General features: G+C 42.1%; 2 protein-coding genes and 1 long non-coding RNA gene across 3 annotated transcripts; 2 read left to right on the top strand and 1 right to left on the bottom strand.

The window, feature by feature from the left end:
• Window positions 1–6,129: 6,129 nt before the first annotated feature.
• LOC139070518 (uncharacterized) lies at window positions 6,130–6,915 on the bottom strand. Its single transcript, XR_011521016.1, has 2 exons — window positions 6,631–6,915; window positions 6,130–6,536 (listed from the first exon to the last, which is right to left on the bottom strand). It is a non-coding gene; the product is annotated as an uncharacterized lncRNA (long non-coding RNA).
• A 19,628-nt stretch (window positions 6,916–26,543) lies between these two features.
• On the top strand, window positions 26,544–38,448 carry LOC107373495 (recombining binding protein suppressor of hairless). Its single transcript, XM_054751573.2, has 11 exons — window positions 26,544–26,745; window positions 27,209–27,250; window positions 27,350–27,445; window positions 27,530–27,695; window positions 30,779–30,953; window positions 31,037–31,174; window positions 31,266–31,378; window positions 31,744–31,884; window positions 36,359–36,514; window positions 36,607–36,710; window positions 37,898–38,448. Exons 1-11 carry the CDS (start codon window positions 26,726–26,728, stop codon window positions 38,217–38,219), a joined length of 1,473 nt encoding a protein of 490 aa, XP_054607548.1. The 5' UTR covers window positions 26,544–26,725; the 3' UTR covers window positions 38,220–38,448.
• Window positions 38,449–43,057: 4,609 nt separating this feature from the next.
• LOC107381667 (stromal interaction molecule 2) lies at window positions 43,058–60,589 on the top strand. Its single transcript, XM_015953461.3, has 12 exons — window positions 43,058–43,406; window positions 47,895–48,025; window positions 51,526–51,640; window positions 51,723–51,834; window positions 53,190–53,305; window positions 53,418–53,595; window positions 53,698–53,875; window positions 56,394–56,555; window positions 56,698–56,798; window positions 56,882–57,135; window positions 58,005–58,191; window positions 58,834–60,589. Exons 1-12 carry the CDS (start codon window positions 43,286–43,288, stop codon window positions 60,359–60,361), a joined length of 3,183 nt encoding a protein of 1,060 aa, XP_015808947.3. The 5' UTR covers window positions 43,058–43,285; the 3' UTR covers window positions 60,362–60,589.
• Window positions 60,590–72,089: the final 11,500 nt, after the last annotated feature.

Consider the following 72,089-nt stretch of genomic DNA (forward strand, 5'->3'; position numbering starts at 1 on the left):
GCTTTAACACTTTTTAGAGAGTGACAGAACCTACACTGTAGAAATCAAAGTCAAAGTCTCCTTGCAGGACCTCACATGTCAGAGATTTAGACAGAGATCCTCTTATGATGAAAAGTGATGGAATTGCATCCATTTGGTCCAACCTTGAAGATGTTAAACAACTAGCACTCACACCATCTGTTGTGCATGGCTTTCAGCTGCTAATGTGAATATTTAGCTCTATGGTAGTCACTGTTTGAGGAACTTTTGCGCAGTACGAATGTCACAAATCACCATAAATTAAATTAAGTATTTTTAATTAAACAAAACCACGTTTTTGAAGCTTATCGGGAACAGGAAAAACGGGCTCACTGGTTTGTATTCCCCTTTATGTCTCATTTGAATATTCGGTGTGTGTTTCGGTGCATAGAGGTTTGTTTATACACTGGATGTAATCATTCAGCTGCATTTATCTGACAACACATAATTTGTTTCCGTGTTTTGTGATTTATTATATTCACCAACATGTCTAAAAATAATTTAAAAGTGAGAGATAAAAGCACCCCTTTGCAGAAACCTCTTCCGTGTTCTCTCGCCGTCTGGTGGTGATTCAGTATCATTACAGCAACAATAAAAAAAGAACAGTGGTTGCTACTTGATGGAAAAATTATGAAAATAAAATAAACTTTGTTTGAACTTGGAAAATTGATTTTTAGCTTTTTAAAAAGCACCACTATGACAGAAAATGTCGCCCTCTGGTGGCAATCTAGTGATATTTCACAAATCATCTTTTAAAATTATTTATTTTCTAAGATTTGGGTTAAACTTTTTCACTGAGTAAATAAGTCTGAGCTTTGGCTCTAAACAATTGACAATATTTGATTTATAAAACAATGCTAGCTTACAGTAAGAACTGTTTGATGAATGAAGAACATTTTTTAAAGGGAAAAATGTTACGTTAGGCAACCTGTCCTCGCCTAGATCACCATATTACCTTAGAATTAGTCTGATTATTTTAATTGCAGTAAAATCGTGAGGAAAGGAGTTTTTAAGAGTCAAACAACAGACCAAACTTGATTTTGTCTGTTGTTTATTATTTCAGCTCAGTGTATTCCAGTTGTGAACTTTAAAAACGCGTTTATGTCCTTTTTGGGCAGACGAGGCTTTTCCCTACTAGCCTGCTTAACAAGATAAACATGTTTGTTTTTTTAATTGTCTGGTCATGACTAACCTTACCTTTAACCTGATAACTGAGGTTAACTAAAATTAAGCAATTGGGTTTTTCTAGTTTTTCTTCAGCAGTAAAAGTAACACTTTATGTTGTCTCTCACAGACTGAATGATAAAGTAACACCACTAATATGTCATAAATGTATAAATATTTAATGTGTGGTGATTTGGATAGTTTCTGACAAATCCTGACAAATTTATTTACACGGTTTTAATAAGTTGAGGGAACAGAATCTTTTGACTTTAAAATTCTTTACCCACATGACCGCCTAACGGCTTCCGTAGAAAAGTGTTTTGCCCCTCCAAAAGGATGCAGGAAGGTTCACAAATGAGAAGCTGTTCGTAAATGCACGTTCAGCAATTCGTATGATCTGTGAGTTTATATTACAAGTGTTCTTACAAATTATATTTGTGAACCACAGAGTGTGAACTTCAGAATTAGCGTGTGCATTTGTGGAAAATGTTGCGTGACTTATTTTTTCACATTATATTTATGAGTCAATGAGTGTGCGCGCACACACACACACACACACACACACCTTTATGATGATCTCACAAAAGCTGAAAACGTACGTGGAGCTGCACGTGACGCTGCCTGTTTACGCTTTATTACGTCGCTTTGTTACGTCATCCTGCCAGCCTATAAATAGGGCGCTAGAACCCGTTTGTCAGTCAGTCAGCTAAGCTTAGCTGGAAGGATGAGTAGATTCGGGGATCTCTTGTCAACTCGTACACTCAGAAATTTCTGTAAATTTACTGCAGAATTCCAACAGTAACATACCGTTTTTCCACATTACGGTAGCATAATGTTAAATCTGATGTTTTTTCTGTTGAATAACGACAGCTGGAAAATTACTGCAAAAAACCGATCTGGTCTAATACAGTATTTCCTCTGAAGCACATTTTTGAAGTTGTCAACTTGAACAGCCAGTTACGTTGAAGAAGAAGAAAAAGAAGACAATCACTCTTCATCCTCCAACTTGAAAGCTTCTGAAGGCTCTTTAGTGAGATATTTCATTAATAACTATTAATGTGCATCAGTGCCGCTGCTGGGCTCTCTATCAGGCGTACCGTGGTTGGCGGACATTCTTTTTGGGCCAACAGTACCGACCATCAACATATATACTGGACAATTCATTTCCATAGGCTCCAATAACACATTTTTGTGCCAGAATGGGAGGTGGCCACCACCGCCATTTTGACCGTGTCACAGGTTCCGTCAAGCCCAGATAATTCCACAAAAGGGTAGAGAGGTGGAGCTGAGGGTGGGGCTGTAAGGCAGGGATCGACGGACGAACTAGCTACAAGCTAAGCTGAAGCTAACCCTGGCTAACCCAAAGCTAACGCGGAGGTGGGAGCCAAGCTAACGGATGTAGCCACCTAGCTTCAACCCAACCGGAGCTAACTGTGGAACACCCATCGACCTGAATCTCACACGAAGTTTAGGCGGAGGTTTTCGGCGCCTGTTCGTGAAAAGTACCTGGATTTAAAAAGTATTAAATCGGTAAGTTTATAATTTATAATTTAACCATAACAGAATGAACAACAGCGCGCCATGGTCTCCAGCCAGCAGAGGAGAGGATGGCGGTTTTTCAAACCCTCCCGGCCGGCGAGGACAGCTCATTCCTGGGCTGGAGCCGGCCCTCAGCACCCCGCCACAGGCTCCAACAGATGCTGGCGGTGTTTGATACCCTCCCAGCGGGACAGGGGAAGTCATTCCTGGGCTGGAGCCGGCCCTCAGCACCCTGCCACAGGCTCCAACAGATGCTGGCGGTGTTTGAAACCCTCCCAGCGGGACAGGGGAAGTCATTCTTGGGTCGGAGTCGGCTCGCAGCAGCGCGCCACGTTCTCCAGTCGAGGAAGGCTGTTTTTGAAACCCTCGCAGCGGGACAGGGGAACTCATTCTTGGGCAGGTCGGAGTCAGCCTGCAGCAGCGCGGTGTAGCCGTAGCCTACATATTTTGTATTTAAGTCTCTCCGGAGTATAAGTAGCAGGACCAGCCAGAATATGTAAAAAAAAGTGTGAGTTATAGTCCGGAAAATATGGCAGTTATTAGTATTCGAGCTAAATTAGCAGCCTAAATACATTTCATATATTTCCAAAACGTAATACTTGTTTGTATCTTGTACAGCCAACTAGCCTTTATTCTGGACTCAGTACAATTTACCAAAAGTAAAGAGACATTATACAGATGAAGTAAGCACAAGATAACTTACTGGAAGACACGGAATTATCATGAGAACCAGAACAAGAGAGCCTGATAACAGTCATGTGAAAATAACAGTTAAAAAGTATGTATGTGTAATAGAAATAAAAATATATTAGAATTAGTGTAACTCACTGTGATCCAAACAATAAATCAGCCATAGCTGATTAGTAAATATGACATGAGGTCTGGGAGTTTTTAAGTTTCATTCTTTCATTACATTTTTTTCTTAGATCTGTTTAAATGTCACCATGGCAGCCTGTGTGTCTCCAACATCAGCTACACAACGCAGCGTGTAAGTTCCAAATACCTGTCTTGACCACTTCATGTATGGTTTTGTACTTTAAACAATTATGACAAACCTGTTATTTTTTCTCCATAGCCATTTGGATCATTGGTGACAGCTACGTGAGGCGTGGTGCCCAGAGAGCTGCAGAGACCGTCGGAGACAACCTTGGCCTCCCTGACGTCTGTGTCTCCTGGTTTGGTTGGGGCGGACCATCGACATACATACATGTGCCGACACTTTGCGCCCTGTTTTATAAAATGTAGTGTTAAAAATAAATGTTTTTGCTCAATTACTGGAATTTCTTTGGTTAAGACTACAAAGTGAGGAATACTCATTTACAAGTTATTTGTGCAACAGGCCCATTTTAAATCCCAACAGTTTCTTAGCAGACAATAGAAATGTGTTCTTTACTAACTTTACTTGGTTTAAAAATCTTACTAAAATAAACAGAGTGCCGTATTGCAAAACCCAATCATACTTGTTATGAAAACATTAGCTTTGTAGATATTTTTTTACAGATATATATTTGTGTGCAACAAAAACCAAACTTAAATAATTTGTCATTCTTTATTGAAAAACAACAAAATACAGGTATACAGAAGTGTGGGAAAATGATAATGTGAAAGTATTGCACTAAACAGTGGGGCAAAAAAGTATTTAGTCAGCCACCGATTGTGCAAGTTCTCCCACTTAAAATGATGACAGAGGTCAGTAATTTACATCATAGGTACACTTCAACTGTGAGAGACAGAACGTGAAAAAAAATCCATGAATTCACATGGCAGGATTTTTAAATAATTTATTTGTAAATCAGGGTGGAAAATAAGTATTTGGTCACTTCAAACAAGGAAAATCTCTGGCTCTCACAGACCTGTAACGTCTTCTTTAAGAAGCTTTTCTGTCCTCCACTCGTTACCTGTATTAATGGCACCTGTTTGAACACATTATCTTTATAAAAGACACCTGTCCACAGCCTCAAACAGTCAGACTCCAAACTCCACTATGGCCAAGACCAAAGAGCTTTCGAAGGACACCAGGAAAAGAATTGTAGACCTGCACCAGACTGGGAAGAGTGAATCTACAATAGGCAAGCAGCTTGGTGTGAAAAAATCAACTGTGGGAGCAATTATCAGAAAATGGAAGACATACAAGACCACTGATAATCTCCCTCGATCTGGGGCTCCACGCAAGATCTCATCCTGTGGGGTCAAAATGATCATGAGAACGGTGAGCAAGAATCCCAGAACCACACGGGGGGACCTGATGAATGACCTGTAGAGAGCTGGGACCACAGTAACAAAGGTCACCATCAGTAACACACTACAACGGCAGGGAATCAAATCCTGCAGTGCCAGACGTGTTCTGCTGCTGAAGCCAGTGCATGTCCAGGCCCGTCTGAAGTTTGCCAGAGAGCACATGGATGATACAGCAGAGGATTGGGAGAATGTCATGTGGTCAGATGAAACCAAAGTAGAACTTTTTGGTATAAACTCAACTCGTCGTGTTTGGAGGAAGAAGAATACTCAGTTGCATCCCAAGAACACCATACCTACTGTGAAGCATAGGGGTGGGAACATCATGCTTTGGAGCTGTTTTTCTGCTAAGGGGACAGGACGACTGATCCGTGTTAAGGAAAGAATGAATGGGGCCATGTATCGTGAGATTCTGAGCCAAAACCTCCTTCCATCAGTGAGAGCTTTGAAGATGAAACATGGCTGGTCCTTCCAACACAACAATGATCCCAAACACACCGCCCAGGCAGCAAAGGAGTGGCTCCGTAAGAAGCAGTCAAAAGACCTGGAGTGGCCTAGCCAGTCTCCAGACCTCAACACCATAGAAAATCTGTGGAGGGAGTTGAAAGTCTGTGTTGCTCGGCGACAGCCCCAAAACATCACTGCTCTTGAGAAGATCTGCATGGAGGAATGAGCCAAAGTACCAGCTACTGTGTGTGTGCAAACCTGGTAAAGACCTATAGTAATCGTTTGACCTCTGTTATTGCCAACAAAGGTTATGTTACAAAGTATTGAGTTGAATTTTTGTTATTGACCAAATACTTATTTTCCACCCTGATTTACAAATAAATTATTTAAAAATCCTGCCATGTGAATTCATGGATTTTTTTTCACATTCTGTCTCTCACAGTTGAAGTGTACCTATGATGTAAATTACTGACCTCTGTCATCATTTTAAGTGGGAGAACTTGCACAATCGGTGGCTGACTAAATACTTTTTTGCCCCACTGTAAATGTAATCCTATTTATCTTTAAAAAGAAAAACTCTAAAAATGTCCTGTACAGCAACATGACAGAAGAATGGTGGTCTGTCTGTCAGAATGTGCTGAACAGATTTGCTCTTTGAAGAAGAGTGTCATGTTTGGAGGAAGGTACTTAACCCAAGACATGCAGAATACAACACTGACCGAAAACTGATGGAAAAAATTATTTATTTATAAGGAGGAACTTAAGGTGCACAGATAAGTCTGTGGTTGGACCTGCAACAACAGCTCAGCGTCTGGAGGAGGGAGAACACAGGTGAGCATAGGTTCTGGTTTCAAAATCCATTGTAGGCAGGCAGAGGTGTTCAGCAGACTTCCTGTGGTGGGTGTATGTGTTGGCTGGAGGAGGGAGAGGTAGAGAGCCGGGGGAAGCGCAGGAGAGGGAGCAGAGGTGGAGAGAAGCAGGGCGTCCTGGTGGATGGGGCACTGGGTGAGATGAGAGGTGGGTTATGGAGGGTGGTGATAAGGTCCGTGTGCTGAATATCCAAATCCTGGTCCGTGTGTTGAATATCAGAATCCTGGAGTAGAGGTCAGTATCCAATGAGGTCGACAGGAATCCTGAAGAATGGTAAATCCAATATAAGAGCAAAAACACAACGAAATAACATTAATCCTAGGAACACTAGAGGTAACACGAGTGGCTGGTTACTACCAAAACTGAGGCAATCTTCCGGCGTCGAATTGTGTCCACCATCCACCTTAAATAGGAAAGCACCCCGCTGATTGCTGATCAGGAACAGCTGGGCCTCTCCCTCTCCTGGCAAGAGACTCACAGATGGTTAAGAGAACAGGAGTACTCACCCCGGCTCATGACAAGGAGCCTTAATGTGTACGAGGTTCCCCTTGAGTAATATTGGTTTGGGTTATGTATATCGCGACGTGCGCGGAGTGAAGCGGAGCTAAGGCGAGGATCCAGACCGGGGAGGAAGCAGGCAGACAGGTAGGATTAATTCCACAGGTTTATTAGGACGCACGCTGACACTGGAACAATGACACCACAAGGAACACAGAACAGAAGGGGTTCAAATACATGAGGAACGGGAGCTATGGTGATTGGGAAACAAGAGGCAGGTGGGAGCAATTAACGGAGACACAGACTACAACCTAGGAGAAGACAGGACAGGGTGTGACAGTACCCCCCCCCCCCCCCCCTCCTAAAGGACGGATCGCAGATGCCCACAGGAACCAGGAGCAGGGCGGGGGGAGGGGGACCCAGAGGGAGGGCCAAGAGGACGATGGAGAGGTGGCAGGGAACAGCAGAGTCCGGGGGCCGGCGCCTGCGGCAGATGAGGCGACGGGCCCTTGGAGGCTGGCGGAGGAGGCGACAGGCCCCTGGAGGCCGGCAGAGGAGGCGGCGGTCCCGTGGAGTCCGGCGCCTGCGGCAGATGAGGCAACGGGCCCTTGGAGGCCTGCGGAGGAGGCGACAGGCCCCTGGAGGCCGGCAGAGGAGGCGACGGGCCCTGGGAGGCCGGCGCCTGCGGCAGAAGAGGGGGCGACGGGCCCTCGGAGGCCTCGGAGGAAACACATTTCTTTTAACAACGGTAGTTTCTGCTTCAGCCCTCTCCCCCCTCCCCCTGCGCAGCGGCCACAAACTCACTGATGCGCCTGCAGCCTCTCAGAGTTCCTGCTGCTCTAAACATTAAAATAATTATTTCATTTTCTGTTCCTCACTTCTGATTACCTTCAATGGTGTCTGTTTGTTGCAACCACCAGGTACAAAAACTAACTTGTTTTCCTCTGAACATCTTAGGTGTGTTCTTGCTGTTTCGTGGTTCTAATTCCATGCTTTCGTTCTTTTTAAACACAGAAACAGTTTTGTTTACCTGTTATTGACGCTACAGTTTCGCCGACGGCTGCCAGCTTCTTCAGGCTGACGCTGATGGTGGCGCGTCACTTCCTTCTCCGTTTATCTGCGGGCAGCAGAGGACGTTGTCGCCCTCTACTGCCCGCTCTCCCCTCTCCGACGATGCAGTCCCATACGTGGTCCAGCGTGTAAACTCCGTCGTCCTTGTTCATGGTCCCACATCCACGTCTCCTTATCTCGATTGCTTCCTTGATCCATCTTTTGTATTTTTGTTGTTCAGTGGTTATGATCCGTGTGTTGTCCCAGTCCATTATATGGTTTTCTCTTACGCAATGATCTGTTACGGCTGACTTCTTTATTGTACTTTCTGCTTCTTCTTTTGCTGCTCTTGTGTGTTTTCTACTCGCCTCTTTCTCGCACTCCTTTCTATGTTCTATTGTTCGTGTGATGATTTGGCGTCCGGTTTCTCCTATGTATGTTTTATTGCAGAGTTTGCATGGGATTTCGTAAATGACTCCACATTTTTGTCCAGCTGATATTTTGTCTTTTGGGTGCACTAGTTTGTTTCTAACTGTTGTGTATGGCTTTGATGGTGTGTTTATGTTGTTTTTTCATTGTTGCTCTTATTTTTTCCGTTATGCCTCTGAGGTATGGTAGGGTTATCACTGGTTTTGGTTCTTGTCTTTCTGGGTTTCTGGTTCTTTTTTTTGGGTTGTTCTTTGCTTTCTGTTTTTCTGTAGCTACAAAACAGGTAAACTAAACTGTTTCTGTGTTTAAAAAGAACGAAAGCATGTAACTTGTTTTCATTTGACTATTTTTCTGTCCTGCCTGTTTATTATCTTCCTGCATCTCCTCTCAATCCTAAAGAAAAACTGCTACCTGGGTTCATTTTGCCTATCAAACTGGCATTGGTGCTGATGATGTGGTCATCCACCTCCTGCATTGCTCGCTCGCTCACCTGCAGACTGTTGGGAGTACTGTGAGGATCATGTTTTTTGACTTCTCCAGTGCCTTCAATACCATTCTTCCCTCGGTTCTGAAGGACAAACTGGTGAACGCTGGAGTGGATCATCACTTCGCTACCTGGATTCTGGACTACCTTTCTGACCGACCACAGTATGTGAGGACTCAGGGATGTGTGTCGGATAGTGTCGTCTGCAGCACGGGCCCCCCCCCAGGGAACGGTTCTGGCTCCGTTCCTTTTTACCATCTATACTGCGGACTTCTCCTATAACTCTACTCAGTGCTTCTTGCAGAAGTTCTCGGATGACTCTGCGATTGTAGGTCTCATCAAGGATAGGGATGACAAGGAGTACAGGAGACTGACTCAGGATTTTGTGGACTGGTGCCAGTTGAACTATCTACAGATTAATGCCAGCAAAACTAAGGAGCTGGTGGTAGACTTTCGTAGGCATAAGCATTGCTCGCTTCAACCATTGAGCATACAGGGCATGGATATTAAGACTGTGGACAGTTACAGGTATCTTGGGGTCCATTTGAACAATAAACTGGACTGGACTCATAATTCAGATGCCCTGTACAGAAAAGGGCAGAGTAGGCTTTACCTACTACGGAGACTGAGGTCATTTGGAGTTGTGGGCCCTCTCCTGAAGACCTTTTATGACTCTGTGGTGGCCTCGGCCATCTTTTATGGTGTGGTCTGCTGGGGCAGCAGCATCTCTGCGGGGGATAGGAAGAGGCTGAACAGGCTGATCTGCAGGGTCAGTTCTGTTCTAGGATGCCCCCTGGACCCTGTGGAGGTGGTTAGTGACAGGAGAATGACAGCTAAACTGTCTTCCCTGTTGGATAATATCTCCCATCCCATGCAGGTGACTTTGACAGCTATGAGCAGCTCCTTTAGTGGGAGACTGCGGCACCCAAGGTGTGGGACAGAGAGATTCCGGAGGTCTTTCCTCCCCACTGCTGTCAGACTCTACAACAAATCTGTTGGATGAAGTGTGCTCTGTATTTCTAAGCTGTATATAGTATGGTTATTTTTTACTCCATTCTTAAGGTATATATTATCTATTGTATTGAGTTTATTTTATCTCATTAAGATCGAACTTATTGTATTTTAGTGTTTTCTCCCTCTGCTGCATAACGTTTACTTTACTTTTACTTTGACTGTAAACGAAACAAATTTCCCACTTGTGGGACTAATAAAGGTTATCTTATCTTATTTATATTGACCTTATGAGTTTCCTTTGAACTGCAGTTCTAAAAGATCTACCGACCGCAAAAACAGCGGAGTGTTCGCTGCTTGGCGGCCGCATCAGTGAGGTGCGTCACCAGAGGACAAGGTGATGCGCCCCGCTCCACAGCAGCGAAAGGCATCAGACACAAATAAAAGAATAAAAGACAGAAAACATAAAAGGAAATGAGCCGACATGAACGATCGCGTGTTAAATTAGTTTTTGAAGTGGCGACACCTGATTTGATAATGTTACTGTGGCCGTGCTCAGGACACAGATGTCTGGAGCGCGTCAACAATCAGAGCTTTGCATGCGCAAGCTGGTTAAGGTTAGGATGGGGGTGAGGGGAAGGTTAAATTGCAAGAGGGTAAACGTCACAATTTGGTTAAATGTCTGTTTTACGGCGGGTGTCGGTACCGACGCTCTGGCACAGCGCGTTGCCTCCCGACGCGCAGGAGCTTGTCACCTGCTGACAGCAGGCTGCTGTCTTTTCCGTGGACTGCATCTTGCCGGTCATTATCACGTGACAGCAACTAGTCGATGACAGGCTTAACAAGTCACTATAGAGCGGTGAAGGATTTACGGTATATCGATAATGGCAGCCCTCCCAATGAGCGGGGAGAGCTTAAACCTGGGTCAGATCCAGGGTGCAGCACCCCGCCACAGGCTCCAGCAGGAGATTGGGGTTTGATTCATATCATTAAACACCTTTCAATGCGAACAATACAATTAAAAGAATACGTTTATACAGAAACAGTAACAATGTAATTAAACAGACAGGACTCCAGATCACTGTAAAATACTGCAAAATCCCATTTAAAAGATATTTTAAGAGAGCAAGTAACACCCAAATTAACTTATTATTGCTGATAACCTGTATAGATGAGTGTCTAATGGTGCTGTACACATGTGCGGTTTATCACTGCCTCAGTGCTGCTCTCTCGGTCCGCCAGGAGACGCTTCTTTCAGAAGCGTTTTCCTAACAGGAAGTGTGGATGAAATACGTCTCCACCCATGTCGATGCTTGACCCTCACTTTAAGTTTCAGAGGAAAAGGAAGTCGTTCATTCAGTCAGAAAGGCAAACGTAGGACAGAGACAACACAAGGAGCGTAATTACACAACCATAAACAATCCTGCATCTCTACAAAACAAAGTGTGTTAGGAGGCCTCGTCATTGATGTCTTACTGTTAAAGAACAAACGTCTGATGCCCTGATTTTAGTTTTATTCAAAGAAAAATAAAGGCACATGATTGATCCGGTGTCACGATCTGCCCCTGCCTGCCTGACTGTGTTCCTCTCCTGCCGTGATTGCCCTTATTGTTGTCACCTGTCCCTCGTTTACCTGCCCATGTTCCCCTGATTAGCCCTCTGTATTTAAACCACCTGTTTGCTCCTGTCCTGTGTCAGTTCATTGTTGTTGTCTGCTGGTGTTCCTGTTCGTCCCATCCTGCCATTAAACCATTTTTACTTTACTGAAGCCTGCATTTTTACCTCCTGCTCAGCCCACCACACATGGTCCATCATCTCCACCTCCTACATCGTGACATCCGGTTACTCAGGACAACCAACATGTTCTTTTTTATGTGAGGAGAAATGTATAAAACTAGAAAATCCAGTGATTATTATGCAAGGTTACATAGAACTGATTATAAAGAGTAAAATGGCAGAAAATTCAGATTTTATTCCTACAAATCTGTGACTAAAATGAGGCACCCCTGCTTCTCACAGCTGTTGTGTTGGTGTTACAGCGCCCCCTGTAGGAGAAAGGTGGAGTTTACAGCACCTGTAGGTGGTTTGAGATGGACGGATGCAGCACCACTCTTACTCCACTGACATCACAATGTAACAAAAATGTCAGGAAATAAACTCCTGGTGCGTTTATTTTTTATTAAAATAATTTATACATTTATTGTTACATCAAAACACAGTAATGTTTTTCCTGTTTAAAACACACATGTTGATAAAAATTAGGGCTGCACAATATATTCAATTCAATTCAATTCAAAAATACTTTATTAATCCCAGAGGGAAATTGATTAATTGATTAATATCGTAAATATATCGTTATTGTGATGTCAGCATATCGCAAAGAACAGATAAATATCGCAACAAATGGTCAGCTCAAATGTTTGCTAAACATAACGCATTCTGTCAATCAAACGGAAGTATTATGTTTTTTTAACAAATCAAATAGAGCTCTTCATCCATTTGGCCAAATTGGTGGGTTCTCACAGGTTAGATGCCCGCCCCCGAGGCAGGCAGCACTTCATTTTGATGGTTAGCAAACACCTGAGTTAGCTTTGTTCTGCTCTTTTTGCTGATTCTACTTTTCCTGGGATCCACTGATCGCCTTTTCTTCTTCATTTTATTTTTCCCTTTCCTCACATCTTTTGCTACAATTTTCTCATTTTTACAATTTTTTTATTTCTTTGATTTTGATTATTTTTGTTCCTGAGTTAAGTTTTTATTTATCGCAAGTAATATCATCATCGCAATATTAATCACTGTTATCGAATATTGCAGGTGTTCCTTTTATCGTGCAGCCCTAATAAAAATGTAAATGACTGTGTGTGTGTGTGTGTGTGTGTGTGTGTGTGTGTGTGTGTGTGTGTGTGTGTGTCATTGCTGTGGAGTTGTACCTATCAAATTATGCCACTGTAACTCAACACCAACCTGTGCTGCACATGCATACTGCACACTAGTGGGGGATCTACAGATCAGTAAACGAGATTTTTATACACTCACCTAAAGGATTATTAGGAACACCTGTTCAACTTCTCCTTAATGCAATTATCTAATCAACCAATCACATGACAGTTGCTTCAATGCATTTAGGGGTGTGGTCCTGGTCAAGACAATCTCCTGAACTCCAAACTGAATGTCAGAATGAGAAAGAAAGGTGATTTAAGCTATTTTCAGCGTGGCATGGTTGTTGGTGCCAGACGGGCCGGTCTGAGTATTTCACTATCTGCTCAGTTACTGGGATTTTCACCCACAACCATTTCTAGGGTTTACAAAGAATGGTGTGAAAAGGGAAAAACATCCAGTATGCGGCAGTCCTGTGGGTGAAAATGCCTTGTTGATGCTAGAGGTCAGCGAAGGGGCCGACTGGTTCAAGGTGATAGAAGAGCAACTTTGACTGAAATAACCACTCGTTACAACAGAGGAATGCAGCAAGGCATTTGTGAAGCCAACACGCACAACTTTGAGGCGGATGGGCTACAACAAGCAGAAGACCCCACCGGGTACCACTCATCTGCACTACTAATAGGAAAAATATGCTACAGCTTGCACCAGCTCACCAAAACTGGACAGTTGAAGACTGGAGAAATGTTGCCTGATCTGACGAGTCTCGATTTCTGTTGAGAAAATTCAAACGGTAGAGTCAGAATTTGGCGTAAACAGAATGAGAACATGGATCCATCATGCCTTGTTACCACTGTGCAGGCTGGTGGTGGAGGTGGTGGTGTAATGGTGTGGGGGATGCTTTCTTGGCACACTTTATGCCCCTTAGTGCCAACTGGGCATGGTTTAAATGCCTTGGGCTACCTGAGCATTGTTTCTGACCATGTCCATTCCTTCATGACCACCATGTACCCATCCTCTGATGGCTACTTCCAGCAGGATGATGCACCATGTCATAAAGTTCAAATCATTTCACATTGGCTTCTTGAACATGACAAGATCGGTCAGATCTGGGATACGGCGAGAAGACCAGTGAGCCAGATCTGGACTCCAGGGAGGATGCTGAACATCTTCAGAACCAGAATCAGTTCAGTTTGTTTACTTTAGATGAATATTTCATTTCTAAGCTTGTAGCCCTCAGCTGACGAGTTGTTAGCTGACCATTAGCCCCATCATACCGTCCCAATATAATTCACTAATCTATAGATAAAACAACGTGCTGCCAGTTGAACCGCTGCGTGTTTATATTGAAATAACTCCAGAACAAATTTAATCGATAGATCAGCAGAATAATTCCTCCTGAATGGGATGCTGCAGTAGCACGCTAGCTTGTGTTTGTAGTAATCCAGGATAGTTCTGAGGTCGGTCTCTGGAGGATCTATTGTTGAAATAAGTGGATCCTCTTTTAGATCTTATCCGTGTGAGTGTGTCGTGGCTTTCCAAATCACTTTTCCCCTTGCTAACACAGTTAGCTGTGTTGCTGCAGTCATGCTAACGGGACTCGTCTGGAGTGCAGAAGGACCGGTAGCGGTTCCAGATAGATTTAGGTTATTATTTTAGGTCAAACCATTTGTTACAATGTGTGTACGACTCCGACATAGGGTTCAGACGTTTTGCTGCAACTGTAAACACAAATTTCTGTAATTATTGAATACGAAGTTGATTAAAATACAGCTAATCGCGACGTACTAGCGGCATGAGCTGCCCTGTAAGACATCTTTTTAGTGACGTATGACAAACAGCTCTTCACTGTTTAGAGGAAGTTAGATTTTTATGATGATTTATGACAAAATTCCTTAAAATGAATAACTGAACCTAGTTTATCTTTATGTAGATGGTAAAGTGTAGTGAAACAGCGTTAGTCTCAGTCAGCATAAGCAGCAGGGCCCTGCAGGGAATCGAACCCCGTCTCATTACTGAGAGTTCCGTTACCAGAGCCTTTTGCTTTGGGCGACCGGAGACGGTAAAGCAAAACCTGCATCAACACAGCATTTAATGTTGGAACATAAATTCTGTCTTGAAGCAGGAAAAAAGAAACCGTCAAAATAAAAAAATATTTCTAATTAAATTAATTTTAGTATTTTATAAACGTTTTACAGATTTAGAGCCTCCTTTGACTTTTACGCTTTTCATTAACTTCTCGTTCTTTTACGATGTTTATCCGTTCTTTAGTCGCGGTCAAACGCATCGTAATTTTATTCTGCGGTGAATCTTAAAGTTATGTTGAATGTAAATAATCTGAGTCTTTATTACTTTAGTTTAACAGCACAGTAACTTGTTAAAATATTCAAGTTAATTTGAATCATTTACATGTTTAGACTATATTTTATTAGCCTTTAATATTTTAGTATTTATTGTTTAACTTTTGTAAAGAGCTATTTTCAAACGCGTGCACATTTAAACACTAAAACCTTTGTTTGCTCCGTCTGTGTCAGAGCTCTGCTGTTCAGCTCCTTCCTGGTTCCTGCAGGACCACAAAGCCCAGAGAAGCTCAGTCCAGCAGGACGTGAGGACACAAACAGACACGGAGAGCTCCTCCTAAACCTGGAATCAAACTTTTCTACACATTATTTAGAACAGTTTCTTGTGACAGAACAGTTAGTGAAACAGAAAGGACATGATGAAGATGATGTTATCGTCCTCGTCTTTCATACGGATCAAAGATCACCCCAGCTTATGCTCATGTCACCAAGTAAACGTCCCATTTCTCACTAAGACCTGCTCTATCTGCTCTACCAGATTATCAGAAGCACCACTGTAGTTGTAGTTTTGCCTCCATCTTCCTGCCCTCCTTGGTCTCTTGTTTATCTTCTACCACCTCTCACCATCCATCTCAGGTGGGATCTTGTTTGCTCCGATGGCCTCTTGTGTTCCAGGCTTACATCTTTTAGTGAACGTTAGAATATCATATACTAATATATATGCATGTGTGTGTCTGTGTGTGTGTGTGTGTGTGTGTGTGTGTGTGTGTATGTGTGATGCTAAACCAGACTGCCTGCTCCATCAGATGAAAGGAAATCCTCTCAGGACCCAAATAAAATAGAAGATTTAGCAACCAGACACAGAAGCCCAGGTGAAACGTCCACATCAGCATCTCCAGTTCTACCAGCTCTTCCTGGTGCCAGACGCTACCTAAGACATCACCAGTTCAGCTGACTTGATAAAACACTTGGTGACTAAAACAAACATCTGGTGACCTGGTAAAAAACAGTCCTGGTGCAACAAGCTACCTGAGACAAACGTTTCCAGTCGACCAGTTCAAGAAAGAAAGACAGAAATGATAATCAGTCGTGCTGCACTGGAAAAAAAAAATCTCTAGACTGAGTCGGAGTCGTCCGAGTCGTCCCATCTTGGTCTCTTCGGTGGGATGTACGGGAAGCGCTCTCCAGTCCTCTTCTGGCTGGATCCAAGGACCGAGGTAGAAGGAGTGGGTTCTTCTACATCCTCGACCTCTTCAGCGCTCCCGTGGGCAGGCCTGGGATCTTCTGGAAGCTCTCCCGGCGGGGCCGGAGGAGCTACCGCCAGCCAGAAGTCTGGTGGTGGAAGCTGCTGGTCTTCATCTCTATCCAGAACTGAACTACCATAACCAGAGTCCTCACTAGAAGCCATAACAACATCTAAAGCTGACCAAACTGAGCTAATGTCCGTCTCCTCCGACTCCTCATCGCTACTCAGACCCTCAAAAAGCAAACTCTGCCTCTACTGGAGGAGCCTGACCATGACCCACAAACACCACATCATCATCAGGAATGTGAAGGGCTGGGTACCTACCTTCATCTTCATCGAGAATCCGGATGACCTCAGGGGCCCCTGCAGTCACGGGACGCTCCACGATGAAGATGCCTGTGAGGACAAAACAAGACACATTAAATCCACTTGTGTCATAAAACAGTTATGAAAAAGCTACAATGACTTGTTTACAATACAAGAGATGTGTGTCTGCATCTGCATGTGTGCACAAGACACACTTTACTAATCTGGTTGTTTTTGGGGTTTAACAGGTTAAAACCGAGTTCTGCTTTTACTGAAAAAGTTTCCATTTTTAATTTATGTGATTGTTTATTATTTATGCTTCATGTTTATAGCTGATGTATTTCTAAAAAGATGTCATGTTTTACAGCTTGTAGACACAACACTGCTCAAATAAAGTTGTTTTAAAATGGGCTCTATAAAAATAAACAGAAGACTCATTAAACTGGTGAAAGTGTTTAAAATATATTCAAACTGACAGAAATGCATTTATAAACCTGAGAACCAACTCAGAGAACACATCAAACTTTCTACTTGGATAAAACAGATGAAGTCCTTAAAGATCAAAGGTCTCTAGTTCACTCAGATTTATGGAAACAACTCATGTTCACCGATGCTAACAGGCCGAAGCTAAAGCTAGCTGTACGTTCTAGCATGTTCTACGTCATGACGTTTCATACCTGGTTCATCGTTGCTATGGTCACAAAAACAACATGTTTATGTTTGAATACAAAACATCTGATGTATTCAAACTGGAGATTACAAAAGCACAAAGGCACTAAAATCCTCACTGGTATTGCATAATTAGCTAAGTGACGGTTCAAAACAGCTGCAGTAATAGCTTCTGTCCACCAGAGGGCTGAGAGACCCCTCGGGTGCACCTGCTGCAAAGAGACAGGTTAGGAATCTGTTGCACGCATGTGCGTGTATACGTCATAGAATTAGAACGTTGCTCGTCTATAAAAGCTCGTAGAATTTTCGAAAGTCTTTCTTTTCTTTCGAACTTGAGCTAGAGCAGCACTTGGTCGAGAGAGCCTCTGGAGATTTGTTTCAAAAGCAGACCTTGGACGAGCTTGGAGAGCCTCTGCAGAGCAGAAATCGCTGAAGAAGTTTGTGGCTAGCTGAAGAAGACCCGAGAACCAACTTACCAGAGAGATGTTTGTCTTCCGGGAGGAGCACGGTAAGCTAACATCAGTTAAACTCTCCGTCTGACTTATTTCATGTTTCCTAAAGGACAAGCTACTGAAACATTATTATGATGTTAAATTCGTGTATTTGAGAGACCGAATGTGTGTTTAAAATCACATTTGGTGTTTTACTCGTGAACAAGACCCCGAGATACTTGATCTCTTCCACTTGAGGCAGGACCTCTCCACCGACCTTGAGTTGACAAACGCTCTTTTCCGATCGAGAACCATGGTCAGACTTGGAGGTGCTGATCCTCATCCCAGCCTCCTCACACTCGGCTGCGAACCTCCCCAGCAAGAGCTGTAGGTCGGAGCCTGATGAAGCTGGGAGGACCACATCGTCCGCATAAAGCAGAGATGAGGGTGCGAGATCGACAGGCGGATTGGGGCAGCGTCTGCAGTGATGCGGCCGCTGAACTGGTCAGTTGTGGGGAAGAAGGAGCTGAGCCGGAGAGCAAGGCTCTCGGTTTACCGGCCAGTCCTCCCCTGTGGTCATGAGCTTTGTGTAAGGACCGAAAGGACACGATCGCGGATACAAGCGTCCGAAATGAGTTTTCTCCGCGGGGTGGCTGGGTCAGCCTTAGGGATAGGGTAGAGCCGCTGCTCCTCCATATCGAGGAGTCGGTTGAGGTGTTTTGGGCATCTTGTTAGAAGGCCTCCTGGACGCCTCCCTGGTGAGGTGTTTTGGGCATGTCCTGCTGGCAGGAGTCCCCCTGGACGACCCAGGACACGTTGGAGAAAGTACATATTCGAACTGGCCCAGGAACGCCTTGGGGTCCTGCCGGAGGAGCTGGTGGAGGTGGCCGGAGAGAGGACGGTGTGGAGCTCCCTAGTTGGGATGCTGCCCTCGCGACCTGGACACGGATAGGCGGAAGAAGACGAGACGAGATTTGGTGTTTTATAGAGGTGAAACATGTTTTCTGTGGACAAGTGAGGCTCAAATCCCCCTGGAACAGTTTGAACATCAAATGTTTTTACTAGTTTTGTTCTGGCATGTCGGTTTCTTTAGTATTATTGATATAAAAGAGGATGGACAGCCGCGAGGTGAGAGTGAGCGCGAGGAGCGCCTGTTGGTTTTTGTCAGCTGGGCAAGCAAAATAAAAGCTGAATATGTGGTTCTTTTAGCGGGATAGAGACAAAATGTTTCTCACATTAGCACCGACCTGTGGCTCAACCTCATCACACAGCCTCAGCATCTCGAGGGTCCCAGCAGGTCGGTGGGATGACGATATCAGACTAGAGAGAACCGTTAAAAGAAAACCACCTATTTGGTTTCAGTAAACCCATTTAGTTCAATTTTACATCGAAAATTTTAAAACTAATAAAATGACATGTACGATTCTAAAGAAGAATGATTCAAACATAAACATGTTGTTTTTGTGACCATAGCAACGATGAACCAGGTATGAAACGTCATGACGTAGAACATGCTAGAACGTACAGCTAGCTTTAGCTTCGGCCTGTTAGCATCGGTGAACATGAGTTGTTTCCATAAATCTGAGTGAACTAGAGACCTTTGATCTTTAAGGACTTCATCTGTTTTATCCAAGTAGAAAGTTTGATGTGTTCTCTGAGTTGGTTCTCAGGTTTATAAATGCATTTCTGTCCGTTTGAATATATTTTAAACACTTTCACCAGTTTAATGAGTCTTCTGTTTATTTTTATAGAGCCCATTTTAAAACAACTTTATTTGAGCACTGTTGTGTCTACAAGCTGTAAAACATTACATCTTTTTAGAAATACATCAGCTATAAACATGAAACATAAATAATAAACAATCACATAAATTAAAAATGGAAACTTTTTCAGTAAAAGCAGAACTCTGTTTTAACCTGTTAAACCCCAAAAACAACCAGATTAGTAAAGTGTGTCTTGTGCACACATGCAGATGCAGACACACATCTCTTGTATTGTAAACAAGTCATTGTAGCTTTTTCATAACTGTTTTATGACACAAGTGGATTCAATGTGTCTTGTTTTGTCCTCACAGGCATCTTCATCGTGGAGCGTCCCGTGACTGCAGGGGCCCCTGAGGTCATCCGGATTCTCGATGAAGATGAAGGTAGGTACCCAGCCCTTCACATTCCTGATGATGATGTGGTGTTTGTGGGTCATGGTCAGGCTCCTCCAGTAGAGGCAGAGTTTGCTTTTGAGGGTCTGAGTAGCGATGAGGAGTCAGAGGAGACGGACATTAGCTCAGATTGGTCAGCTTTAGATGTTGTAATGGCTTCTAGTGAGGACTCTGGTTATGGTAGCTCAGTTCTGGATAGCGATGAAGACCAGCAGCTTCCACCACCAGACTTCTGGCTGGCGGTAGCTCCTCCGGCCCCGCCGGGAGAGCTTCCAGAAGATCCCAGGCCTGCCCACGGGAGCGCTGAAGAGGTCCAGGATGTAGAAGAACCCACTCCTTCTACCTCGGTCCTTGGATCCAGCCAGAAGAGGACTGGAGAGCGCTTCCCGTACATCCCACCGAAGAGACCAAGATGGGACGACTCGGACGACTCCGACTCAGACTAGAGATAGCTTTTTTTTTTCCAGTGCAGTGAAGATAATTTCTTTCTTTCTTTCTTTATTGAACTGGTCGACTGGAAACATTTGTCTCAGGTAGCTTGTTGCACCAGGACTGTTTTTTACCAGGTCACCAGATGTTTGTTTTAGTCACCAAGTGTTTTATCAAGTCAGCTGAACTGGTGATGTCTTAGGTAGCGTCTGGCACCAGGACGTCTTCATCCGTTGGCTGAGTTTAGTGTTTTATTATTTAAGACGTGTGTTTTTAGAGCTGGTAGAACTGGAGATGCTGATGTGGACGTTTCACCTGGGCTTCTGTGTCTGGTTGCTAAATCTTCTATTTTATTTGGGTCCTGAGAGGATTTCCTTTCATCTGATGGAGCAGGCAGTCTGGCTTAGCATCATAACACACACACACACACACACACACACACACACACACACACACACACACACACACACACACACACACACACACACACACATGCATATATATTAGTACATGATATTCTAACGTTCACTAAAAGATGTAAGCCTGGAACACAAGAGGCCATCGGAGCAAACAAGATCCCACCTGAGATGGATGGTGAGAGGTGGTAGAAGATAAACAAGAGACCAAGGAGGGCAGGAAGATGGAGGCAAAACTACAAGGAGGGCAGGAAGATCGAGGCAAAACTACAACTACAGTGATGCTTCTGATAATCTGGTAGAGCAGATAGAGCAGGTCTTAGTGAGAAATGGGACGTTTACTTGGTGACATGAGCATAAGCTGGGGTGATCTTTGATCCGTATGAAAGACGAGGACGATAACATCATCTTCATCATGTCCTTTCTGTTTCACTAACTGTTCTGTCACAAGAAACTGTTCTAAATAATGTGTAGAAACGTTTGATTCCAGGTTTAGCAGGAGCTCTCCGCGTCTGTTTGTGTCCTCACGTCCTGCTGGACTGAGCTTCTCTGGGCTTTGTGGTCCTGCAGGAACCAGGAAGGAGCTGAACAGCAGAGCTCTGACACAGACGGAGCAAACAAAGGTTTTAGTGTTTAAATGTGCACACGTTTGAAAATAGCTCTTTACAAAAGTTAAACAATAAATACTAAAATATTAAAGGCTAATAAAATATAGTCTAAACATGTAAATGATTCAAATTAACTTGAATATTTTAACAAGTTACTGTGCTGTTAAACTAAAGCAATAAAGACTGAGATTATTTACATTCAACATAACTTTAAGATTCACCGCAGAACAAAATTACGATGCGTTTGACCGCGACTAAAGAACGGATAAACATCGTAAAAGAACGAGAAGTTAACGAAAAGCGTAAAAGTCAAAGGAGGCTCTAAATCTGTAAAACGTTTATAAAATACTAAAATGAATTTGATTAGAAATATTTTTTTATTTTGACGGTTTCTTTTTCCCTGCTTCAAGACAGAATTTATGTTCCAACATTAAATGCTGTGTTGATGCAGGTTTTTCTTTACCGTCTCCGGTCGCCCAAAGCAAAAGGCTCTGGTAACGGAACTCTCAGTAATGAGACGGGGTTCGATTCCCTGCAGGGCCCTGCTGCTTATGCTGACTGAGACTAACGCTGTTACACTACACTTTACTATCTACATGAAGATAAACTAGGTTCAGTTATTCATTTTAAGGAATTTTGTCATAAATCATCGTTAAAATCTAAATTCCTCTAAACAGTGAAGAGCTGTTTGTCATACGTCACTAAAAAGATGTCTTACAGGGCAGCTCATGCCGCTAGTACGTCGTGTTTAGCTGCATTTTAATCAACTTCCTATTCAATAATTACAGAAATTTGTGTTTATAGTTGCAGCAAAAAGTCTGAACCCTATGTCGGAGTCCTGCACACATTTTAAAGCCATGATATGAAATTTTTTCATATTTTTAATTTAAATTTTCTTGAGCCAGTATGTGCTAAAATGACCGTTAACAGCAGTGGTATGAAGTTCCCAGCCTGGAGGGCCGGTATCGAGCACGTTTTAGTTTCAACTGTTTCAACACACCTGATTTCAACCAGCAGGTGATTAACTCCTTAGCATTCCAGCGTCCCGCCGCCGAGGGACAAATTCCCATTGTGCTGGAAATTGATTTGTTAAGCTTCTGCAGAGCCTGAACTGCTGCACAGGTGCTTAAACAACTGAATCAAGCATATTGGAGCAGAGAAACCACTAAAATGTGCTGGATACCGGCCCTCCAGGACCGGAATCGAATACTCCTGTTTTAGAGGGTTAATGGACAGCTACCTAGCCCATATCGCACCCCTATGGCCAGAATATTCTACTTTCAACTTCAGACTGGCAGTTCACTCTGTTGGGACTTAAAAAATATTGAGCTGACATACCTGGAGCTGCAGTCTGCTTCCAGCACATTTCCTGAATGTTTTAAATCGGGGATTCCCTGAGTGTGGTGCGCGCGAGCTGCCGCTAGGGGGCACGCGAGCTGCCGCTAGGGGGTGCGCGAGATGAGAAGTGTAATGGCTGCGGAGCTCAGAGAAGTCTGTCATATGTCACCATTAGCGTAGCCAGAAACTCATTTGTGGGTGGGCCTAAGAAAAAGTAAGTGGGTACAATAAATGCAATTGAAAACAAGTATATTTTGTGAGTGTGTGTGTGTGTGTCCTCCGCATGTGCCCTAGCTTCATAATAATGATGCGCTCCGAGCTTCAGCACTCTGGCCTGCGCACGCTGTCAATAGCAAGATATGTTCCGTATTTGATCATTTTTAACGGTGTCGGAGAAATCTGAAGGTGAGTCATTCTGGCAGATTGTAATTAACACCTGTCTCATGCAGGTGTTCTGACATTGTAAACCTCACACACAGAACATTGTGGATGTAACTAAATAAATCAAGAAATGATTCCCATTCAGGCTATTAACAGCACGCTGAAGATCTGAAGTTCAGAGTGCGTCTGTCAGAGGTCAGACGTGTTCCAGCTGAACCACGGCTCACGGGAGCACATCTGGGCTGGGCAGAAGTTTAAATAGCACCAATAACGAGACGCGGTGACTGGAGCGGCTCATGGAGCTGTGCCGCGCGTGCGCACACACACACACACACACTGATTCAACAAGCGCACGCTGCGCTGTGCCGTCAGACTGATGGCAGAAATGAGCGCTGACTCCTCCGTGATAAAAACTTTTAAGAGGTTTTATAACATTTTTCATTCAAGGTCAAATTAAGATATTAGCTTCTATTTTGGGATGACGTATAAAAGTCGGGTCCGCTCCAGCCAGTGACTCCTCATGAACCTGACCACAACTCCTGTTACTGCAGCATTTGTTATTCCAGTCTGCGTGGCAGCGGATCGCAGATTCAGCCACACCATAAAACAGCAATAAGTCGGTCTGAGGTAAAAGTGAACCTCATGTCTATATCTTTTCCATCTTTTCCCCTATAGACATTTGATTACGCACAAGTAGGTGATCAGCTCAGGTTTACGCAGAGCAGAAGGAAGGAGAGAGCTCTGGTTAAACGTTCCTGCTTTTTAAGAAAACCGTTAAATTGCATTGTTTATGTGCTACCTGGGCACTCTAAATATTTATTTAAAATTAAATCAAAGGCATTTGTAATGGTATCGAATGTTTATTGATGACTATTTAAAAAATACCTAATACATAAACATAAAAATGAAAGTGATGGGGAAAAAGGTCGATCATATTTTTTAACCCTGTCTGTCGAGTGACTGTTTAGCGTGACGTCTGATATAAATATTTATATATATCTGGCTATATATGTATAATATATATATATATATATATATATATATATATATATATATCCGTGCAGATTTGGACTTATCCGAGCCTCCAGCTGAAGACCCTTTCACTTGTGGCTTCATGAAGACTGTGTGACTCAAGAGAAGAGCATGCGCCCTGTGGCGGTGAAAATCAGCCCATGGGATGTTTGATCCAGAGCCTCTTGCGTTTCAGACGCTCATATTTGTCTTCAGATGGGATTTAACTTTTTGATCCAAAAGGAAAAGTTAAAACCTGAAGTCATTTATTTTGATTGTTTCTATCAGGCAGTTGTACTGGACCTTTAAAACTGTTGAGTTTCGTGTTGCTCATGTTTTACTGAAAACAACACGGTGATGGTGAGTGTGTTACTTTCTGATTCATGTAGTGACATGCTGTCTGTCTGAACATCTTTGATGTGTGACCCACAGGAGGGACTGGGACTGGAGATGATGACAGGACTGGTACAGACATCCAACACCACAACAAATAGACCAATAACAATAGACCCACCTTCCTCCACCTCTCTCCCTATACAAGCTTTTCTCTTTCTGGAGATCTTCATCACTTTCTCCCTTTGACCATATTTGGTAGGAAGTTAAACCAAGAGCTCAGTGGTGGATGTGAGACCGGGTGAAGGTATTACCTTGTTTGGGTTGAATCATCATCATACCTGGGACCTTGTGTTGTTTGACGCTGACGGGAAGTTGTGATTAAAGCCACATAAAGGTGAAGGTGTGAGGTTTAAGGACACGGTCTGAGGTGTTGTCCTGTGTTTGTGTCCTCTGCATGGCCTGGTAGGAGTTTTGTATCATGTTTCCACACAGCAGCAGCAACAGCAATGCCATGCCCCAGCTTCTCTTTAGCAAGACGGTGAGGAAATTCTTCATTCCTGCCAATTTAACACACGTCTACTGGCTCTTTAAAATCACATTAGCCTCCCAGCTTCGTGGTTGTGTGTCTGAAGTGTGTTATATTTTTTGCAGAGGGCAACTTTAGCATATAAACCTCACATTCAATTTCTATTAACTCCAGACAAATCTCAAGTCCCATTTAAATCACTTTTAGACAACTGATCCAGCTTTAACACTTTTTAGAGAGTGACAGAACCTACACTGTAGAAATCAAAGTCAAAGTCTCCTTGCAGGACCTCACATGTCAGAGATTTAGACAGAGATCCTCTTATGATGAAAAGTGATGGAATTGCATCCATTTGGTCCAACCTTGAAGATGTTAAACAACTAGCACTCACACCATCTGTTGTGCATGGCTTTCAGCTGCTAATGTAAATATTTAGCTCTATGGTAGTCACTGTTTGAGGAACTTTTGCGCAGTACGAATGTCACAAATCACCATAAATTAAATTAAGTATTTTTAATTAAACAAAACCACGTTTTTGAAGCTTATCGGGAACAGGAAAAACGGGCTCACTGGTTTGTATTCCCCTTTATGTCTCATTTGAATATTCGGTGTGTGTTTCGGTGCATAGAGGTTTGTTTATACACTGGATGTAATCATTCAGCTGCATTTATCTGACAACACATAATTTGTTTCCGTGTTTTGTGATTTATTATATTCACCAACATGTCTAAAAATAATTTAAAAGTGAGAGATAAAAGCACCCCTTTGCAGAAACCTCTTCCGTGTTCTCTCGCCGTCTGGTGGTGAGTCAGTATCATTACAGCAACAATAAAAAAGAACAGTGGTTGCTACTTGATGGAAAAATTATGAAAATAAAATAAACTTTGTTTGAACTTGGAAAATTGATTTTTAGCTTTTTAAAAAGCACCACTATGACGTAAAATGTCGCCCTCTGGTGGCAATCTAGTGATATTTCATAAAACATCTTTTAAAATTATTTATTTTCTAAGATTTGGGTTAAACTTTTTCACTGAGTAAATAAGTCTGAGCTTTGGCTCTAAAAAATTAACAATATTTGATTTATAAAACAATGCTAGCTTACAGTAAGAACCGTTTGATGAATGAAGAACATTTTTTAAAGGGAAAAATGTTACGTTAGGCAACCTGTCCTTGCCTAGATCTAGAATTAGTCTGATTATTTTAATTGCAGTAAAATCGTGAGGAAAGGAGTTTTTAAGAGTCAAACAACAGACCAAACTTGATTTTGTCTGTTGTTTATTATTTCAGCTCAATTTATTCCAGTTGTGAACTTTAAAAACGCTTTTATGTCCTTTTTGGGCAGACGAGGCTTTTTTTCTTAACAAGATAAACATGTTTGTTTTTTTAATTGTCTGGTCATGACTAACCTTACCTTTAACCTGATAACTGAGGTTAACTAAAATTAAGCAACTGGGTTTTTCTAGTTTTTCTTCAGCAGTAAAAGTAACACTTTATGTTGTCTCTCACAGACTGAATGATAAAGTAACACCACTAATATGTCATACATGTATAAATATTTAATGTGTGGTGATTTTGATAGTTTCTGACAAATCCTGACACATTTATTTACACGGTTTTAATAAGTTGAGGGAACAGAATCTTTTGACTTTAAAATTCTTTATTCGCATGACCGCCTAACGGCTTCCGTAGAAAAGTGTTTTGCCCCGCAAAGGGAAACAATCAGAGGATATCTCGCGAGATCATCACATCTGTTTCATTCATGTTTTACCGTGAGAGCTTTTTCGCTCTCGCGATGTTGTAACTTTCCCACGCTTGTTGTTTTGGCATGTGCCCTCTGCCGGTGCCCCTTCTCCACCTCACATTTACCACATTTTCTGCCCCGTCAAAGCTGCCCTTGTCCTGCTAATGCCCCTAACTCTGAAGGGCTTAAGTTGGGTGCTTCGCTCCAGACAAGGCTAGAGGGAGTAGTCTCGCGATTGTTCCATTTTTTTCTGGTGGAGTATTTTGGAAGATGGCGCCCGTTGTGACGGGGTGAGTGCTGAAATTCAAAGCATATGGTTGTTTAAAATGTCAGGTTTTGACGTAGTCAAGCATTGCTTGGTTCAGGAGGGTTTTTGTGTTAAGTTACTTTAGTTTTCGCTTTACCGTCTTATTTATCCGACTAATTTGTCGTATTGTAGCTCAACGTGGGGTCAGTTCAGCAGAGTCTGTTTCTCTGCCAATAATAAACACCTCTCAAGTTTGTTACCAGTTATTACAGAAGCTTTAGGGTCAGATTAACATTTATGTCCGAATTAAATCTCATGGATCACCGAAGCTCGTTTTATTGAAATAATGTTAACTTTGGCTAACATTCATCAGCATTAGAAATCCACCTTAGCTTAACTTCATTAACTTGCTTTTATTTTCTTAACGAACAAATGAAGCGACTAAATAATTATTTTATTTGTCATGTTTAATAATTTATTTCGACCTTGGTGTCTTTGCTTTTCAGGAAGTTTGATGAGCAGCAGCATCAGCCTCGGCGCTTAACAAGGTGAATACAAATCTGCAGTGGTCCATTAAAACAAACGATTCAGAGCTATCAGCTCCTAAACGGTTGGAAATAAAAGTAATCCACATTACTTCATTCCAGGGAGGCTATGAGGAATTACCTGAAGGAGAAAAATGATCAAACTGTACTCATACAGCACGCGAAAGTTGCTCAAAAGTCATATGGCAACGAGAAAAGGTTTGTGTGGGATTGTGTTTTCTGATTGGAACAGGTGGTCTGAGGCTACTTTATCATTTTATACTAATTTTATGTTCCATTTAGGTTTTTCTGTCCTCCACCATGTGTGTATCTGTTGGGCACCGGCTGGCAGAAGAAAGTGGAGCAACTAGAAAGGGAAGGTTGTACTGAGCAGGAATCTCAGCCCTATGCTTTCATTGGGATAGGGAACAGCGAGCAGGAGATGCAACAACTCCATCTGGAGGGAAAGGTGCATTCTCGTTTGTAATATTCACTTTTTAACAAAGCAAAATCCCACATTAATGCTGAGTCCAGTGTTTACTGTTAGACCTGCAGGATTAAGATCCAGTTCCTTGCCTGACAACACGAAGTTGGCTCTCTAAAAGTATTTAATCGTGCTCTGTATTACAAAAAGTTTAAACAAAAACAAAAGAACAACATCTAACTCATTACAGGCCTTATAGACCCTTTTACTACCTACGTCATCAAAAGTTGCGCGCGCAGCCTGGCAATGAGAGTGAAGGCTTCCTCATTCACACTCGATACTAAAACAGCATTTTAAACCCTTTGTTTTGAAGTTCTGAGCACATAAAAATGTCGGGTTGTTGCGTGTATGGATGCCAGAATCGCTTCTCTTCAAGCAGTGGACTGAAACTTTACAGAATTCCGAAGGGAGCACATCCATTTCAACAAAATCGGAGGCGTCTGTGGCTGCAGGCCATCAAAAGGGTTGATGAAAACTGGACTGAAAACACGATCCAAAATGCTCGAGTTTGTAGCGGCCATTTTATATCAGGTAAGGTAATTATGTACTAAGATTACACCAGAAAGCTGGTTAATGTGTGTTCTATTAAATAAAGTAAGTTGCGTTTGCTGGTTTGCTTTTAAGCAGTCTATTTACAGGCGAGGTTTTCTGTTTTTCCCATCCTAACACAAAGCTCAACTTTGAATAAAATTGCTGCTGCGTGGCTGCAGCATGACCCAAGTCTGGAACATCAAAATGACAGAATTAAACAAATTATATGCTTTATTTCATTCTTCAAATTAACATTTCATTCTAATTCATCTGTATTTTCTCACTGCATATTAGTATAAACTGTATTTCTCTAAAATTAACACGACTGTACTCTGAGCACGCTAAAAAAGAAACCTATGCTATACTCACCCTGCCATGCAGGTACAGTTGGCTGTGAAGACGTAGTTCTCTGGTTTGTTTACTATGACCCAAGCCTCGTACATAGCACTAGGGCTGCAGCTATCGAATATTTTTGTAATCGAGTACTCTATCGAATATTTTTTTCGATTAATCGAGTACTCTAATAAATTACCCTTTTGTGTTTGTAAACCATTATATCAAATAGCATGTTATAATTATGAAAGACCTCTTAAAATGAGCAAGCAGTTGCCAGTTATTCTTCAAGTTTTATTCAAAATTAGTTTGCAAAACTTCAGCACTTCAACTTTACTTCACAGTAAACAAATGCCTGTGCAAAAAATAAGTACACAACCTGAGCCGATTTTCCCCTCGTGCGAGAATCTGCTAGCCTGCAAGCCAGAGGATAACTGTTGAAGTAGCGCTGCGGGCGGCTGCGGCCCAAACAGAACCAGAACCGCATGCGCAAACAGCTCGCCGGCTGTTTCCCTATTAACACACGTCCGTTTTAATTTCAACACTTTTTTTCTCACACAATAACAAGGATTGTCGAGAAAGCATGTTTGCCGTGGTTTTGTCAAATTGTACTGATCACAAAACATTTATTTACTTTCTTTCGTTTTCCTCTCATAAATACCAGTAATCCTGCAGCAATCCCGAGGGACAACAAATATCAATAACAACACAATAAAAAGTCCGACGTTTTGTGTAAAAATGCTATTTTTTTAGCACATTTTAAGTCCGACGTGTTGCTACCAGACGTACGGTGTGAGCTGAAACTGTGCTACAAACGAAAAAGTCGCAGTGTCCGCAGAATATATAGAAATACAGGCTAAAAAGCATTATCTTGTAGAGGCTCCGAGTCCGCTTGCAGAAGTGACATTTACAGGTGCTGCAGCACGGAGGATGTGGTGTTGTGGTAGGCTAAATCCATTTTACAGTATTTTCACTGGACTACGTTTTCCACCTTACGACGTGAAAAATGGTCCCACATCTTGACATTTTCTGTCTTTTTCGCACTCCACCGGGATCCACGTTGTCCGCCATAGCTTAAGATAAAGTTAAGTTACATTCCCTACTCGCGTGTGCGATTCAGTCCAGTGGGCATGTGCGTCACTTATTTCAGTCCGGGTGAAACATGACCACGGGCGACTGCAAAGCCATGAATTAATTAAATATGAATTAAACGAATCCTCGAGGCAGAGAATTTGACTCGAGGATTTTTTGTACTCGAATTATTCGAGGTACTCGAGGAATCTTTTCAGCCCTACATAGCAGTCTTGTGTCCTTGTCTTTGGCTAGGAAGGACTTCTGCCTTCAAGATGCAAAACTCAGAGTCTATGTCGTGATATTTTACTTTCTGTACGTGGCCACAGACAACATAGTTGTATGCATCTAACGACTTGTATGCCCGTAGCTTCTCACGTGTGTACTTACTGGGCCTCTCCACTAAAAACGTATATATATATCGGGCCACAGGATATCTGGCCACGCACCTACATCTTCCACCCATTCCGTAATGCCACAGGGATCCGGGAGTCTGTTGCCATTCGTTAAAGTGAGTTTAATAATATAACATTCAAGATTTGCCGGTGATAACCCCGCAGCGTAGCTTGATAAAGCCTGACACAACGCCATTCTCTGTTGCCAAGCTGCGCGCGCATTCTCGCTGACGTCATATTGTTTACAAACAGTAAAAGGGTCTATGGTGTTATAGTTAAGGTCAAAGGTCATGATTCAACAATAAGAGAGAGGTGGAACGGGGGTTAAAAGGGCATTCTTGGAAGAATCCAAAGTCAAAACTTCTCTTGACAAATAAACAACATGAAGGCTGGTCTTACCAACATCAGGATGTAGTAGTAGTAGATTTTAAAAGACACACTGGTCCAGTAAATAAGGTAAAATGCTTAAGAGATTATAAAACCATCAAAATACAAAGTAAAATACACACATGATGATTCCCAAGACTGGGAACATAGTTTCTAAACCGACTAGACAAAAATGCACCTTTTTTAAAGGTGTGTATTTCATTACATCGGCTGTAAAACTCTTACTGCATTTCATAAAAAAAAACATCACACCACCAAACACGGAGGAGGTAGTGTGATGGTCTGGAGCAGCTTTGCTGCTGAAAGTGCACCCTCACAAAAAAAATCCTTTGATCCTTTTCGTCTTTGTAGAACTTCAGCACAGCTAAGACGCTGTACATCAGTGACTCAGACAAGAGGAAGCACTTCATGCTGTCCGTGAAGATGATTTATGGAAACAGCTCCAACATCGGAGTCTTCCTCAGCAAGAGGATCAAGGTCATCTCCAAGCCCTCCAAGAAGAAACAGTCCTTAAAGAATGCAGACTGTATGTCTTCCACCATACCTTGGTATTTGGGTTTGGTGTTTAACAGAAGTTTGGGTTTGATTTTTCTGTTTGTCGCTCCTCAGTGTGCATTGCTTCTGGGACTAAGGTGGCCTTGTTCAACCGCCTGCGTTCCCAGACAGTGAGTACACGATATCTTCATGCAGAGGGGGGCAGCTTTCATGCCAGCTCTCAACAGTGGGGGGCCTTCTACATTCATCTGTGTGAGTCAAACATTGGGCTTATCTCTTTTTTTCCCTCGTTTGCAAGTTTAAAAATAAATCAACATTTAAATTGTTGCTGCATTTTGCTCAGTGGACGATGATGAGTCAGAAGGGGAGGAGTTTGCTGTGAGAGATGGTTACATTCACTACGGCCAGACGGTGAAATTGGTCTGTTCGGTGACTGGATTGGCTTTACCCAGGCTGGTATGTTGGCTGTCATACCCAAGCTCATGTCTGTGTTTGTGTCTCATGCACCTCTGGATTAATTTTATTGAAACTGTGTAAGTAATCACCGGATGTCCACGTTCAGTCAACCCCATTCAATGTGGCCGTCTCAGATGATCAGGCTACGCAAACATGGCAACAACTTTTACAGATATTAAGCTGAGTTTACTGAGCTAGTAGAGCAAATGTCATTTGCACTTTTTGACTAAAACATCTATAACTAAATAAAAGATGGTGGAGCAAATGCATCATGTTAAGTGCCTGTGCCTTTAGTTTAGTCCGAGTGCAGGCCTAAATAAGTTTGCGTTTATTTTTGTTGTGTATTTTTGCTCTATTTCCCTCAGATTATTCGCAAAGTGGACAAACAAGCCGCGTTATTGGATGCTGATGATCCGGTGTCGCAGCTTCACAAGTGTGCCTTCCACCTGAAAGACACAGACAACATGTATCTTTGTCTTTCACAGGACAAGATCATCCAGTTCCAGGTGAGCAGATGCATGCTCCTTCACACCCACACTCATTCAGATTGTTTATTTAGTTACAACGTTCCCATTACAGAACCGGTAAAATATCACATTTTACAGATGCTGTAAAACTATTTTCTTAGCATTTAAAACATTTAATCTGTTTTTATGTTTATGTTTATGTATTTAGCAGACGCTTTTGTCCAAAGCAACTTACTATTCCCAGATGATTGTGTTTTTTTATTGTGTGTCTCTCACACACACACACACACACACACACACACACACACACACACACACACACACACACACACACACACACACACACACACACACACACAAACAGTCCAGTGAAAAGAGTCGCCACCACAGGGTATCCGCGGGTCCTTAAAAAGTCTTAAATTTGCTTTTCTGAATTTAAGGCCTTAAAAATCCTTAAAAATGGCAAATAATCCTTGAATCCAGTTTCCACAGGTCTTAAATGACCAAAGACCCAAAAATGTTCGTGAATTTCTAGTTAGTGTTCAACATTTTTTAAGTATGACGCTGGCGTAAGCGGAACCGTACACATTCAGTCGGCTGTGAAAGGGGACTATTTTTAGATGAGCACATTAGCTGGTTAAGCTAGTGGGGAAGTGCAAGTTTAATGGTAACTGGATGGCTAATCAGGCAATAGCTAGAAATTATAGCTTAAATTTAATTAGAAAAATAGCTTAAATTTGGTCAAAGAGGCCTTAAAAAAGGTCTTAAAAAGTCTTAAATTTGGCTCCCTTAAACCTGCAGATACCCTGCACCAAAAAAAGGTCACACACTAATATTTTGTTGGACTGCCATTAGCTTTGATTACGATACGCAGTCACTGTGTCGTCGTTTCCATAAACTTCTGCAACGTCACAAGATTTATTTCCATCTAGTGTTGCATTAGTTTTTCACCAAGATCTTGCACTGATGATGGTAGAATCATCCGGTTAAAACTTAATAAAAACCAATAAATGAAATAAAAGTTACATTCAGAAAAGCCAATCATTAACCGTATGGCTGAATTATTATAGGAAAAGATAAAATCATGATTTCTCAAACAGAAGTTGTGATTTTAATTCAAAACATCAGCACAGTATTCAGTGTACGGTTACGTTTATTAACTCAGTCACTGCCGTTGACGGCAAAAGTCGTCATTTTAAATCCAACCGCTCACTTAACTGTGCGGGCGTCGGACGAGCCCCCACACTGTGAGAACAAACGTCCCAGCTCTGAAGCTGATCTTCATCCACGTATGTCACACGTCACGTGATCAGGAAGCAGAACATCCACGTGTTAGATCTTTTTGGGCCGCTGCTGTAAAAAAAAAGTGAGGCGCGAACCGGAAAAGCTTCTGCCGATCACAATTCGACAACGCATTATGAAAGAACGAATAACGCTCGAAACGCACGGATTCTTCCTGACGTAAGAGGTGAGTCTACTCTTTGTTTTATTAGTTTTGGCATCAACATCATCCTAGCGCGCAACGTTCTGTGACTCTTAAAAAAAACAGTAAAAGTGCTGAAAAATGCTGGCACCAGGGACTTTTCTGAACATGGAAATGGCTGGCAGTGAATGAGTTAACATGACAGGAAATGAAACCAGACAGCGTTAGAGTGGGTTAATGGGGAATTATGATGACCGTAATATTCAGTAACCAATCATAAGTGGTATTAGACAAGGAGGTGATGATGGACCTTGGTGCGTCTCCAATGCAAAATATATAGATGGCTGAAGAAAACCAGAACATTTCCACAAATATTAGGTTGTGTTAGACCAGGGGTGTCAAACTCAAACTCACGCGGGGCCGAAATGAAACTCTGGGACGGAGTCGAGGGCCAAACTTGATATTTTTTGAAAAAGTGACGGCAAATTTGCACATTTTCTTTATCAACATTTATGCAATTTTGAACCTTTAAATTTGGAAACAAACTTACTTCTGCATTAACACTGAATGTGGAATAACCAAATTACACACGAGCAAGTCAGTTTTAAATAAAACACATCAGTGGTATTCATTACTTGTGGTATAATCAGCATTTTTAAAATCTTTAAAATCTTTTAATCTTTTAAATCTTTTCTCATGGGCCTACAACAAAATACAAATATCATTTTATCTTAAATGAAAATGCAACATCTCACCTGTTAACTTTCATGTTTTGGAGCAGAAAAAGAGCATAAAACCAACATATTTAAAGCTCAGTTTGCTCCACTGGTTTACTGTGATGCTCACCTGTTCCAGCCAGATACCTGCATCATGGGGTTGATCTGAGCTGAGGAGGAGACTCCTGTTGTTTTGTTCATCTTCATCATAATAATGACAACATTAGATGACAACAGGTGCTCACATAGGTTTGTGCTGATTAACATGTCTGAGCAGCTTGACCACGTTGTTGTGTGTCGGGGAGGAAACACGACAGCAGCCACAGGGTCATGCTGGTTTGAGCGTGTCGCTGCTCGCTGGAGTTATATCAGCTCTGTCTGGACGTTAGTTGGAAAACTTTCTCTTTCAGTCGTGAACACTTTACTGAGCGGCTAGAATCTCCATTTCTGGGCTTCAACGTCAGAAAATAGCTGAGTGAACTCGGCACTGAGTGAGAGGAGTGTTTAGTTTGTCCGAGACAGCGGAGCTGCAGGCACCGGCAGCAGGCGCTGGAAAAAACACAAAGGAGGGGGCGCGTCGGCTCTGCGCGGACGCCGTAAAGCATCATGGGAGTTGAAGTCTTTGCGGTAAAATCGGCCAGCGGGCCAGTTTTAATATATTTTTGATATTTATCTCGTGGGCCACATAAAAATGCTCCGCGGGCCTTGAGTCTGACATATGTGTGTTACAGGATCAGCGAAGATGGAAGTCACCATCTATATAGGAGGTATACCAGTAGACATTGACATTTTAGACACTTTTCTCATTGTGAACATTTTATAGGATATTGCATCTTGTCACACAACATGTCAGATCTGCTCAGAATCCCAACCTGAACAACAATCTATAAAGGGCTATTAAAGACTCCATGCTCCTCTCTGCATCTGTCAATGAGAATTGATTTTTCTTAATGAAGGCTATGCTTTAAGCATTTAAGATGCAGTACAAGTAGGGATGCACGTTTTCCAAAATTTCTTTAACCGGTTATTGACGCCCCTCCTTAACGGTCAATAGCCAGTTAACCAGACCCCCCCCCCCCCCACTAACACAAACACCTGCCCCCGCTCTATAAACAATAACGCTTTTTCCTTTTTAATATAATTCTGATGCACAACTAAGCTCGTTAGATTTATGAACAAGAAGTAAAGAGGGAGTTGGATGACAGCTGAAATGTCCGTCAGACTCGGAGCTTGTTGCGCAGCAGATCTTCTGGCATCAAATACGCAACGCTGCTTGTGTTTGCGTGCTTATAAGCGCATTCTGGAGGCCACGGTTTTAAACAAACACTTTAGTTTCCTTACACAGAACAAAATAATTACACTGACATTTCTTTATTTCACTAGAGAGTCAGACGCAAGTAGGAGCGTCATGACCGACTGACTTGCTGCTGGTCTCGGTTCAGTTTGCCACGCCGTGTCCTGCCCGGCTCAGCTCTTTGCTGTGAAGCTTATTGTGTTCCAAGAATGAACTGCTCTCTTAGGCCCTGTCCACACGTAGCCGGGGATCTGCCAAAACGTAGATATTTTTCTACGTTTTGGCCTGTCATCCACACGAAAATGGAGTTTTTTCACACAAAAACGGAGTATTTTAAAAACTCCGGCCAAAGTGAAGATCTGCGTTTTCTCCGTTTTGGGTGTCTGCGTGTGGACAGACAAAACCGGAGTTTTAAGGTCCGCGACGTCACTTTCTGCGACAGAAAAATGCTGACATCACGTGTGCGACCTGTGTTTACACTAGCCGACAGCATGGATGCCCTCAGAGCTGCACTCGCTTTATCAATTGTCCAAGCGCTTTTTGCTTGTTTGTTTTTGCAAGTGGAATTACTGCTCCATGCGGAAGACCACAGACGAAGGACGAGGTTAAGAACGGGGGAAGTACTGCCGCCTACAGGTCTGGCATGTCCTTAACAACGTATTTATCCGGGTACGTGTGGACAGAGTTTGTTTTTAAAACGCGGTGGTGTGGATGCAAGTTTTTGGAGGGGCGGATATTCGTTTTTAAAAAACCCGGCTACGTGTGGACTAGGCCTTAGCTAACTTCTTCCCGTTTGAGCTCCTTTCTCCTTCTGCAGTTGCCCAGTAAACATGTTTTGATAGCTTCACTAGTGCGCCCTCTAGTGACACAAGCTTTATTAAACCCACACGCAACAGTTAACCTGGAAAAACTATTTTACCTGGTTACAATATTAATGGCTTTTAACCGGTTAACTATGACCTTCCCTAAGTGCAAGTTTAGGATTGAACAAAAACAGCTGAATAAGCATTTTTTCATGTTAAGTCATTAATGTACAGATGAAAAGTGAAAATTGTTTTAAGTATTTCTATTATTCTTCAGTCAACACCGTGCTCTAAAGAGACTCGTAGGGAGAGTATTAACGATGGCGCTTCGTGGACTATCATCAGCACTGACAAGGCGGAGTACACGTTTTATGAAGGCATGGGCCCTGTCCTCTCACCAGTCACACCAGTTCCAGTGGTGGAAAGTCTCCAGGTATGATTCTGTTATAACAGTCTGACCAAAGCCGTTTTCTGATTCACATCAGGTTAGAATGAAAGTTTTCTTTTATTTTTGATTGCGTGAAGTTAAACGGTGGTGGAGATGTAGCCATGTTGGAGCTTACGGGACAAAATTTCAACCCAAACCTGAGGGTGTGGTTTGGAGACGTGGAGGCAGACACCATGTACAGGTAAATATTTAACACGTGTGTTTTATGGCGCTTACACTCTAGCATCGGCTCCACTCCACCTGGACCGGGTTGGGAGCCTTATGGGCCATTCCCATCTGTACCGGGTCGGCCCGGGCCGGGTAGCGTAGGTTGTTTACATATCTGGGTGGCTTGGTATTTTTCCGGGCCAACCAAGGCTCATTCTCAACCCTCTTCTCGAGGGGGTCTGCTTCAGGCCGACCAGGGCCAACACACCCACTGTTGACAGCAAATTCACACCTTCCATTAGAGCAAGTCTTTGATTGGTGGGTAGAATCAGCCCACATGGGCTTAAGGCAAGGATGAGTGGAATCAACCGGGCCAGGCTGGGGCCGACTGGGGCTTCCCGACCCGGTACAGATGGGAATGGCCCATTGGATTCTCCCGCAAGCAACCAAACGTCTTTTCAGCCCTCTTCCCGAGGCGGTCTGCCTGGGGCCAAACAGGGCCGACATGCCCACTGCTGACTGATTGGCCGGCTCAAAATCACAAGTACCATTAGGGGGAGCCTGCGATTGGCAGATAGAATCAGCCCTTGGGGGCCTCCCGTATGCGTGATTCATTATTGTTCTGGATGCTGTGGAGTTAACAAGCCTCTGACCAAGCCCCCCCCCCCCCCCACACACACACACACACACACACACACACACACAGTGCTGTCAGACGCAGCAAAGCAGGATGCAAATTCAGAGTCAGAAAGTCTCCAAAATGCAAGACCGCTCAGGCCACTTTTGTTTAATAATGGAGACACCTCCAACTTCTCCGCGCACTTTTGCTCCGCCCGCATGCTTGGGAGATGCGCTTATGACATCACAGACCACCCGTGTGCTCAATCACGTCCGCATTCCTAAGGCAGTGTGGAACAAACACAGCCAGGCTGGGGCGGGCGGAGCAGAGTGGAGTGGTGCCGATTTAGTGTGTGAGTGGCATTAGATCGGGGCTGGAGGACCACTTCTCTGCATGTTTTAGTGTTGTTTTCCTGCTCCAACACCCAATTCAATGATTAAATCACATTCTGCATCTTCTCAAATTCTCCAGAATCCTATTAATCACTCATTGATTCAGACTAAGTGTGTTAGTATGGAACACATAGAAAAACATGCAGGTCGTGACCCTCAAAGCCCTGCTTTAGATTAGCCATACAAACACTAATCTGAACTATTCTTTAGGTGTGGAGAGATCATCCTGTGTGTGGTACCAGACATCTCTGCCTTCAGGGAGGGGTGGCGCTGGGTGCTGCAGCCGGTCCAGGTTCCTGTCACACTGGTTCGTAATGATGGGATAATCTACTCCACCGGCCAGACTTTCACCTACACACCAGAGCCGGGGCCTCGGCCCCACTGCAATGCCACCGGGGCCATCCTGAGATCACGCAGCACTTCTTCATCATCACCAGAATCTTCATCATCACCCTCATCATCTTTGGGTGGCCTTGGGGAAAGCCATGGGGCGTACAGCAGTAGTGAATCTGGGCTGTCTGCACTGACATAGTGAATCTGGTTTTGTGCACATTGGCTATGAGTGAACAAATGGTGCAATGGTTCCAAAGTGGCTCATGGACCTCTGGAAAACTGTACAGAAGCCCCAAAACCCTCTTCATGAGACTGAAGTGACAGGAAGCGCTTAAAAACTGAGAAAGGAGGTTCAAAGGAAACACATCTATACGAGTCTGTACATTAGCACCCTCTGGTGAGTTGTGGACGTGTTACAGAGGACTTCATATCCTTTCTCACCTGAAAGTAGGTGAATGTGCCTTCTGACTTTCATATACTTTTTTTTACTTGAGTTTTAATTTTAAATCTAACTTCCTCTTTTTCACCACTAAGCTCATATTTTTTACTGAAAAACCTTTTAAATATTAGTTCCAAGACAGGGAACATTTTAAGAGTAACATAGTTTGTATTAGGGCTGCACAATATATCGAAAAATTATCGTCATCGCGATAATAGGACGTGCGATAGGCCCATCGCAAAACACGGCAAAAACAGCGATAAATGTTTGGTTCAAACATTTCCATCCGTGTCATAAATCAGCTTTTTGTAAACCAGCTCTGTTTTTTACGCGGAAGTATTATTTGACCAATCAAATGTAGCCCTTCTGATATGCGGCCAATCAGATGGGTCCGTTCACGTAATACGCCCGCCCACTACGTAGACCCTTTTGGAAAGCAACACCCGAACAGAGTTAGCGGCGCCGTTCCCTTGTTCGTCATGCTGGCTCAGAGCAACGAACGCACTTTGTGCTGACGTTTCTGGATTCAGCGCTGCTTTCAAACGTGAACGTGACTCCGCTCGGTGTCGTTAAGCAGCTGATAATAACCGGGCTGACTCCGACACGTGCCAGTGAACCAACCCACCTTCATGTCGCTAGTGTTAGCCCCAGGCTCCGGTTAGCTTCCAGCTAAAAGGCTACAGCACTCTCCTCCCTGTCCCACCCTGCTAAAGAGGGCCTGGAAAAGTTCCCCCACACATTTTCATTTATGAGCTTTTATAACCTTGTTAATCAGGATAGTTGATTCGCTGCTGCACATAAACTGTCAGTCAGAAGCTCTGCTAGCCGGTTATCTTAGAGGAGCTAGTTCAATTAGTTAGCTTGTTATCAGAATCATAGTTGCTGTTTCATCATCTGAGCTGCTTTTTAAGATCTAGGTAAACTTGTTCAATTTGGGGTTAAAAACAAATGTTTTCACATATTTTCCATGTAGTTTTTTGCCAGTTCCTCTTCTGAAAGGTAGACAATTGTTTTTCTCTTTCCCTCAGAAAATCTTATTATTCTCTTAGTTTGGCCCAGCACAGTTCACTTCCCAGTTACAGCAACAGCCTTATATCATAACAAAATGTTCAGTAGCAATGAGATAATTTGCTGTTGCATTTAAGTGATGTTAACTATTATTTAACATTTAAACTATTTATTCTAAAACCCTGGTAAGGGATGTTTTTCTGTATTTGGAGCATCAGAAAAAATTTTATGGTGTTGGTGATGTTTTAAAGTCACTGAGAAACTGTGTGCATGCAGTTTGTTGTTTTGCTGCTATTACAGCAGCAGGTGCAGCTGCTAATACAGTAGCGGGTGCAGCTGCTAATACAGTAGCGGGTGCAGCTGCTAATACAGTAGCGGGTGCAGCTGCTAATACAGTAGCGGGTGCAGCTGCTAATACGGTAGCAGGTGCAGCTGCTAATACAGTAGCAGGTGCAGCTGCTAATACGGTAGCAGGTGCAGCTGCTAATACGGTAGCGGGTGCAGCTGCTAATACAGTAGCAGGTGCAGCTGCTAATACAGTAGCAGGTGCAGCTGCTAATACAGTAGCGGGTGCAGCTGCTAATACAGTAGCAGGTGCAGCTGCTAATACAGCAGCGGGTGCAGCTGCTAATACAGTAGCGGGTGCAGATGCTAATACAGTAGCGGGTGCAGCTGCTAATACAGTAGCGGGTGCAGCTGCTAATGCAGTAGCAGGTGCAGCTGCTAATACAGTAGCAGGTGCAGCTGCTAATACAGTAGCGGGTGCAGCTGCTAATACAGTAGCGGGTGCAGCTGCTAATACAGTAGCAGGTGCAGCTGCTAATACAGTAGCAGGTGCAGCTGCTAATACAGTAGCAGGTGCAGCTGCTAATACAGTAGCAGGTGCAGCTGCTAATACAGTAGCAGGTGCAGCTGCTAATACAGTAGCGGGTGCAGCTGCTAATACAGTAGCGGGTGCAGCTGCATATTTTTGCAATAAAAATGTTATGTTGTAATGGAATTCATGCATTAGTTTTTGTTTGCTTTGAGCCCAGAGCAGACGTCACACGCCAGACGACATCAACACTGCATACTTTAGTATTTGTTCATTTATCGCGAGTAACATCGATATCGCAATATTAAGCACTGTTATCGAATATCGCAGGTTTTCCTAATATCGTGCAGCCCTAGTTTGTAGGGACCAAGAAATGTTACTGTATTATTGTATTCATATGTTTTTGCAAGCTTTTGCTGAGGTACATTTTAACTTTTTTTTGTGTTATACTGCATACTTTCATTTTTCCCCAGTCTTTGGTTTCTGTTTCGATGCTCGTCTTAAGGTGTTTTTGTAGTAAGTTCCTTTTTCTTTTGCTGTTTTTATTGTCATTAACACGCTTTTAACATTATCTTGTGCTGTGGCAGTTGGAAAAAACTGTCTTTTTGTTTTTAAAGAGACATTTTGTGAATTAGTCTTATTCTTTTAAGAGATTGACCAGTTAGTAGTGAATACATGATGTCTGTGGTTGAGCTCAGAATACATGTTATGTTCTTCCTGATCATTTAGCCTCTTTTTTTAATTTGTTTTTATTTTTATTTTACATAACGCAAAAATAATCTGTCTCTTGTTAAAAAAACTATGTTTGTGATCTTTTCTTTTAACAGATTTGAACTCTGGTTATGTGTTCAAAAAAGCTTTAAATATAATCCTGGAGCATTGTAGCTCCTACAGTAGTCCCCTAATTCCTTATTGATGTTCTGCTGCTGTTCATATTACAGTTACATATTACAGTTCATATTACAGTGTAGTTTACTCAAAACGCCGGGAGCCGTGTCTGGCTCCGACCCAGGGAGACGGGACCAGGCCTCGGTACCCAGCCCTACCAACACGTCACATTTTAGCCCATTTTGACTAAGCAGTGTTGTTTTAATGCACAGCATTTCACCCCCTTCAATTAGAGAAATAAAGTACAGAAATATAATTTTACTCGCTGATGAAAATTAAACTGAAACCTTAGATGGTCTGTTAGCTCAATCAATGCCATAGCTTGCCACCTTTGGCCAATAATTCAATAATTTCATGATCCCAACACAAACACACAGCAGACACAACTAAAGTGCAGAGGATTGTGAGGCTGAGGCCTTCCCCAGAGCTAGCCACTAGCGCTAGCTCTGGTGGCTCAGGTTAACGGTCAGTCGAATCTAATCATTCGTAAATTTAAGCATTTAGAGATGAAAAATGAAAGTCTTGATTAGTGATCACACACTGGTGTGTGAAATGCAGATGTGGACGTTTTAGCTGCAGAGAATTGGACCGATGACATTTCTCCAGGGTCTTTGAGACCTTGCTCTGAAGCAAAAATCCACATTGAACATTTTGATCTATTTGCCTTAATTGTAGCTAATTTTAAATTTGATAAAACACAAAGAAACCATGCCCTCATCCAGTCCCTGCACATGCTGCCACTTTGGCATGCTCACCAGGGCAGAGGTCAAATTTGTCCCACTATTTTTAAACCGGGAGCTCACCGGATGAAACCGGACACTTGGTGACGGCTGAGGCGAGCATCTGTACCAGTGGGTTAGTTGCATCTGTCACTCTTAGTTTTTTATCCTTAAAGTTGTTATTTTTTCTGCTCATCAGGACAAAGTATTTGAAACTGAGGGTTTAAGAGTTCCTCTGTGAACGACAGCGTAGAGACGTGTAAAGCCTCGTCACGTGGCATGGAGAGCTGTGAACAAGGACATGCAACATGAGAGGTTTTAGCTGGCATGATGGTGTTGATATCACACAATACTTCCTAAAATCGGGTTTGAGTGGATCTGGTTGATCCTTCGTTCTGAGGTTCTTCAAGTTAGTCAAAGCTCTGACTTGTTCATCTTCTGGTGGATTCTCAAGAAAATCAGGTTGAAATTCCACATAAAACTTAACTGGAGTATTCCTCGTGTGTGTGTGTGTGTGTGTGTGTGTGTGTGTGTGTGTGAGAGAGAGAGAGAGAGAGAGAGAGAGAGAGAGAGAGAGAGAGAGAGAGAGAGAGAGAGAGAGAGAGAGAGAGAGAGAGAGAGAGAGAGAGAGAGAGAGAGAGAGAGAGAGAGAGAGAGAGAGAGAGAGAGAGAGAGAGAGAGAGAGAGAGAGAGAGAGAGAGAGAGAGAGAGAGAGAGAGAGAGAGAGAGAGAGAGAGAGAGAGAGAGAGAGAGAGAGAGAGAGAGAGAGAGAGAGAGAGAGAGAGAGAGAGAGAGAGAGAGAGAGAGAGAGAGAGAGAGAGAGAGAGAGAGAGAGAGAGAGAGAGAGATTGGGATTGGGTAAGACAAGGGGTCCTGCTGCTGGGAGGGGATGGCTGTCAGTTCTGGGGATAAAGGTCACGCGTCCTCCTTTTGATGGGATGGTTTGTGTGGTTTAACTGGATCTGTTTACTATAAAACACTTAAATCCAACACAGACTGGTCAGACAACGGGAACAATGGATGCCAATCCCATTTTGAGTCTGTTGGTATTTTTCTGAAAGCTCTATGATCAGAGTGGATTTCTTACCAGAAACATGTATTCTGATGTATTTTTCTCCAAGTCTTGAGATTACCCCTTTTCAATTGGACATGTTTTAAGTGTTCATCTATCCTCTATTTGTGAGTGCTTTTATAGGTTTGAAAACATTATCCGACTTGCCTGATCCCTAAGTGAGCATCAGTTGCACATCTCTGCCCGTAATAGAAACAGATCGTTTTCTTCCACTGACACAGCCGCCTCAGGGACACGGCTCCGTCCTGTTCACGTTATTTCTTCATCCATTTGTTAAGGACTTTCTGGACTTTGGACAACAGTTTGAGGCACCCGGTCATCTGAAATGCTTCCTCTGATCCTTTTCTTGCTTGTTTTTCACACTGCGCTTTTTGTGGCAGCGCAAACTGTCGGAGACCTCCAGAGCTTCACCTCCCATGGAGGGGGCACAGCTTTCCACCCACCAGGTATGTAGCCCAGTAACCTCTTTTTAGTTGACTCATTTCTTCATTTGTGTTTATTTCTTGTCTAATTTTGTTTTGATCAAATCATAAACATTTTACTAAAATAGCATGCTACTTTTTTCAACAAAACAATTTAAAAAGACTGTAGATCTTTTAAAGTGTGTGTTTGTTGAAAGGTCGTGAACTAAACCTTCTCTTGAACAGCCTCAGTTCGAAGAAACAAACTGTTACGACTGGACTGACGAACAAATTCTGGTTCAAGTCAGAAAGTGGATTAAAAACCACTCGAATTAAATCATTGATTTCCCTCTTTATTCAGGGACGTGTTTTGTTTGCCTTTTTAAAAACAGTTTCATTAAGATGACTGATTTTTCCAGAAGACCCTGATTGTTTCAGGTTTCTAGAAGAATTCACTTCAAACATTCTGAAGTATCCCTTTAAAGTAGAGACTAATTATACACCCTTAATATTTGCTTCTGAAATAATTTATGCTGTTGTTATAAAGTAGCTTTTTTGTTTCATCAGACAATATATCCTTTAAGTGGTGGTTAAATTTATTTTTATCTTACTGTTGTGTCACAGCTCATTGCACGGAATAAAAGAGGCCACTCATCTATGCAGAGTTGCAGTAAAATCATACGTCACATATTTACTCATTCTGTTGAATTCACAACTTTCCTAAAAACTTTACAATATGATTAGCTCCACAGATTCCCTACAGAGTGACTGTCACACACACACGTGAAAAACTATTTGCCCCCTTCCTGATTTCTTATTCTTTTGCATGTTTGTCACACAAAATGTTTCTGATCATCAAACACATTTAAATATTAGTCAAAGATAACACAAGTAAACACAAAATGCAGTTTTGAAATGATGGTTTTTATTATTTAGGGAGAGAACAAAATTCAAACCTACATTGCCCTGTGTGAAAAAGTAATTGCCCCCTGAACCTAATAACTGCTTGGGCCTCCCTTAGCGCAAAAACTGCAATCAAGCGTTTGCGATAACTTGCTACGAGTCTTTTACAGCGCTCTGGAGGAATTTTGGCCCACTCATCTTTGCAGAATTGTTGCATTTCAGCTTTATTTGAGGGTTTTCTAGCATGAACCGCCTTTTTAAGGTCATCCCATAGCATCTCAATAGTATTCAGGTCAGGACTTGGACTAGGCCACTCCAAAGTCTTCATTTTGTTGTTCTTCGGCCATTCAGAGGTGGATTTGCTGGTGTGTTTTGGGTCATTGTCCTGCTGCAGCACCCAAGATCGCTTCAGCTTTAGTTGACGAACAGATGGCCGGACATTCTCCTTCAGGATGTTTTGGTAGACAGTAGAATTCATGGTTCCATTTATCACAGCAAGCCTTCCAGTTCCTGAAGCAGCAAAACAACCCCAGACCATCACACTACCACCACCATATTTTACTGTTGGTATGACGTTCGTTGTCTGAAATGCTGTGTTACTTCTACGCCAGATGTAACGGGACATTTGCCTTCCAAAATGTTCTACTTTTGTCTCATCAGTCCACGAGGTATTTTCCCACAAGTCTTGGCAATCAATTGAGATGTTTCGTAGCAAAACTGAGACGAGCCCTAATGTTCTTTTTGCTTAACAGTGGTTTGCGTCTTGGAAATCTGCCATGCAGGCCATTTTTGCCCAGTCTCTTTCTTATGGTGGAGTCGTGAACACTGACCTTAACTGAGGCAAGTGAGGCCTGCAGTTCTTTAGAAGTTGTCCTGGGGTCTTTTGTGACCTCTCGGATGAGTTGTCTCTGCACTCTTGGGGTAATTTTGGTCAGCCGCCCTCTCCTGGGAAGGTTCACCATTGTTCCATGTTGTTGCCATTTGTGGATAATGGCTCTCACTGTGGTTCGCTGGAGTCCCAAAGCTTTAGAAATGGCTTTGTAACCTTTACCAGACTGATAGATCTCAATTACTTTTGTTCTCATTTGTTCTTGAATTTCTTTGGATCTTGGCATGATGTCTAGCTTTTGAGGTGCTTTTGGTCTACTTCTCTGTCAGGCAGCTCATATTTAAGTGATTTCTTGATGGAAACAGGTGTGGCAGTAATCAGGCTTGGGGGTGGCTACAGAAATTGAACTCAGGTGTAAAACACCACAGTTGGGTTATTTTTTCACACAGGTTTGGATTTTGTTCTCTCCCTAAATAATAAAAACCATCATTTCAAAACAGCATTTTGTGTTTACTTGTGTTATCTTTGACTAATTGTTAAATGTGTTTGATGATCAGAAACATTTTGTGTGACAAACATGCAAAAGAATAAGAAATCAGGAAGGGGGCAAATAGTTTTTCACACCACTGTTGTCACGAGTTGGTGTAGGAGGATGTTTTAGGACCCAAGATGCAGATACCAGATGAACGAGGCAGAGGTGGAGGATAAAGTAAAAATCCTTTATTAAGGTAGTAATCCAAAGGCAGGGAACCAAAAATAAAATCCAAAAATCTAAACAGAGTCATCAAAAACACTAGAGAACTAGAAACACTGAAAGCTAGGAACAGGAACAAGACGAGACTGTCAAGAATCACCAAAACACCGCTGACAAACAACAATGGACCGACAAACACAGTGTGACAAGACAAGGCTTATAAGCAGGAGTGAGGTGATCAGGGGAACAGGTGGCAGGTGTGAGTGGTGAGCTGGAGGGAAGGCAGGTGAAAACAATAATCTAAATGGTGAAAGGAAAACAAGCAGGAGGGCAGATAACTCTAGAAACCGGATAATTAAACAAAGACTTAGGGCAACCAACTACTAACTGGAGGGATAAGTGAGGAGAACTAAAACTATGAAAACTAAGGAGTGACTAGGAGGACACAAGAGGAGAGATCTACAGAAGGCTGGGGATACTACTGGGACACATAACATGGAGAACCTGGAGTGGGAACTGGAGGGGCTGGGGAACAAAGGGACACAGAACATGATAACTGTATATATATATATATATATATATATATATATATATATATATATATATATATATATATATATATATATATATATATATAAAATAGTTCACATAATAATAATTCACCATTTCTGATCCAATATGGGTTGACATAAATTAGGTGTTTAATTTTTTTACAGTAGCAATACATATTTCAAGAACAGACACACACACACACACACACACACACACACACACACATATATATATATATATATATGTATATATATATAATCTCGTTTTAATAAATAATTGATTCACAGCATTTTGCTTAGATTTCAAAAAAGTTAAATAAAGTTTGACTAAATTTGACCAAATTAAATTTACAATAAAAGGTAATCGTTAACAAACTCATCAGTTAGAAATACAGGACTATTAACCAATTAATTCCATTTTCTACTGTTTGTTTTGACTTTTTTCCCCACCTGCATACATTGGGAAACAGTATCCACCTATTTACCCGGAGATTGTTTTTGCCACAGTTTATGGATCTCACACTGTGGGCGGGGAGCAGCTTGTTTTACGGAGGTCTGCTGATGGTGAATTTTACTGGCTGACCTTTGACCTTCTGCAGATTGCTCATTGAAGCACCCAAACTTATGTGTCACAGAAAAAAAATGAACCGTGACTCATTGGACCAATCATCCCATATGTTCCCATCATGCACTTGATCCTGGAAGACACTGTAGCCTTAAATATGATAGTTCATTAGTCACATAGTCCAGAGTCTTCACCGCTGTGTGGTGAGGAACCATCTGTAATCAGTCTTATAATATATACTTGCATTTTATATTTAAGTAAAAGAGATCGCTTTTGCATCCCTTTCTTTTCTTGCGTATCACACTTTAACAGGAACAGAAACTAGATACGATTTAAATTAAATAAACGTGAAAGTGCTGCTCCCATTTGAATTTCTGTTCTAAAATGGAATATAAAAGACAAATTCATGATTTTATAACAACTAGAGTGCACCTGGAATAAATGACCACCCACATGTGGATTTGTAGGATGTGTTTTTCTTTAAATCAGCTAGTCATAATGTATTGAACTTATTTAGTGGGTTTGTTGCTAGCCTTTTAAAGGGCGAGTTTATATCATCATGTCTGTGTGAAAAACGTCTTAACAACTAATATTTTACTTTTTAGCATTTTGAACAACCTCAGTTTGGAGAAAGAGAAATCAGTTCTGATTGTACGGACCAGCTAATTCATTTTAGGGCCAATTTTAAAATGGATTGCTGCCATTTAAAAATAAATCTGAAAAAAAAAATCAGCAGTTTGTATAAATGCTATTTTATAACCTAGAACAACATAAATTTAAAATTACAGAATTACAAAGAACTTTATGTGGAGTGGAAACCGGTTGGATAAATCCCAGTTTAAGGAATAATAATTTATCTGTTTATTTTTTTACTGGTTGGATTTTTTTGTAATATGTGTGCCCGAATCATGAAATGCAACATTTATGACAATGTAAAGGCTGTAAGATAGAATTAGCATGAACTAAAATAATGATAATTATGTGTCTGTAGACCCATGTATGGTTGTGTTTCCACCATGTATGAACGAGGCTGATCGCTACAGCCTGGAGGCTCTGAGGAACATCCACCAGATGATGGACGATGACCAAGACGGCGGTATTGAGGTGGAGGAGAGCATGGAGGTACAAGTCCTCTTATATTTAAGCTGTTACTCACTTTTCTCTTGCAGAGTGAAGCAGTACAACAACAGGTGTTCTGCCTGGAGTTGTCAGGTGCTCCTTCAAGGATAGCAACAGAGTATAAGTTTGCTTTTTGGCTCAGTGACAAAATCAGTTTGCACTAATAGAAAACTGGAACTCTGGTGGCCTTTGTGGTCATCCTGACTGGAGTATAACTGACTGGACTAGTTTTTTAGTTGATAATGAACTTTTACATAACGAACCTAAGGCAGAGAAACACTTGTAAATTAAGGCTTCTGCAGCCATGCTTCTTCAAAATGCTGCAGATGTTCCTGAACTTTCCTAAAAAGACACATCCATGAGATGGATTTATAAGAAGTGTTCATTTGGGTGTGCTTTCCACAGTTTTCCTCAAAACAAATCCATTGGCAGTAAACCCAGAATATTTTGCATTTACAGCATTTAGAGCTTCAGGTTACAGTTGACAGGCTGACATCAGACGAGTCAACCGAACCCATTAAAATCCAGATATGCCATCAGCCATCACACGAAGCCTGTGTTTACAACTGAGAACTCATTCCAAGGCAGCTCTGACGCACTGCATCAGTTACATTTGCAACATACTTTAATGCTGCAGTGGACATAAAAACACAGACCCCCATTAAGTCTATTTAAACAACAAGGTCAACATTAAAACATTTATCAAAGGTGTCACTGCACCTAAAGAATCCAAATATTTAGCTCATTAGGCAAGGCAAGGCAGCTTTATTTGTATAGCACATTTCACACACAAGAGCAATTCAGGCCTAGTCCACACGTAGCCAGGTTTAAAAAAAAAAAAAACGAATATCCGCCCCTCCAAAAACTTGCATCCACACCACCTCGTTTAAAAAAAACTCTGTCCACACGTACCCGGATAAATACGTTGTTAAGGACATGCCAGACCTGTAGGCGGCAGTACTTCCCCCGTTCTTAACCTCGTCCTTCGTCTGTGGTCTTACGCAAGGAGCAGTAATTCCGCTTGCAAAAACAAACAAGCAAAAAGCGCTTGGACAATTGATAAAGCGAGCGCAGCACTGAGGGCATCCATGCTGTTGGCTAGTGTAAACACAGGTCGCACACGTGATGTCAGCATTTTTTTGTCGCGGAAAGTGACGTTGCGGACCTTAAAACTCCGGTTTTGTCTGTCCACACGCAGACACCCAAAACGGAGAAAACGCAGATCTTCACTTTGGCCGGAGTTTTTAAAAAGATCCATTTTCGTGTGAAAAAACTCCGTTTTCGTGTGGATGACAGATCCCCGGCTACTTGTGGACAGGGCCTCAGTGTTAGTCATTTAGGAAGTACTTTAGTACTGTTTTAGTTGTAAAAACTATATAAGGATATAATGTAATGATCTATTAAATGATTCTAGGAAGAGTAGCTAAGGCAGCATGCTGCAAAGCTAATGGGGATCTAACCAAATAAACAAATGTAAAAATGACAGAAATGTTAAAGCTGATAGCAGTGACTCATTAGGGTAACCAAGTAAAATGTGCCTCTGATCTCATATTCTCCAGAGAAAAACTAAGTTGTGATGTATCCTCAACCATAAGTGAGAAAAAGGTCTGGTTACATGTCATGACTATGTCTGCGGAGACATGCAGCATCATTATCAAGAATCTTTGTCATTGTACCAGCGTCCCGGTACAAAATTACAGTTTCAGAACAACCTGTGCAAGGTCTGACATGACAGTAACACACCACCTTACAGAATCAGGCTGAACTGTGGGCCTGCGCATACCTGGTGCTCCCATATGCAGAAGTGAAAACGTGTAACACGAGGAAAACATGGGGGAGGGAGAAAAAGGCATTCCAGAGTTACCCCTGACAGGGGGTAGCTTTGCCATGCAAACAAAACACCTCAGCATAAAACACAAAACGTCTGACAGTTCACAGAAACAAGTCTCCGAGAAGTAAGGCGGAGGGGATGGGAACCTCTTCACTTCAGAGAGAGCTGCAGCCTCCGTGAGTTAAACTTTAAAAAATAGGAACAATAAGAAATTTATACATCAACACAATAATCTAAAAATTAACTAAAAATTCACACCTCCCTCAAGTTATTTGTGTTTACTAGCTGAAGTAAACAATCTGTTGTCGGCAAGAGACGTCACGGCAATGGTAGGCAGACCCACCAGAAAAGGTCTGTGCCCCCTGCTGTCCTGGAGAAGAATTGTTTCACAACACACCAACTGAGGCCTAGTCCACACGTAGCCGGGTTTTTAAAAACGAATATCTGCCCCTCCAAAAACTTGCATCCACACCACCTCGTTTTAATAAAAAACTCTGTCCACACGTACCCGGATAAATACGTTGTTAAGGACATGCCAGACCTGTAGGCGGCAGTACTTCCCCCGTTCTTAACCTCGTCCTTCATCTGTGGTCTTCCGCAAGGAGCAGTAATTCCGCTTGCAAAAACAAACAAGCAAAAAGCGCTTGGACGATTGATAAAGCGAGCGCAGCTCTGAGGGCGTCCATGCTGCCGGCTAGTGTAAACACAGGTCGCACACGTGATGTCAGCATTTTTTTGTCGCGGAAAGTGACGTTGTGGACCTTAAAACTCCGGTTTTGTCTGTCCACACGCAGACACCCAAAACGGAGAAAACGTAGATCTTCATTTTGGCCGGAGTTTTTAAAAAGATCCGTTTTCGTGTGAAAAAACTCAATTTTTGTGTGGATGGCAGGCCAAAACGTAGAAAAATATCTACGTTTTGGCAGATCCCCGGCTAAGTGTGGACAGGGCCTTAGACTTATTCAAGGAAAACATACCTGTCAATGTGTGTCTGTGTGTGTGTACTCGTTTATACATTCAAGTGAGGACCAACGACAAGCTCTTTACCTGCAAAGTGAGGACATTTCACCTGGTCCTCACTTTGGTACAATGTTACAGAGCTCTACTTGTTAGTTTTAGAGGTATGGTGTGAGTTAAGTGTTAGTTTAGGGTAGGGTTAGAAAAAGATTGGTTAGGGTTAGGGTTAAGCGCAGTTCAGTCACTAAAATGAATGAAAGTCAATAACCTCACAACGAATGCTAGATGAGAATGTGTGTGTTTCTGTGTGTGTGTGTTCATGCGTGAAACTTGCTGATGGAGAAATACCAACTAGGCTTCATGGTTCTTCGTTTCTGAAAGAGTTCTAACATAAATTGTCGCTCTTGAAATTTATAGTGGATCTGCAACAGGCTGCACGCTGAGTTGTACATTTTAGCTGCAAATCAAAAATAGTGAAGATAAAAGACACAACCTTTGTTGTGAAATCATAAATTGTTGAAAGTGTGCTAAATCCTTGATACACAAAACACCTCACCAAAGGTACCAAAGAGGTCATTAGGACATAGAAGTAAAACCTTCTTAGACTCTGAGTCAGTCTCCAGAGAACAACTGCATGCATTTTATTTTTCACATGAATGTTCTGCAAACCCCGCCTGAACATTTTACCATGCTGTTCTCTTTGTTGTTGCTGCAGTTTATCATCGAAGACATGAAGCAGCAGCAGCAGACCCAAAAGCACAGCAAACTGCACAGAGAAGACCAGCACATCACAGTGGAGGAGCTCTGGAGGGGCTGGAAGTCATCTGAAGGTGGACATTTTTATTAAAGCTAATATTCGTCTCTAAAGGTGGAAAGTTTTACTTTATGCAACTTTGGGTTTTTGTTTGACAGTACATAACTGGACTCAAGATGAGGTCCTACAGTGGTTGAAAGAGTTTGTAGAGCTGCCACAGTATGAAAGGAATTTTAAAGACTTTAAGGCCAATGGAAACACCCTCCCTAGGTGAGACGGGGAAATGGGATGTGTAAGCATGGCACAGGAAAAGTATGGGGTGCCATTTGTAAAGTCAAACAGTCATAATCTAACAGCAATGTTTTTGGTTATTTAGCATATCATAAGAGAAAATATTGGGAGTTCACTTTTTCAAAATCATATTTTCATCATGTTATTCATACATCTATAAATGTTAAAGTTTCCAAATAAATATTTAGTTAGCAAGCTAAATATTTAATTTGTAGTTAACTATTTATTTTGCAAGCAAAATATTTAGGTCTGATCTAAATATTTAGTTTGTAAAATAAATATTTAATTCACTAACTAAATATTTAATTTACTAATTAAATATTCATTTTGGAACTAAATATTTAATTTGTAAATTAAATATTTATTTTCCGAAACAAATATTTAGATCCCAGCTAAATATTTATTTTAGAGCTAAACATTTAGTTAGCAAAATCAGTATTTGGGAAATAAATATTTAAGTCTGAATCAAAAAATATGAAATATAATGTGGAGCTAAATAATGTCGTGGAAAATTAATATGTAGCTGGTACTTAAACATTTAGCAAACATGCAAATTTGCTTGCCAATAAGCGGAAGTTGGTTACCAAAATAAAAGTTGGATCTCGCTAACTTCTTTATAAACTCTTGCTCCGAACCAGAACTTGTTTTATCTCCGGTTCTATTCTTCTGAACATGTCCGACGTATTGGCTGAAGAAGAATAGAACCGGAGATAAAACAAGTTCTGGTTCAGAGCAAGAGTTTATAAAGAAGTTAGCGAGATCCAGCTTTTATTTTGGTAGCCAACTTCCGCTTATTGGCAAGCGAATTTGTATGTTAGCTAAATGTTTAAATACCAGCTAAATATTTATTTTCCACGATGTTATTAAGCTCCACACTATTTTTTATAATTTTGGGTCAGACTTAAATATTTATTTCCCAAATACTGATTTTGCAAACTAAATATTTAGCTCCAAAATAAATATTTAGCTGGGATCTAAAATTTTTTTTTTGGAAAATAAATATTTAATTTACAAATTACATATTTAGTTCCAAAATAAATATTTAATTAGTAAATTAAATATTTATTTTACAAACTAAATATTTAGATCAGACCTAAATATTTAGTTTGCAAAAGAAATATTTATTTGGAAACTTTAACATTTATAAATGTATGAATAACATGGTGAAAATATGACTTTGAAAAAATGAACTCCCAATTTTTTCTCTTATGATATGCTAAATAACCAAAAATATTGCTGTTAGATTATGACTGTTTTACTTTACAAATGGCACCCCATAGAAAAGCACCAATGTTTTAATGTGTTTTTAAAGCTGAATAGGTTTTTGTCTCTAGGATTGCAGCAAATGAGCCTTCCTTCCTGAGTGGCCAGTTGAAAATTCTGGACCAGAGAGACAAACAGAAGCTCAATATCAAAGCCCTGGATGTGGTGCTGTTTGGAGCACCTACACGTAGGAACAAATCACCACCTTTTACTTTAGATGCCTCTTTTGTTTTAACGTCAAATATAACATCAGATTTCTTCCCTGTTCACGTTTCACAATTAAATCCTTTCTCCCACAGGCCCCCCTCATAACTACATGAAAGACTTTCTGCTCATTGTCTCCGTGGTGATGGGCGTCGGAGGCTGTTGGTTTGCTCAGGCCCAGAGCAAAGCCAGCAAGGTCCACATTGCCAAAATGATGAAAGATTTAGAAAGTCTGCAGAGAGCTGAACAGAGCCTCACGGACCTGCAGGAGCAGTAACTACTTCACTTATATTTCATTTTTCCAAATCTTATCTGCTACAATTTATTCAATGACTAGTTTGTGCGAATAAACCAAAAAAATATGAATTTCTTCAGACTGGAGCTAGCCCAGGAGGAGAAACGTAATGTGGCAGAGGAAAAGCAGAACCTGGAGGAGAAGATGAGGGATGAGATCATGGGGGCGCAGGAGGAAGCCCATCGCCTTCATGAGCTGAGGCAGGGAGCGGTCAGTGAGCTCAGTCGTCTTCGATATGCAGAGGAGGAGCTGGAGCAGGTAAGAAATGTTAATTTTCAAATGAAATCACAGGGATACATGTTTGCTAATCTTAGTTCTTTGGAAAGTTTTCAAGCAAACCTAAAGCAGATTTATTTATTATTTTTATAAATGCAAATTAGCACAGGCACAAGTATGACTTACTACAATATACAAGTGTAACATTATCTTTTGGCGTAATGTGACTCCCTCCAGCTGTAAAATCTAGGTCATCTAATGTTTCCTCCAGTCAGTTAAAAATACCACGGCCTGGCAGTCATTCTGATCATGCCTCCTTCTGGCAGGAAACGTACATTTGGATCAACAGAAAGTTGCTTTTTCTTCCTTTTGGCAAATGTTGCCAAGCAGCACCCGTGTGTCTTAAAGAAGCTGTCAGTTGCGTCAAGGGGAAAATTTGAAACACCTTTATAAAAAAAACAATTAGCAGTAAATTATAAGCACAAGTTGATTTTTTAAGTAATCCCCTTTTCAGATGTTGCACATTTAAAAGGAGAATCTCATCAACAACAACTGGTCTAAAGAACCTTTCAGGTCCCAAAATCCCAAATAAACAAACCTCCAAATTTCATTTTTAAGCTTGTGAAACATTAATTATTGACAAACATATTTGATTTCGACTTTATGGTGTACAGTTTGACTTTTACAAAGCTGAACTTTATTCATAATGAATTTTGCACTCTTGATTGATGAGTTTGTTTTAAAGCATGGTACCACCATACATCTGCCACTTACAAAATCAGAATGGAAAAAGAAACATTAATATATTCAGTATGTAGTGACTTCACAATAAAATACAAAACAAAAAACAAAAATAACCCGAAAATAGTCAAAAATATTAGTAAAATGAAATATATTCAGACGTCAGATATTTTAAGGCTGAATTTTGTTAGTTCCTACCAGTTTTCTGAGACTGCTTAGGAGGCATGATCTCTATTCAGATGAGTCAAATGAACTCATCATTTCTGCTTATGTGGTTTGAGGACTTGAGATGAGGAGTAAGGGTTCAACAGATGAGAGCAAAACCAACGAGCCTGACAGAAAAAAGCCCCAGAAGTTAAATTTCATCTAAAATAACAGGTAAAATAAAACAAAACAAGAGTCGTGTTTGTCTATAATAATAATAATAATAATCATCATCAAACTTATATAGCTCTTGTTTAGGACACTCAAAGATGCTTTCGTGCACTCTCACATTCACACACTGCTAGTGATGGTAAGCTACTTTGCAGCCACAGCCGCCCTGGGGAGGTCTGACAGAGGTGAGGCTGCCATTTGTTGCTGTTGGCCCCTCTGACCACCACCAACACAAGAAAGTTGGGTGAAGTGTCTTGCCCAAGAACACAACAGCAGAATACCCCCGGCGGGAGCTGGAATCGAACCCATGACCCTCCGATCATGAGGCAACCCGCTTTACCACCTGAGCTACTGCTGCCACTATTAGTTTGATTTAAAAAGCTTGTGATGACATTTCAGATCTTTGGAAGCCAATGAAAGTATTTTTTTATTGTAAAGAGCAAAAGCTTATCCCAACTATCTGGCGTTAACACTTTGAGACCATCGTTTGTAAATTTAAGATATGTTTTAAGTTTTTAGCCATTCGTTTGGAGGGTTTGGAGAGACAGTGCTTGGTCAAAAGCTATACCTATGTTCCTGTGGCCTGATTCAGCAGCTCATTCCAAATGACCAATATCTTGCTTGTTTAGTGGATCGTTGCTGTGAGAAGATAATATGAAACATTTGGGATTATTTGAAAAAAAATCTTTTAACTATTTATTGGTATTTGACAGGAAGTAGCTCTGACTATTTAAACAGTTCAGTCTCCAAAAAAAAAAAGCAGTACAGCTGGTTATCATCAGCATATCAGTGGAACCCTGTGGTACACTACATGTTAAAACAATAGTATTTAGTGTTGACAGCTTTAGGCCTAGTCCACAAGTAGCCGCTTTTTTTAAAAACAAGTATCCGCCCCTCTAAAAACTTGCATCCACACCACCTCGTTTAAAAAAAACTCTGTCCACACGTACCCGGATAAATACGTTGTTAAGGACACGCCAGACCTGTAGGCGGCAGTACTTCCCCCGTTCTTAACCTCGTCCTTCGTCTGTGGTCTTCCGCAAGGAGCAGTAATTCCGCTTGCAAAAACAAACAAGCAGAAAGCGCTTGGACAATTGATGAAGCGAGCGCAGCTCTGAGGGCATCCATGCTGCCGGCTAGTGTAAACACAGGTCGCACACGTGATGTCAGCATTTTTCTGTCGCGGAAAGTGACGTTGCGGACCTTAAAACTCCGGTTTTGTCTGTCCACACGCAGACACCCAAAACGGAGAAAACGCAGATCTTCACTTTGGCCGGAGTTTTTAAAAAGATCTGTTTTCGTGTGAAAAAACTCCGTTTTCGTGTGGATGACAGGCCAAAACGTAGAAAAATATCTACGTTTTGGCAGATCCCCGGCTACTTGTGGACAGGGCCTTAGACTGTCACTGAAAAAAACACATATCTTACCTCTGACATTTGGCTAGGTCCGTGGAGCACTGAAGCAGGCAGAGAAGGAGATGCTGGCCAGCTGGACAGTTTCAGGTGCTCTTCAACAGTGGCTCCAGCTGACACACGAGATTGAGGTTCAGTACTACAACGTTAAAAAGCATGGTGCAGAACTACAGCTTAACATTGCCAAGGAAGAGGTAATGTACAAAACCCTGTTTAAATCTTTAAAAGCAGTGTTCTGTGTGTAAATACATAACACATATAGGCAAAAGGGAATACTATTAATCCCGTTATCTACAGTTTTTACATTAGTCTTTGGTTTGTGCTTTATCTTTGCAGGCAGAAAAGATTAAGAAGAAGAGGAGTTCAGTGCTGGGAACTCTTCATGTGGCACACAGCTCATCTCTAGACCAGGTTGACCACAAGATCATGGAGGCAAAGTGAGACAGAAGGTTCAGGATTTATTCTGCTACATCTCAAAACACAGGGAAGATTTTATGACAAAACCTTGTGCGTCCAACAGGAATGCATTGTCAGAGGTAACAGCTTGTCTGCGAGAGCGCCTTCATCGCTGGCAGCAGATTGAACTGCTCTGTGGCTTCCCGCTTCTGAGGAATCCTGGACTAGTGAACCTCACCGCTCAACTCTACTCTGAGTCTATGGGTCTGGGGTTGTCCCGAGCGCCCCAGTCATCCCGCTCGTGTCACAGCTCCATTCATGGATCTGTAGAAGATCTTCTAGATGAGCCCACTTCTCCGATTTTACCACAGATGTCAGGTAGGACCAATGGGACCAATGAATTAAAAATCAAAACACAAATAATTTAATTACTTTAAGTTAGTAGTTCAGAGCATAATGTAGTTCCATTGTCTTCCATCCAGTTTCTCTAAACATTTAGCTATTGCTCAGCCTTCGACAGCTAAGCTTACTGTGGTTTTTAGCATTTCTGTTGAGGTTTTACATATGAAAGTCATTTTTTTTATGAAAATAGCCAGCAGCGATTTTGATTAATTTACCTAAACAAAAAGATTCAAGCATTGAGACATTTTGGGATTTTCTTTTGGGGGGGTCCATACGATAGGATTTGTATAATTTTTATATCAAATCAAGCTTTGATGAAAGCTTTAAGAGTTCACCATTCTTTTAGTATTTTATTTTTTTCCCTTGTTCTGGAAACTCGGAGGTCAATGCTTCTATTTACACAAAGGTATTAGGTAGTGCATTTGTAGAAGCTTGCTCTCTTTTTCTAGACATTTTTTCCAGATCAGTTTAAAGATCACATTTATGTAAAAATCCAAATGGCCTCCATACTTTAAAATCAACTTTGCTTCTGAGGTCTTATGATAAACACCACAAAGACAGCCTTAAAAGTATAACATCAATACCTGAATGAGTCAAAGCTTTATTGGTATGAGCTGGGCAACCTTCACAATATTTGGTAGGCAGTCCGAATGCTGTGACTGTTTAGTACCATCATTAGCTCATGTGAGTATGTTTAGCTGATCAACACGACTACCTAAAACCTATATGTTTATATAGAAGTTTGTTTGCCAAAAACACACATTTATCCCTTGTGTTTTCTGGTTTTGTTAGACATAAGGGTAGAAAATTTAACATGTTTAATATTTGCCTTCTTCCATTTCCAGTTCCACCCCTGAAGCGCTCTCCACGATTGCGAGGTTCCACCATACGTAGAGTATGTCATCCTGGGGTCGTCCCTCAGCCACCGGCTGCCCTGATTTCCCCTGACCCTGACCTTCTGATCCCCATTCGAGCCCCCTATCCTCGCTATGATGAAGGAGAGGAACTGGTCCTTACAGCTCTTAAAAAACAGTATGTTTCTCTGACCGTGATTTCACACCATTGTTTTTCATTTGAGCCTTAGAACCTGTCCACACGTAGCCGGGGATCTGCCAAAAGGTGGATATTTGTCTACGTTTTGGCCTGTCATCCACACAAAAATGGATCTTTTTAAAAAGTCCGGCCAAAGTGAAGATCTGCGTTTTCTCCATTTTGGGTGTCTGCGTGTGGACGGACAAAACCGGAGTTTTAAGGTCCGCAACGTCACTTTCCGCGACAAACAAATGCTGACATCACGTGTGCGACCTGTGTTTACACTAGCCGACAGCATGGATGCCCTCAGAGCTGCGCTCGCTTTATCAATTGTCCAAGCGCTTTCTGCTTGTTTGTTTTTGCAAGCGGAATTACTGCTCCTTGCGGAAGACCACAGACGAAGGACGAGGTTAAGAACGGGGGAAGTACTGCCGCCTACAGGTCTGGCATGTCCTTAACAACGTATTTATCCGGGTACGTGTGGACAGAGTTCTTTTTTTAAACGAGGTGGTGTGGATGCAAGTTTTTGGAGGGGCGGATATTCGTTTGAAAAAAAAAACCCGGCTACTTGTGGACTAGGCCTTACTTTAAGCTCATTGACACGTGTTTTACATGTTTTCATCTACTTTCTCTCATTCACAGAGATTCCCAAGAGAAGTTTTTGGACTCGGATTATGTTACACCTGTTTCTCTCAGCAAAGTGTTTCATACTTCTACAGCTGATCATTCTTCTAGAAGATTCTATCTTGATGAATCAGAGCCCTTCTCAGACTGTTTCGTTACAAAGCATCTGAGTGAAAAAATAGAAGCAGTTGCAGAATCTCCACTTCACAAACGTCACATAGAGGAGCATGAAACTTCTTCAGATCTGGATGTTTGTCGCAGAAAAATTACAAAAGAGAGAATATTAGATCCTTCTTTGGAAACTTCTTCGCTGAAGAGCTTTGGTGAGGAGTCCTTTGTAAACATGGTACCACAGAAGATATCAAATAATGCAAGTGAGTCTCCAATGGAAGTTTCATGTGGAAAAGGATTTTCAGATGAGCTAGAAAAAGAGTTTTCACTCCCCAAAATGGAAAAAGATGCAGGAGTGGATTTGAGGGATCTTACTTTAAGGAATGTCCACAGAGAAAAATGCAATTTACCACAGGACATGAGAACAATTCTTAGAAATGAATTAGAAGCATCAATAAATGGCAGCAGGAAGATTTCAAGAGATATGATGGGGTCATCCATGGACAGTGTTTCCAAAAAGATGACAAGAGATGATGCTGAACTTTTGCGTGAATCCAGAAGAATAGTGAGAAAGAATTCAATGGGAACATTTCAAGACACAAGTTCTTTGAAGCATCCGCTGAATACTGGTGAAAGTCATCATGAAGCATCTATGAGAGCATTAGCAAAAGACCAACCAGTTGACACTGCAATAATACCACAACAGAAGATATCTAGAGATGAGCTGGAATATTGTACAGACTCTGCTTCCAGTAAGATGCTACCCAGAGAGATGCTAGATGAACATATGGATATTTCATCCTCCACAGATATGCAAGATTTTAGTCTGGAGCCGCCAACAAGCCGAGGGTTACCGAGAAATGAAAATGATGGGTCTGTGGGTTCTCTTAGAAGGAGAATACCAAAGATTCCCAGAGATGACATCCGCAGTTCATCAGATCCTTTCCTAGGAAAAATGTACAGGGACAGAGTTGACGTCCCAATGGAAGCACCCAAACAAGTAATACTCAGGGATGAGTTGGGAGCAAATCAAGTTGAATCAAGTTCTTTACCATCTTGCTTCATACAGCCAGACCTCATGTTAACCTCCCAGGTGCCATGGAAGTCTTCATCTGATCTTCATACCGTTGGCCCTCTTAGCCAGCTTGTGTATGATGGAATCCTAGAGAAGTCATGCAGCCCTACGGCATCCATCCCAACCAACTTATCGGCCTCCACGCCAAATTTGCCTCAGAGCAGGCTGCACCCTGAATTTGAATCACCTGTGCCACCACTGAAGGATGTGTTACCACCACTTGCACCACCCCCTGAAAGTGGAGATGATAAAAACAAAGACAGGGATAAAAGCAAAAAAACATTAAAGCTCAAAAATCTTTTTAAAAAGAAAAATGAGCCTCCTCCAGAGAAGCTTCAAAGTGGTCTTCAGAAACTCTGAGCTTATGGAATCAGAAACTGGAGCTTGGGAACTCCTTTACCTGTACTTACCTTTTGATTTGGCTGGTTGTTCAGCTTAGGCCATAAGAGCTGAGGAGGAACGCTTTAAGCCTGGTTTATGCTTCTCCGTCAGCTCCGCAAGGGACACACACGCACGGATTGACAGAAGCGTTTTGCTCTCATACTTCTCCGTCTCCTGGAGAGTGTTGCAAAGCAATTGCCCGGCAGGACAACAGAGGGCGTAGCGCTGTTCTGTGGTATCCTGTCATGTACCGGTCCAAGATCGTGTGTTTATATTGTGTTTTTTGTGTATATATGAGACTTTTAACATGTACATATTTGTCTCTCATTCTTCCACCGCTTCATGCGCTCCCCACCTCTAAACCCACGTTTCCTGTCATTTCCGTCCACAAATAAAACGCTTGCTGCGCATCTTTTCACTCCTCCAGTCACGGGAGAATTAAATGTTCATATTTTTAGAGTTTTTTCGCGAGGTATTCTTCAAGCTTCTCCGTGTCTGCCGCTAGTTATCCTCGGCTCTCTTTGCAATGGCGGCGCTGTAAACAACAGCAGCATCCTGACCAATCACAAGCTTGCGTAATCTGTCTCGTTCGACGGATGTTTTAAAAAGTGGGCTCGACTCCGTACGTACTTGCGTGCCTGCCGGAGCCCTACGCAAGGACGGATAATGTCATTGCGTGTCTCCGCACTGACGCAGACGGAGAAGCATAAATCAGGCTTTAGCTGCTTGCTAGGATTTGATGAACTAGTGAATTAGTTTGACAAGTTTGGCTTGAAGACCACATCCTCAATTCCTCAGAGAACAAGGACTGGTGCTGATGTGCAGTTGTACTCCTAAGAAATTGTATGAATTTAGAAACGCGATGTAATGCAGTGGTTAAACAGAGTTATGATCTTAGTAAAACAGCACCTTATTGAAAACATGCTTCATTTAAAGGTTGAATATGGAACACAGGCACTATAGCGACATCTAGTGTTTAGAGGTGGTAGTGAAACAAAAGAACACATTTTCCAGCCGTCGGGTGTTGGTTCACTGCTGATACATGAACCGACCAGCCAGCACCATGTCCAGATCGTACCAATATCATCCAGCCAGCCGCTAAAAGGGGCATTTCGGTGTGTAAACGGGAATGCCCCCTTATTCTTATTCACTCTTGAAAAGTTACTTCACCTCCGATATTTCAAAATAAGATATTTTCTCTGCTCATTTATCTATTATCTGTCTTTTTTATCCAGTTATTGATCATCTGTGCTCACCCCGCCCTTTTATTTTGTGTTGTTGGTTTTATGTGAGAGTGCTCCACGCTCTCTGAACCTGAACCTGCTTTTAAGTCCCGCCTCCTGCTTTATCCACAGTTTATACAAATATTAAACTCAAAATGGGAGGCAAGGAATTAACTTGAATTGGGAGACTGTCAATAAGGCAGGATACAGACTTTTCTTCTCTTCGACTGTCTCATGAGAAGCGCACCTGAAGCACCACAGCTAGACAGGAAGAAGCCAGTGGCTTTCAAAATAAAGTAAAATTTAAACATTTCATGATATTTAAATTCATTTCAAACTATGATTATGGTTAGTATACGTGTGCAAATGTAGGCTATAAATCTCATGCTTTACATTGTTTTACCATAGTGTAACGGGTTACGATTTGTTAGCGTTGGCCTTTTATGTTGAAGGGGTGTTCTTGGCCGGTTGTGTGGAGAGTTCCAATTTGGCTGTTTAGAAAGCGAAAATGAGCTAGTATGAATGGAGATTGTAAACGTTTTTCCTGGAGTTAAACCGTGGGTTGCAGCAAACAGTAACCCAGAATAAAGACCCAACACAAGTTGGAGTCATTAAAATATCCTTAAAAAAACAAAAAAAATGTATCTTATTTGTGTGGCGGTGTGACACGAAGTGTAGACTTTTATTTAGACAAATGTCTAGCCGGGAAAATTACACATTTTGATGCCCATTCTGATTGGTTGGTGAGAAGCTACAGTAACCCCCACTAGGCATTTTTGTAGCCCAAGCAGACACACCCTGCGGCTGGCTGGATCCTGCTCAGTCGTGCAGGATAAGGACTAATTTCCAGTAATAACTTTATTTTAACAGTTTTTACTGTGAAGAACGTCTTCAGGGCTCAGAATCAGCTGCTTGACTTAACGAGTTTGCCGTTATACACAGTCCCAGCCTCGTCCTGCCAAGCTGACTTTTTACGGCACAGGTGCCCCCCACTAGCAGGGAAACATAAACCCAGTGTCTTGCCCGTCAAAATAAAAAGTTGATTAGTTTAAAAAAAATATATAGCTTTTATAGAAGAAACTATGTTCATTCTGCACACCTCTAAACGCCCTGCCTTTAGGGTATTATTTTTTTTTTAAATATAGCTTTTCATAGAAATGTTCCATTTTCCACTTTTAACTTGATGGGTTTACTTTGTAAAAAAGTCTTACAGTTAAAATATTTTAGGTTGTGCATTTCTCTAACGCTTTGCCTAAGGCTGAAAGATTGACATTAAAATGACTGCTTCTGTGTAACAGAAATTCACCAAATCTGAAAGATGGAAAATGCCATGTACAATGGTGTGAAAAACTATTTGCCCCTTTCCTGATTTCTTATTTTCCATGTTTGTCAAACAAAATGTTTCACTTTTAACCATTAGTCAAAGATAACACAAGTAAACACAAAATGCAGTTTTGAAATGGTTATTATTTAGGGAGAGAACAAAATCCAAACCTACATTGCCCCGTGTGAAAATGAAATTGCCCCCTGAACCTAATAACTGGTTGGGCCTCCCTTAGCAGCAATAACTGCAATCAAGCGTTTGCGATAACTTGCTACGAGTCTTTTACAGCGCTCTGGAGGAATTTGGGCCCACTCATCTTTGCAGAATTGTTGTAATTCAGCTTTATTTGAGGTGTTTCTAGCATGAACCACCTTATTAAGGTCATGCCATAGCATCTCAATAAGATTCAGGTCAGGACTTGGACTAGGCCGCTCCAAAGTCTTCGTTTTGTTGTTCTTCGGCCATTCAGAGGTGGATTTGCTGGTGTGTTTTGGGTCATTGTCCTGTTGCAGCACCCAAGATCGCTTCAGCTTTAGTTGACCAACAGATGGCCGGACATTCTCCTTCAGGATGTTTTGGTAGACAGTAGAATTCATGGTTCCATTTATCACAGCAAGCCTTCCAGTTCCTGAAGCAGCAAAACAACCCCAGACCATCACTTTACCACCACCATGTTTTACTGCTGGTATGATGTTCGTTGTCTGAAATGCTGTGTTACTTCTACACCAGATGTAACGGGACATTTGCCTTCCAAAAAGTTCAACTTTTGCCTCATCAGTCCACAAGGTATTTTCCCAAAAGTCTTGACAATCACTGAGATGTTTCTTAGCAAAATTGAGATGAGCCCTAATGTTCTTTTTGCTTAACAGAGGTTTGCGTCTTGGAAATCTGCCATGCAGGCCATTTTTGCCCAGTCTCTCTCTTACGGTGGAGTCGTGAACACTGACCTTAACTGAGGCAAGTGAGGCCTGCAGTTCTTTAGAAGTTGTCCTGGGGTCTTCTGTGACCTCTCGGATGAGTTGTCTCTGCGCTCTTGGGGTAATTTTGGTCAGCCGCCCTCTCCTGGGAAGGTTCACCACTGTTCCATGTTGTTGCCATTTGTGGATAATGGCTCTCACTGTGGTTCGCTGGAGTCCCAAAGCTTTAGAAATGGCTTTGTAACCTTTACCAGACTGATAGATCTCAATTACTTTTGTTCTCATTTGTTCTTGAATTTCTTTGGATCTTGGCATGATGTCTAGCTTTTGAGGTGCTTTTGATCTACTTCTCTGTGTCAGGCAGCTCATATTTAAGTGATTTCTTGATGGAAACATGTGTGGCAGTAATCAGGCTTGGGGGTGGTGGCTACAGAAATTGAACTCAGGTGTGAAGCACCACAGTTGGGTTATTTTTTAACAAGGGGGGCAATTACTTTTTCACACGGGGCAATGTAGGTTTGGATTTTGTTCTCTCCCTAAATAATAAAAACCATCATTTCAAAACTGCATTTTGTGTTTACTTGTGTTATCTTTGACTAATGGTTAAATGTGTTTGATGATCAGAAACATTTTGTGTGACAAACATGCAAAAGAATAAGAAATCAGGAAGGGGGCAAATAGTTTTTCACACCACTGTACAGTATTTTTATGAGCCAGTTGGGGTTTAGTTAGAATTTTGGAGTTGTTAAGTTGTTCCTTAATAAGGTTATCTATAAGAAATCTACATGGTTCTGGTGGTTAAAACATAGTAGGAAAGCCATTTGTCTATCAGATGTATATTTATTTTGACTTATAGAATAGCTTGGAAATTGGATGATTTAGAACAGATAATTAGGACTTTTAAATTGCTTTGTCTTTCACAAAAACATTTAACAAAAATCAAACCTTTGTCCTATTCAGTGTTAATTTTATACGTTAATGAATAATATTTTTATATGTAAAGTAGCTCAAATTAGAAGAAATTCTATAATAACGTGGATTCGGTCTAAGCTCTTTTTTGTGGTTAAAAATATAGATATTTTTTATTTCAGAATGAATTAAAGCTTTAGGATTTTTATTTATCTGCCAAGTTAATGTTTTCAGTTGTCTTAGAAAATAACATAACTTTTTGTTAGAAATGATAGCAAGAATAGAAATAGGTATAGTGAAAGAAGAAAATGTCGGAGCCATGATTTAAAAACTAAACGAGCTTTCTGAGAAATGAAAGTCTACGGGTTACAGGTCTATGGAAACATTCAGCAAAATATCTAAACATACTGACTAAAAATTAGGGTTGTGCATATTTTTTAGCTGTTTACATACAGTTGTAGAGAGTGATGCATGCTACGTTTAACACCAGGAGACGAACACACACCTACAAACTGTGCACAATGTTCTGGTAAGAACTGGTAACAAGGAGACCAAAAGGAAATCCATGTAGAGTCTAGTTTATCTATCTATAATCTATCTATCATCTATCTATCTATATCTATTATCTATCTATCTATCTATCATCTATCATCTATCTATCTATCTATCTATCTATCTATCTATCTATCTATCTATCTATCTATCTATCTATCTATCTATCTATCTATCTATCTATCTATCTATCTATCTATCTATCTATCTATCTATCTATCTATCTATCTATCTGTCTATCTATCTATCTATCTATCTATCTATCTATCTATCTATCTATCTATCTATCTATCTATCTATCTATCTATCTCTCTATCTACATCTCTCTCTCTCTCTCTCTCTCTCTCTCTCTCTCTCTCTCTCTCTCTCTCTCTCTCTCTCTCTCTCTCTCTCTCTCTCTCTCTCTATATATATATATATATATATATATATATGTATATATTCTGTTCACTTTATTCTATGGTTGTAATTTATTTGCCAAAAGAATCAAAGAACTTGTGTGAGGAGAGACTTTTCCTTAAGGCTTTTGCTGTGGCTGTGTTGCTTAGCAACAAGAAAAACATTTCCTTTTCTACAAGGCAAATGGCCTATGTGGTGTGTGTATGAAGAAATGTTGATAAGCAATAAAGGAAAAGAAAATCAAAATGTGATTTAGTCTGCTGGGTTACTCAGGGTTCAGATGTCGAATTCATTTGTTTTTTTCTGTCACAGCCACTAGAGGTCAGGAGTGTTTAGAAGAAACATCTGACTATCAAGATGCTGAATTCCATATGCATGATCACAACTTAGAAAATAGTCCTAACAAGAAAAGTTGCGGACAGAAAAACATGAAATACATGCAGCTTCCCCCTGTGTGAGGATGACCTGCAGTTACAAAGCAGAAGATAAAGTTTCACTCGTAGTGTCATCTTTAATGTGTTACAGTTTTTCTCAGTTGCTTTGGTGCATTTCTCACAACAGAATAAAACTTTGCACAACAGTTAGTTCAACCTCCACAACATGCAGTCGTTTTGGCACAACCTAGTGGCGGTTTCATGTTCATTTCATCCTTTGGACATGAAGCAGTTGAGTAAGTACACATGTCTAAAGAATGGTCACTTTTGACTTGCTATTCATCACTATCTCCTTGCTTTTATCATGAACGTCACAATTATTTATACTTGTACCGGCTGAATAGTCACTGTCCTTACAACTAATAGTCTTTGTTTCATTTCTTGTGTCATTGCACTCAAAATTGTTGAACATCTTGTCAAACAAACAATCTGTACACCCATTTTGAAAACCTTATTTTTAAGGAGTTTCCATGGAAATCTCTATATATTCCTTTTCTCAGGTGAACCTTATCTCACACTAACGAACATTGCTGTGTGTGTGTCCTGGTGACAATCGGACAATGTATGTAGTGGTTTGGGAAAATGTTAGCTTCCATCACTCTGCTGTAGTCAGGCAGTGGTTTGCAGCACACGACAGGATGCTTATGGAGTTTCTTCCTCCTTACACACCATTCCTAAATCCAATTGAGGTTTTTCTCTTCCTGGAGGTGGAAGGTATATGACAGGCATCCACATACCCAAATTACCCTGCTAGCAGCTATGTATGCAGCTTGTGGTGACATCACAGCAAAGTCCTGCAGAGGGTGGATTCCACACTCCAGGAGATACTTTCCCCAATGCATCGATAGAGCTGACATTAGCTGTAATGTTGATGAAAATATGTGGGCAGACAGACGGGAGCATTTAGATATCTATGCAGCAGTGTCTGTTCAGTTTTTTTTCATAACTACTGCAGTAAGGTTTACTGTCTAAGTGAGTTTATGTTTGCTGTAAAATGTTTGTTTTACTGTATTTCCCCAGTTGCACAATGCTGTGAACAGTTTCAATTAAATATTATCAAGAGTGCATATGAGGTGTCTTGATTTTCCTTTACAATTTATAGTTTTCAAGATGCCATGCATGCTGTCCAGACTTGACATGTCATTGGGAAACACCTACAAAGAAGTCCGTCACAATGAGAACGTGTTCAAACCATTTGATTTTGTGACCAAAGGTTGCGGTGTAATGACTTGTAATTGTGATAGCCCTGACACTTTGATTGATACAAGGACTTGCTTTTGATGAATATATTATCTGTTTTGATTAAGGGACTTGCTTTTGAAGCATTGACTACTTATTTTGAACAACAGACTTCTCTTTTTGATGAAGTGACTCACTTTTGCAAATTATCGACCATGTTTTGCAGTTTGCACTAATTGTTTTGAGAAGAGCCTTAGTAGTGGTGCAGAGATCAATTCTGTTGTGAGAAATGCACCAAAGCAACTGAGAAAAACTTTAAACGTGAGTGGTTAGGTCAGACAACATCAGCTGCTGTTTTATGACGAGGAGATCAATCATTTTTGCAGCTTAAACAATCACAACTTATATCTTTCATCAAATCAAATGTTGCTACTGTCATGTTGTGGGCAAGGTGCTTAACCCAGGACATGAACCACACGTGAAAACCAAGTAAGTAAAAGAGTAAAATATTTTATTGAATGGAGCTAAGGAAAAACTAAGGGCACTGCTCCAGAAAAGCAGGAACAGGAATGGACCGGAAATCTAAAACAGAAGAATAAACAATCGTGAATACAAGGTGGAACCAGAGAACCAAGAGGATAATAAGTTTGGTGTTTGAATTGTTCTTACGGTCTTAAACCAGTTCTTAACGTGGTGGACTGGGTGAAGTTCAGTAGAGGAGAGGCGGCAGGTCTGATGGTTGTTGAGGAGGTGGACAGGAGAAGGTTGTGCGAGTCCAGGGTGTAGGTCGGCAGGCAGGGAGAGTGATGGAGAGTGAAGGTCAGAGGATCCTGAGCGACGGGACAAGGAAAACAACTCCAGGCATGGTTAGAGGATGGGAGGCACGATACTAGAAACAAGAGCATACAGGATCTCATAGAACAAGTGCATTGGAAGATCAGGTAATGTACTGGGCTAGAAGCTACCCTGGTGAGAGTATAAACCAGTGCTGGAGTTGTGTCGCACTGCTCTTCCCTGGCCCTCTGATTAGCGGAATCGGGATCAGCTGGAGCTCGTCCCACGCCCACCTGCAACACAAACAGCTAACTGCCAGGTTACCTCACCTGCTGATAGAGGCAGACCATGACCGTACCCCCCCCCCCCCCCCCCCCACAAGGGACGCCACCTGATGACCCAGCCGAGGAGGAGGAGGAGGCAGAACGGGAGGCCTCGAAGTCCCAGATGAGAGAGGGATCCTTGATCCAGGACCCAGGGATCCACTGCCGGTGCTCAGGACCATACCCCTCCCAGTCCACCAGGAACTGGCAACCAAGTCCGCTCGGCCGGATATCCAGGATGCGGTGAACCTTGTAGCCGAGCCCACCATCAGCTAGGCGGACCGGCGGAGGAGGATCGGCAGGGGGGCACAGAGGACTGGAAACTACAGGTTTGAGCAGGGAGACATGAAATACTGGATGTACCTTCATAGATGGAGGCAAGGACAGGCAGACGGAGACGGGACCAAGAACCTCGGCTACGGGGAACGGGCTGAGGTAGTGGGGAGAAAACTTCCTGTTGGCGCCCCGGACCTTGATATGCCAGGAGGAGAGCCAAACCATCTGCCCCGGGGTGTAAACAGGCGCCGGGTGCCTGTGACGATCCGCAAGCCTGCGATTGTGATCAGCTGTACGTTGAAGGGCAGCCCGGGTCTGATTCCATGTGCGTCGAGCCTGGCGGAGAAACTGGGGAGCTGTGGTGGAGGCAACGGAGTCGGAGGGAAACGTGGGGGGGGGGGGGTTAATATCCAAGGGAGACCTCAAATGGAGACTGACCAGTGGAGGCAGAGGTGTGGGAGTTATGGGCATACTCCACCTATGACAATTGTGAACTCCACCCAGCAGGGTTAGAGGCGCAGATACAGCGCAGCGTGGCCTCCAGCTCCTGGTTCATATGCTCCACCTGGCCTTTAGTCTGTGGGTGAAAACCAGAGGTGAGGGAGACCCAAGCCCCCAGGTGCTTAGCAAACTCAGTCCAGACCCGGGATATGAACTGGGGACCTCGGTCTGACAGGATTTCGGTTTACAGACCATGAAGGCGTAAAACATGTTTCACAAGCAGTTCAGCGGTTTATGAAGGGAGTGACTTCAGTGGGACCAGATGGCAGGCTTTAGAAAAACGGACGACAATGGTGAGTATGACAGTGAACCCTCTGGATGTGGGGAGACCAGTTACAAAATCCAGGGCGATGTGTGACCACGGACGAGGAGGGACCAGCAGAGGCTGGAGAAGACCCTGGGGAGACTGGTTACTGCTCTTGTACCTGGCACATACCTGGCAGGTGCTGATGTACTCCTTTACGTCCCTATACATGGATGGCCACCAAAAGGTCCTTCTGATAAGGGTTATGGTTCTGCCAAGGCCAGGATGAATGGAAAATCTCGCCATATGTGCCCAATGTATAAGAGCCCCTTGAGTGCTGGAAGGAACATAAATTTTGTGTGGTGGACCGGTACCTGGATCTGGTTCGTGTTATTGAGCCTCCAGAACCTTGTTCGTTATGTCCCAGGAGATGGAGCCGACTACGCAGGAGGCAGGCATGATGGTGGTGGGTTCCACCTCTCTATCCGAGGTGCATTGGCAAGAGAGAGCGTCAGGTTTAATGCTCTTGGAGCTGGGTCTGGAAGAAATGACAAAGTTGAAATGGGAAAATAATAATGACCAGCGAGATTGATGGGGGCTCAGTCTCTTAGCCTCCTTGAGGTAAGCCAAGTTCTTATGATCGGTCCATATGATTATGGGGTGTTCTGCTCCTTCTAACCAGTGGCGCCACTCTTCCAATGCTAGTTTTATAGCCAATATCTCTCGGTCACCCACGTCATAGTTTTGTTCAGCAGGAGTGAGACGACGGGAGAAGAAGGCGCAGGGATGGAGGCAGTGATCCGTTGGGGATACTTGAGAGAGGACGGCTCCTACCCCAGTGTCGGAGGCGTCGACTTCCAGGGTGAATTGGGATGAAGTGTCGGGACGAGTGAGTATGGGTGCTTAGGTGAAACAGTTCTTAAGAGAGTGAAAAGCCTGGTCTGCTTCATGGGACCATGAAAAGGGTTTCTTGATGGAGGTTAGCTGTGTGAGAGGTGCGGCGATCTGGCTGTAGTTCTTAATAAAACGGCAGTAAAAGTTGGCAAAGCCTAAAAATCATTGTAGTTGCTTATGTGTTGAGAGGGTTGGCCATGTCTGAACGGCATCTACTTTGTCAGGGTACGTCCTCAGCCGACCACTCTCCAGAACAAACCCTAAAAACTTGACGGAGGAGGCGTGGAACTCACACTTTTCTGCCTTAACATACAATCGGTTCTTGAGGAGGCGTTGGAGGACCGCTCGGACGTGTTGGTGTTCTGGAAGAGTCCTGGAAAAGATAAGTATATCATCCAGGTAAACTGTAACGAATTTGTTGATATAGTCACCAAGTACGGAGTTGACCAAAGATTGAAAAACTGCAGGGGCGTTGATGAGTCCAAAAGGCATGACTAGATATTCGAAGTGGCCAAGTGGTGTCCTGAAGGCCGTTTTCCACTCATCCCCTTCATGGATCCTTACCAGTTGGTAGGCGTTTCGCAGGTCTAGTTTGGCAAAAATAGTTGCATCATTTACCGGTTCAAAAGTAGAGGAGATCAAGGGCAGAGGATATTTGTTTTTATGGTGATCTAGTTGAGGCCTCTGTAGTTGATGCACAGACAGAGCGACCCATCCTTCTTGGACATGAAGAAGAACCCAGCACCCAGGGGGGACGTGGACGGCCTTATGGTTCCTGAGGCTAGGGACTCTGAAATGTATTTGACCTAGTGGTCATTCCTAGGTGGCATCACATTGAGCATCCAGATTCACAGAACGTAAGCTTACAGGTTTACTGCGATGCAAGTGAAAAGGCTTACAGTGCTGTGGCCTATCTGAAAGGAAAAAACAGAAGGAGAGACCATGACAAGTTTTGTTGCTTCCAAGTCACGAGTTGCACCATTAAAAAAAATGACTTTGCCTCGTTTAGAACTTATGGGTGCACTTATTGGAGTCAGATTGGGACACAGTCTTCTAAAGGCATTTGATCTGGAAAGAAATCAGCTTCACATGTGGACGGACTCGATGATCACGCTTCACTGGATTCATAGCTCTGCTCAGCGGTGGAAACCATTCGTGGCCAACAGAGTGACCGAGATACAAGAGCTCACAAATCCAGAGCTGTGGTCCCATTGTATGGGCAAAACCAACCCTGCAGACCTACCGACAAGAGGCCAGCATGTCCAGAGCCTCATTGACAGTCAGCTGTGGTGGAGTGGACCTAAATCATTGCCAGCAGCCAATGAAAGAGAACAGGTGGATGAGAACTATGTGTCATCTGAGGTGAACTGTGAACTTAAAACTAAGCACCAGGTTGTAGTACAACTGACACATGCTGAGCAGGTTGAACCACTGTTCGACATTGAAAAATACAGTAGACTTAGGACAGTGTTAAGAGTAACTGCATGGGTTAAAAGATTTGTGACAAACACACGATCCAGTCAGAAACTGAAAGGAGAGTTGACCGCGGACAAGATCAGGGCTGCCGAAAGGTACTGGGTGAAGCAGACACAGGAGAGTAGCTTTAGCTCAGAAATCCTACAGTTACAGCTGAAACAGAATGTGAAGAGAGACTCTAAGATTAAGGATTTGAAACCATTTTTGGATGAAGAGGGACTGATATGTGTTGGAGGGAGACTTCAGAACTCTGATCTTAGTTTCAGAGAGCAGCACCCCTGG

Source organism: Nothobranchius furzeri, chromosome 7 (genome assembly GCF_043380555.1).
Source record: "Nothobranchius furzeri strain GRZ-AD chromosome 7, NfurGRZ-RIMD1, whole genome shotgun sequence".
NCBI lineage: Eukaryota > Metazoa > Chordata > Actinopteri > Cyprinodontiformes > Nothobranchiidae > Nothobranchius > Nothobranchius furzeri.

Bases quoted from the DNA above. Each gene is read 5' to 3' on its own strand.
- LOC107381667 (XM_015953461.3), top strand. From the start codon at position 43,286: ATGCTTCCTCTGATCCTTTTCTTGCTTGTTTTTCACACTGCGCTTTTT. The intron at 53,306-53,417 runs GTAGGAACAAAT...TTTCTCCCACAG, and splicing joins GCTGTTTGGAGCACCTACAC to GCCCCCCTCATAACTACATG. The intron at 56,799-56,881 runs GTGAGACAGAAG...TGCGTCCAACAG, and splicing joins CACAAGATCATGGAGGCAAA to GAATGCATTGTCAGAGGTAA.
- LOC107373495 (XM_054751573.2), top strand. From the start codon at position 26,726: ATGGCGCCCGTTGTGACGGG. The intron at 36,515-36,606 runs GTATGATTCTGT...GATTGCGTGAAG, and splicing joins CAGTGGTGGAAAGTCTCCAG to TTAAACGGTGGTGGAGATGT. The intron at 36,711-37,897 runs GTAAATATTTAA...ACTATTCTTTAG, and splicing joins GAGGCAGACACCATGTACAG to GTGTGGAGAGATCATCCTGT.